We start from the raw sequence: 72,089 nt of genomic DNA on the forward strand, positions 1-72,089 counted from the left end.
ACATTAGGCTTGCAAGCAGGCAGTTATCATACTGCAAATGGCCATGGGCCAGGAAACCACTGTAGGCAAGTCAGTATTACAAAACAACACAAAATGTACCTGGAAAATAATACAAAGGATGGTTTCTCATATTTTTCCTGTGAAAATGCCATTGTGATAAAACTCAACCGTCTTGTGGTCAACAAAGTGGTGCTATCACGTGCTCCCTTGTCTTAGCACTTCATCTTTATCCACACAAACAATGGATTATTCCTACACTGCTTTTTGAGCAACAGTGAATACCCTGTTGGCTAAAACTCAACTATTAGATTTAAGTCTAAAGCTGTGGTATTGCTCCTCCATCGCTAAGCTGCTCATACTGGCAGTGGCTCGCCTATTTAGGACTATTACAGATTTAGCTAGCTTTGACCTCTTTCATAGTCCGGGGGTTGTCAGTCACTGGTGTGCTTGGCGATGGATTCTGCTTCTTCTGGAGGGGTGGAGAGGGGTTTTGTGGGCGCCTGTGCAGTCATTTTGTCGCTGTGAGATGACCCCACCGCAGTCCTGGCTTCCTGTCAGCCATTTCTGGCTTGCCAGAGCACAGTGTGAGGCCATCCTGGCACTGTCAACTGGGGCCACTCTCTTGCCCACTTATCAAGTTCACTCAATTTGAGGCCGCCTTGATGTGGGCTTATACCACCAAGGCATGATCTAAGCTTACACATGCGTAGTGGCCTGTTTTCCAGGAAAAGCCTACACTGGCGAAAAACAAACAAAGAGATAAGAAGGACTCTTGATAAGCCCCAAGCTCGGCCACGAGAGGCAGAAGCAGAAATGCAAATGATTTGACCAAGAAGCTGGTTTCACTCTGTGTGAAACTCCTCACACTGTCCTCATTGTGACATGTTTGTGTTGCTCCAAAAGCACATTCTAGAGATAAAGGACAAGTGCAGTGCGCAAAAGGAATTTGATTTGATGTGAAGAATGCAAAGCAGAGAGCGGATGCACGTATGTTTTTGAAAGGCTTGGCTGCTGATAAGAGCACAACCTTCCCATGTTTTCCCTCGTGTAAATTTATATTTCTTCAGCTTAAAGTCAGTTTTCAGCACATACAAAAGGTTAGTTGACAGAGTCATTTACACAGAAGTGACAGCTATCATTGAATTATTTAAGTCCACAATTTAAATGTTTATGCACTGTTGCAGTGATGGGTTTGCTCTGAAAACAATGATCAAGGTTAGGAAATCATTTTTCAGTCTTTCCTGAGATAAAAACTATGAACAATAGAGCATTATCTGGACCAAGTGTGCATGTACGAACAATAAAAATGATAACATTTATGGTTGTGTAAATTACATTTTTTTTTTCTTTTTAAGATTCTTTCATCTTTGATTCATCTTTGACTTTGATTATTAGGATGAATAATAATCCTAATAATAATTTACTATTTTATGTTTTTGACTCAAATTTATACACAAGTATTCTATGTAAGATGTAGAAAAAGTTTAGTCAGTTGCTTTTCAAGTGAAAAACGTGTGCGTAATGGAAAAAAACACACAACGAGCCCGGTGTTATGTTGCGTTTCAGATGTGGTGTCTTAACAGTCCATTTCGTAAATGAAGTATGCTTTTATACAGGGAAATGGTTTGTATTAGGTGCATCATGAGTGGAAAACAGGTCCATTTTGAACGCATCAATGACCCATGTGCTTCTTCTATTTACATGTGGATGCACCTGTGTGTTTGTATGCGTATGCGTATGTGCGTGTTTGAGGGGGTTTGTTTGTATTTGAGTGTGACAGTGTATACTTTGTCGGCCTGAGGACACTTAGATTGAGCGTGTGTTGTTCTCTCTGGTGAGAGCACACATATGTGTTTGCGTGAAAGACCTGGTTCTATGTGGGTGTGTGTTTGATAAACTGTGAGAGCATGTGGGAGACTGTTTGTCTATTCATCTGGGTGAGAGCAGGAGAGAAAGAGCAGAATGAGGAGGTGGAAGAGATCTGCTTCCAGCCTCTATCTTCAAGTCAATCTGCTCACAGTCACACAAACCTCTTTATCTCTCCCTTAGACAGAAGGGAGGGAGACAGGCAGAGAGACAGACAGAGACGCAGAGACTCCAAAAAATAAATACGTTTAAAAAGAGGAAAAAATACAGAGGGGAAAGAGAGAGATAGAGAGATTCAATCAGGCAGCCTTAAGAAGATAGAGCGGATTTTTGTTTAAGAGGATCATCAAAGTCATGCTCAGACAGCATCTGTCATTAAAAATATTTGTGCTATTTCAGTATCACAGCAATGAGCTATTATTGTCCAGTTCAGAGGCTATTTGTTAACAGTGAGGAAAGATACGTAGAAAGTGGAGAAGTAGTATCACCGGTGTTATCAGCAAGCAGAAAATTATTGTACAGTGTTCGGTACTTTAGCCACAGTGGAAGTTGAGTGGCAATTGACATCCTCTACAGCTTATTTTTCAACTACACTGTATCCTCACACACACACACACACACACACACACACACACACACACACACACACACACACACACACACACACACACACACACACACACACACACACACACACACACACACACACACACTTCATCACATAACCATGACTGATGCCAAAGAGAGCCACTAATTTTCACTCATGAAACAAGAAAAATAACACAATTGTAACTGTGTGTGGGTGTGTCTGTCTGTCTTCCTGCAGACAGAGCATAAAAAGCAAAAAAATAAAATAAAATAAATCAACCTCAGCTTAATTGTAGGTCTGACTCAAATTTATGGCTGTCATTCTACAGTGCAGCTCTGGCAGCCGTCCAGATAAGGAAGACGATCAGTAAGAGTTTGGAGGCACAGAGATCACATCTGGCAACGGGGCTGTGTGTGTATGTGTATGTGTATGTGTATGTGTGTGTGTATGTGTATGTGTGTGTGTGTGTGTGTGTGTGTGTGTGTGTGTGTGTGTGTGTGTGTGTGTGTGTGTGTGTGTGTGTGTGTGTGTGTGTGTGTGTGTGTGTGCGCGTGAGGCTGCCGAGGTGCTGGCCTGTCATTGCAGTATCATGCCCCATTGGCTGATGAGTTGCTATGCTCATGTCTTGCTCCTCTCAGCCCCAATCAAACCTGTCACAATATGAGTCAGCGTGGCCATAAGTGCAGAGGATGCCCCCCTTACCATCAGATCAATCAGTTATCGGACACATCAGTCAGATTTTAGCCAGTACGGAGCCACATCTGAAGCAGAGAGAGCCACTGGTGGTGTGATGTGCTCATGTGAGCCGGATAGTGACAGATGGAGGCTGGAATAGAGCTGGAGAGCTGAACAAACTGAGAGGCTAAAGAGCTGAAATCTCATTTTCTCAGTGGCCTTGAGAGTGGAGCATGCTCAGTGCTGATGTTTGTCATCGCTCCCTCTCTGAGATGCTACTGCAGTGCTTCCCAGCAGGCTTGGCACAGGCTTACTCATGGACATCTCTCTTATGGAGCGATACAGTGGCCAGGCTGCAGCTGCTCAGTGGATACCTCTCTATGTTTCTTTGTTTCACTCTCCGTTCCTCAGTTTAGGTTCTCTCTCTTTCCATTGCTCTCCCGTCTTATCTTCCTTTTATTTCTGCCTCTCTCACTCGTCTTCCCGTTGTATTTCTTTCACATTATCTCCCACTTTCTCGCTTGCATCCTTTCGCCCCCCCCCCCCTTGTCTCTCATCCTCACTCCGCCCTTCCACATCTCTCTCACATACTCTAGTTGCTACCCTTAAGACTGTGGTTACCATGGTGACAGCTATGTGCTGCGGAAACGTCAAAGAGCTGAATCCACCCAGGATCACTTCCTTGTTTAACACTTAAATTCTTTCTTGCTGGTTCTCCTTGATTTCTGGCAGCTCTCTGTAAATATCAAACGGTCATGCTTGATTTAAATTCATCCGTCCTTTTGTTATGTTTTAAACGAGGTAGGGAGAGTGATTTCTGGGCTCTTTCTGTGATCCTGATCTCAGCTGTTGCTGAGCAGAGTCATTAGTATCACTCAGATTTGGAATCTCAGTTGACCTTGGCACAGCTGACCTTGAGAAAATAGCCCCTTCCTCAGGCCTACAGATGTCTCTGACATTGATTTGCGTCGTGTCTCCCCTTAAGGAGGCTTCACCAGCCCGCCCAGTGACATAAGTCTCGTCACATGCCTCTCATCTTTTGCCTGTCATTCATGCAGAGAGCCACTACAAATAGTACACACACATAAACACACGGAAAGCAGCATCAACCACATTCGATTTATGCTCAGAAATGTGTGTTTTACGCATTCTCCTGGGTCTGTACTTCAACAGAAACCACGGCCGGATGAGCAGGTTTTTCTTTCAGCCGCCAGGCAGCCTGCCTGTGTTGTTCCAACAACACACCTCAGTGCATGGTCAGCTGAGGAAGCAGATGCCTTGTTAAAAGGTGAATATCAGCAGGTGGGGCTGTTTTCTGTCATCTGATGAAGAGGACATTATTTCCACTCAACCAAATCCCTCTTTTGCCCTTTTTACCTATCGTTCTCCCCCTCCCTCCCCCTTTCCCTGCTCTCTTTCTTGCCATTTATCCTCTTTCATTCCTGTTTCTCTCAGAGCTTGCGTCCTGTCTCCCCCTCCCTGCCCTTGCCTCACCTCTGAGAGTAAAGACTACAGATGTGTGTTAAAAGCAGGCACTATACCCTACTTTAAGTCCCCCCACACCCCCAGCCCCCACACCCAACATACACTTTGTTGGCAAAAAAGCAGACAGATGTAAACAACATAACCTAATGGCTGTTTAAAGCCATTATGTCTAAAAAGATAAACTCCTGTGCCTGTGAAAGGGCAGGAGTGCTGTTGAACTGTTGAGCGGTATCAATGTGATGATGTGCAGGTATGCTGTTGTTAGGAGTGAGCTGCTCAACTCCATCATACAGGAAAGCTGTCTCCCCTTTTCTGGGAGAAGCGAGGAGGGATTAAGAGGCAGGCAGAGATGGGGCCTGTGAAGCATTTATGAGCAGGGCATACAGGGGATCCATGTCAGAACTTTTAGGGGTTTGCTGCTTTCTTTTTTTTTTTTTTTTTTTTTTTTTTTTTTTTTTTTTTTTGGGATGTGTTCTTCAAGTCATGCTCCTCCCACACTGGCCCACTGTGCCCCTCCACCTCCAGACCCTGATCCAAGGACGGCCCACGGCTGTTGAAAAACAGCAGATGCTTTCGAGGGGACTGGAAAAAAGAGAAAGAGATTTAGATGCACATGTCCGTGACCATATTTGTGTCTGGGTGTGAAAAATGGAGTTCATTTCAGACTCTTGTTGTACCCTACAATCTCATATACAGCAGCTCAACCTTGTTCAGAGCTCATCACACAATCTTGTGGACAAAAATATAACCTAATTTTCTTACAGTGTATAGTCTACTATGACACCCTTTCCTTTCACTCTTTTGTGTGTGTGTTTGTGCATGCAGTTTTTGCATATCCATGTTTTATGTAACTCTGGCAAGTTGGACACAGTGATCTTAAAAAGTAGACATTTTTACATCCATATTGATATACTGCAGATTTTAGAATTTGTTCACAGTTCAGCAAGTTTGCGAAAACTTTGAGACAAGAGCATCATGTGTCCACCCTACCCCCAAGGTTACTCTCCTCTCAGTGCTCCTACAGTTATGTGCTGTATATGCTCATAACTCATGTCAGCTACTGTTATATTTGACTAATTTGCATCTTGTGTGGCTCAGCTTGAAGCAACCGTGTCTCCTAAAAATTAATTTTCTATGCATACTGGGCTGCAACCGCAAATGTGTTTTGTATGAAACGTAATTGCAACTGCTTCATGATTTCAATTAACATAATGAGATGTTGTTATTTACATATTTAACAGGGCCCGAATATGTTGACACACCAGTACATATCAGTACATGTCACATTAGTGAAACATTCATAACTGCATTATACATCTTTTTTTAATGGTTACGTTTAGGCACTCACGGCACTTGGTTAAGGTAATGGAAAGGTCATGGTCATTGTTTAATACAGCAAATGTTCACAATGACTTCAGACACAATGTGTTTATTTACCAAAACCACGATCTTTCCCTGACTTTAACCAAAGCACTTTTGTTGCCTAAACCTAACCACAGATGGGACACTACACGTAAATTCACGACCTTTGTGCACCATCCATCCACCTCCTGGCAACTGCTGTTAATAAATGTAGGGTTTCATTCATTAAGAAAAAAAAATCACATTACACACACAATTTTCAACCTGAAAGTCGCCTTTCTTTTGTCCTGACGTCACAAATACTCACCTCTCTGACACATACATAAACTACATGCCCACCCACAGACACACAGGCCTGGGAGCGAGTCTCATCTTGTTGAGTAGTAGAGGAGGAAGTGAGTGTTGAGATTAGGGGGAGATAGGGCGGTAGGGCAGCCGTTTTCTGACACACCGTAGCCCCTGCCAGTCCTCAGTTACCTCTGTTGACAGATTAGATCATCGAGAACAACCACTGGGAGGAGAGGAGGCGAGAGGAAAGAGCAATTCATTTTTTTAAATAGGAAAAGCACTACATTGGACCTGACTGACATGCCGAGCCTTGACCCTGGTGTGACCTCTCCGGTTTTCTTGCCCACAGATGAGACTTATACTATTGAGTGTCTTGACCTGTTAAGACATGACCCTTCTGCTGCCCCCTCCAATCCCTGCTGCTGATGCCTCCTCCCAAGTAACGTCAAGAATCCTTTGAGAGCTAGAGTGAGACAAACCTCGGGAGGGCCCCGCAGATGACTCATCTACAGATTTTTTTTAACACACGAGTTTCATTGAGAGTCACTATGCTGTTGTTTCAATGTATTTTTATTTTCTCGCCACTTAGCAAGACACTGGAGTTCAGTCAGCATGAAATTAGAAAACCTTACTCTGATATTCTGATATATCAGCTTAAAATAATACTACGATCATCATGTAGTCACAGTTTCGGTTATGTGAAATGAAGATAAACTGCATTGTTGTTGAAGTTATGTTTACATTAGATATTGTTTCACATAGACTTGGGTAAAATATCCTCTTGTTGTTTTAAAGTTAGACAGGAAGTCCTTCTGTAATTTTTTTTTCCACTTCTGGAGCCACGTGTGTGCCACTGCTGGTTCTCAACTCAGTCCCGTCCTACCTTTATCTCATGTGTCTCCCCTTGCCCTATTTTTCCTCTGTGCTTTGACACTGTCTGAATACACTGAAAATACTGTAGGAAAGGTGGGATGCCCTATCACCTTTCAGGAAAAAAAGGGATTTGCATCTTTTTGCACTTACTGCAAGTATCACAAATTGAGTATAAAAGCTGGCTTTAATGGTTCTAAATCCTTACTGCTGTGTGGACACTGATGACACCTGGCTGACAGTGATAGTGTAAGACAGAGATACAACCACAGGCATGCTGGAACTTGTAGTGCCGAGAGGGGGACTGACAGACAAAAGAGGTGAGGAAGGGGAGCAGTGAGGGAAGCCAGAGATGATTTCGTGTATTTTTGCAAGAAGCAGTCTGTCACAGATTGTGATCTGACATTCAGCACCTAACACGTCGCTCTCCTACACGTTATCCACAGAATCTGTGCCCGGCAAATCTGAACCAGATGTGAAGTGTTTTGGGACCCCGACATCAACCTGGCAAGGGCAGGTCTCTGCCTGAATGATCTGGGTGGGGTCACCAGTGCAGAGGGGACAACTTAACTGGTCTCGCTTCAGTTTTGCATGGGTCATTACAAAGGACAAGATGCTCCCAGGGTAAAAGAAACAGAGTTGGCTACAAGCAGGACCATAGAGCACGAACTGGCCAACTTCAGATTTTTTTGTGTGGACTCCTTGGGACCATTCTCTCTCTGTCCTCAGTCGTGGCTTCAGGGCCTGGAAGAGCCACTGCTTATCTGATAGATCCAGTAAGGGAACAGTTGATTGCCTTAAAGCAATGGGAAATGCCTTGCTCGCTCCCTCCCTCTTTCTTCCCCTCCCTCCCCCTGTATTCTCTCACTTTTTCCCTCTTAGTTTCTTGAGCAGTGCCTCTCTACCTTTTCTCCCTATTTTTCTCCCCGCTCCCTCCCTCCTTCCCTCTCTCTCTCTCTCTCCCTCCCTCTCCCTCCCTCTCCCTCCCTTCCTCTCCCTCTCTCTCCCTCTGCCCTGCTGTGAGTAGGTGGTTCCTTGCGGTACTTGATTGGTGTGAGTCTATATAGGAGGAGAGACGCTCTAACAGGCTCAGAGTCTGGTGGTGCCCACTTGCCACACGTTCCCAAAAGGACTACCTGTTTTTTTTTGTCTGCCTTTTCCTGAGAGGATTTACTTTGTTCTGACAGCATGACGGAGAGCAAGAGGAAAGATAGGAAAGGGAGAAAGAAGGGGGGTAAGAAAGGACAAAAGGAGAAAGAGGCCGATCCCACTAAAGGTAAAAGTAAATTGAAGGTGGTTTCTGTGTAACATTTTATGTGTATACATATGTATTTATGTGTATGTATGTGAGCGAGAGAGAGACAGAGAGAGAGAGAGAGAGAGAGAGAGAGAGAAGTGAGATTAAGTTTGTGTTGCTGTATTACGGAAGTGTGGGACCAAGTAAATATCCCCTTGGCTTGTCAAAGCTTGCCACCAGGTTGTCACATGGATTGGTCTCCTAATGTGGACAGCGTGTAGAGGCACATCTGGTTTTGGCAGCACTTTGGAATTGTAGGGAAGTCAAATGATATGACTTGTGTACAAAATCACTTTTTTTTTTTTATAGCAAGCACCTCACACAGCCAAAGTACGGTTGTATTATGCGCTCTCTGAGAACGAATGACAGGCTATAACTGTGCTTCAAAGGTTTTCGTTAATTTATCGCATGATCACGTCTTTACAAATGCTCTGCCATACATCACAGGTTTGGGGAGAAAGAAAAAAGCCAGCTTTTTAAACAGTTTCATCCTAAAAGTGATGTTTGTACAGCAGAATACAATATTTCACTACTTACTTTTTGAGAGGGTTTATAATTCAACAGTTGCTACAAAGCTCATCTTAATTATCTGTGGTGAGTCATCCAACATAAAAGTCTGTTTGTATTTTTGCTGGAAACTACTTTGACACTGGAAAAGCATGGGAGCTACTTGTCTCTCAGTCACTTGCGTAGAAATATGCTTGCTCAGTGGTGGATCCTACATGCTGCAGCATGTCACTGTAGTTTGACCTCAGGTCATGGGGAAGCCCAGCCCCCGTTTCAGTGACACTCTGAGGACAATACCATGATTATCACTGTAGCCACTATCTTGGTTTGATCAGATACTGTATCTTAGACAGCATCTCTTTATGTTGGTAGCCATTTTGTACCTGCTGATGTCACCCTGGTCAGCTTCCAACAGATAATCCTCAAAACTGGGTTTATCAAAGATTTTTTTTTTTAGTAGAAGATGCTTTGTAGGCCTTTTAGGTATATAAATTGCATCTTTTTCACTTTACATGTGCTACTGTTGTTGTTTTTGGCATTTGTGGTTAATTTTCTTGTTTTATTACCCATGAAAAGTTGAATATATAAATAATTACTGGTCCTCATTCCAAGTTTGATTGTGATCTATAAACACGTAAGATAAACATTTCCCCAAACTACACTGGACAGAGAGTGCTTGCAGAATGTCTTTTGGCATCTTTGTTAATCAGCAAGCACAGCTGCTGTACACACAGAAGAGAGCTGCGTGTGATGAACATATTCTGGTTTATTTTCTCTGCTTTTCACAGAATGACACAAGTGTAAATAAACTGTTCCTTTTCTATGTCTTGAAATTTATCATAAGTATTTAAAGTTGTAACTGCAAGTGTCTTTGCTGCTGCTGTTCATTGATACACGTGTCAGCTGACATGTTTGATGTCAGTTTTAAATGTACCAGAGCTTGAGAATCGGATCTTTAATCATCATTGTCCTTATGTGAAAATTAGATATTATTTATTGATTTATCACCAAACTGGGTAAATAGGTAACTTGTGTGAAACTATGTGTTTGCCCACTGTAAAATGGAGCTTTTAAAGTAGGTCAGAATGAAGACACGCTCATGGGTGATGCTTGTTGTGTCTGCACTGCTGGTACATTCGCCACGTCAGGTGTGTTCTGGGCCTAAGGCTCCAAAATGGGTCATCCAAGATAGAAAGACAGGAATTTAACAACTCTTTGAGAGATGAATCTTTGACGAACTATTTCAGTCTGATCTGGCCCTTTTAATATATCTTGCCAGTTTGTAATTATCCATAAGTAACACCAGTTTATTGAGGATGTGGTTCATCAATAAATCACGTTCAAAAGAAGCAGTCATCTGGAAAAACGAGTCTGTACAGCCAGAGGTGCAGCTATGATCTATTTGCCAGTTAAAGATTAAGTAAAAGTGTAGAAATGTATATTTCATCAGAACAGCATGCTAGCCTCTTTGTTGTCTGTCATTTAGCTAGCTAACTTGCTTTGCTGGTGTATATATATATGCATATACACCTCATGTTTATTATTGGAACCATAATAATGAAGGTGTGGTGCGCTAGTCTGTTTCAGGAGACGCTCTTACGGGTCGTATCAGTGTCAGTGTCATCATTTTCTTTCTTGTAGTTGTAGCTGCTAGTACAGCTGTCATAGAAATGTACTGTTTAAATGGTAGACTTGAAATTCACTTCAACCTCTTCAAGATGTTATTTCAGTTTAACTTTTTGCATCAATGCAACAGTATCCTGAATTGTGGATAATTAGGCTGTCTGTCAACCATCACTGACATCTCAGAACAAGACAGTATTGTCGTATGTTCCTTATAATTGCACTTTCACTGGTTATGACGTCTTCAGCATTTGGACCAGAAAGTATTTCAAAGTGTTGATTTAGGGTATACTCCTGCTGCAATGTTACATGATGATTTCCTTTCACATCTCTCTCTTTTTTTTTTTTTTTTTTTTGAGAGCTATGTGTATTGTGGCTGAAAGTTGACACTCTTTAAAGAATGTTGCATGACTTTTCTAATGAAACAGGCCAGGGGTTAGAAAGGGAGAACTTATGCAGACCCTAACAAAGACTTCTGGGCCAAAATGTTGGTCCTTATTTGAAAGAAAAGACCCTTGAGGGAGGGGAAAGCTGTGCAACTTTGTAATCTTTCATATGAATAATATGAAGAAGACAAGGAGAGCAAAATGCTACAGGCGTTTCATCAGCTCTGTCATCAGTACAATGCAGTACGTATGTATGTATCTCTTTTTTCCTGCCAGTCTGCCTGACCAAAGAAATATGCTTTTGCTGCAGATGACAGTGTAATTCAAAAACTTCTTCCATTCTTTTTTGTCAACACAAGTTTTTTTCTCTGACTGGATTTGCGTGCGTCGTGAGGGTGGTAATAATTAGTTATGGAAGTAAAGAGCTGGTTCCTTCATTGTGTGCCAGATGCTTTTTCATCATGACGTAACACCTACCACACCTTTAGAAATGAAATAGAGCTCCCTAAATTATTCAGCAACAAAATGTTTACAGAGACCGGTAGTCAGGGGAGGTGGTATTGAAGCCTCAGACAACCTCAGCTTCCAATTCAGGTGTGATCTTGCTCCATATAATTGCTCTTACAAAATTGCTTTTTGGTGTGCTGCTACTGGAAACAGGAAAACTAATCAGACAGCCAGCTAATAGAATGTCACTGTGGATACATACAGTATTATAAAACCTATAAAACAACTAGAAATTTGTGCATAGGCTTTATTATTATTATTATTTTTTTTTTTTTTTTTAAGTTCACTGACAGTCTCAAAACATGGCCAATCAGAACCACACAAGCAGGAAGCAGACAGTCTTTTGATAAGTGGATCTCAAAGAAAATGTCTAGAGACAATTATGGCAAACTTTTAATTTGAAAACAGTCTGCAGATTATACATTTTTAAATTGCTGGTTTACCAAAGAACATTCATATGTTGCATGCGGTGATTCAACCTTGTCTCCTGGAAAGGTTGATATTTACACATTATTAAATTGTATTCCCAAGCAGTGACAAACATAATCCCTAACCGGATTATGTTCAGAGGCGATATTTTTTTAAAATGATTTAAAGTGCTACATTTGTGAACTGCAAAAACTGGTAAGGGGATGGTTGGGGCGGGCAGTGGGCGTACAAAGTGCACAGCCTGGTGTCACACCAGACACCAGGGTTTCACATCCACGGTCATTAAGGTCAGGAAAAGATCATGGTTTCCATATTGAACCAGACCACAATCTTTTCCTAAACTTAGCCAAGTTCTTAGAATGCCTGAGCATAAGCATTAAAAAGTTTAATAATGCTGAAGCTGCTACAAGTGGATGTTGTACCACAAGATAAGATATTTTGTCAGAAAACAAAATCATTATTCTTAAAATACGTGAGCATTTTACTGATACGTTAAGTATCAATATTTTTGCAACTTTCCAAACACTTAATGAACATTACCTTGCTATATTCATAGGAAACGTAACCTGGTCTCCATTGCCTTTCCTTCAAAACATATTTGCTGTTGCAAATGAGTTGTATATAAATGTAATTTCTAGGAGACATTATTGTGTGAGTGCATCTTAATCACTTAAGTTTGCTGTGCTATTACAGAGTTGACTGCTTTTAGCAATTCATTTGCAGCCTGCTTGATTGCGTATTTAGTTGTTTTACTATACCAAGAGAAAATAAATGGACACATTTTGCAAGAAAATTAGATTAAATGCAACATTTGTAGTTTTCAGTGTGCCCACTTATGCAAGGTTTTCCTGTCCCCTACATCTTTCCCCTCTCTCTCTATATTTGTTGCTTTCTGTGTAAAACGTGTGTTGACCAATATCCGTAGCCCAGGGTTGGGTCGAGGTAAGATGTAGGTTTAGCCCAAATTACTATGTCTGTCTGAAAGAGAATGCATCTAGCAGAAGCAGAACAACTTGGGCATCCCATTGGAGACTTCTCTTTCCACAATGTTGAAGTGTGATTTAGAATTTGATCTGGTTTGCTCTGATTTTATTTGTCAGCCCCTAAGAAACATATAGAAACATATCTCTCTGGCTTGCTCAGTGTTCAACTTTCTGCGCCATCCTGTATTTATTTAATGTTGTCTCCCTGTCTTTTTAGCCAAGCAATGAAAATCCAGTGTGTATGAATTTGGGCATAGGGAAAGCCTGCTCACAGTTTAATTTGGGGTCCTTCTGGGACTGACCGAGACCCAGAAGGATCCAACCATGGTACAACCAAACCAAAACAAAGAGCCGAGAGTCGCCAAAGGCTGTGTAGCATTACATACTAGAGTGGTGATTCTCAGTGGAATCAGTAGTATTAGCAACACATAGCTATTTCACTGCACAGTTCATATAACAAATTGACAGTGGACAAACTTCTTAGCTTGCTAAATTAGTTCTTAATCTAAATATTATATTGAAGTAACTTGTGTAACATAATACGTTTCCTTTGTGGCTTTCACTGAGAGGCAAATGTCAAGGAAATAAGACAGCATTTGCATTCAGTTTTTTGTAGCATAGTTGGAACATGCAACACTACAGTAGCTACAGTGTGCAAAAATACTGTAGTTAAAAAAGATTTCCTGAACCTCAACATCAACAGTAATCCACTGTTCTTCATGAGGACTCACATTATTGCAAAAGAGCAATGTAACAGAAACTAAAGCATTGGAGCCAAGAACTAGGGATGAGTTTCTACTTCTCTATTTCACTTTGCATTGAAAACTTTGAAATGTTATCTTGTGTATTAGGATGAATTTTTATCGCTGCAATATAATAGACTTTTAAGCAGACCTCGATTCAAAACTTTACCAACACATGATGTTTGAATGTTTGGACTTTCCATGTTGGAGGTTTTAGTATTGCAAGCCATGTTGGTTGTGGGACTGACTGTGAACAAAGATGTTAACACTTAGTTACATTGTTAATTACAGTTACCTTTGAAAAGTTTAAAATTTGGTTGATCTGACACTCTGTGGCCAAACACTTAAAACTGATACTGTTCTATTGCAGTGTACTCTACACTGTTATACAGTACTACAGACATCTGGACAATGAACTACAGAGGTTTGCGTAAAAGCACTAAAAGTACAGGATTTTGACTTTTTCATTGTCTTGAACTGTCACAAAAACAGTTAAAACGTTAAAACGGCAAGATTGCTTAACCAGTGAAACAAACATAGACACAGTTTTGCAATCACTCACTGTGGAGGGAAACCAGTTCTCTGGCAATGGCAGAGAGAAACATAGCAACATAACAACAAGTAAAAAGTTTGGCTCCAATATGTTAAAGGCATCAAACCATGTAAATGAAGGCCAGTTCTGCTGCTAGTTGCCAATATGAATGATTTGGCCTCTTTTGGTCCTGATTCACTCAGAGTAGCAGCATTTATTATGGCCTTTTGCCACTCTCTGCTGAATTCATTGTCTTGGGGGGTAGACAACCATCTCTTTTTGGAGACGGTAATTGTTTACATTCCACTGTCACTTCAGTGTCTTTCACTTTTTACTGCAAATGACATCGGTTTTGTTAATCTTTCTTGAAAGCCCACATAATTTCAGCCATTGAAACAGTGGCCGGGGGTGCTGTGGCGATTTTGTGCTTTTCACTGCCTATTAAACAAAAGTAAAAAAAAAAAAGAAACAAACAAACAAAGGAGGCAAAAATGGAGTTAGCTAACATTTTTCAGTTCACATCTAGGGAAAACCAAAGTCCGTGCATTGTGTTTATCTTGTTTACTCTGCTTTCGTGCCTGACGCAAAGCCTTGATGTGTGCAGAAACCATGTTCACTAGATTTGCATCACGTCTCGGTGATGGACTGATAGAAAAACTACTAGACATGAAAAGTGATAAAATCATAAATTCATTCTCTAAAACTGTAATAAAGTGTCAATAAAATGACAGACTTATCGAACAAAATTCTTTGGTTGTCTGGATGGTAGGTTAAATCAGAGTAGTAGAAATCACTATAATGAGGTGTGACTTTTTCATACACTTATACTGTTGAAATGTGAAATTACTTTGAAAAGTAACTATTAGTAGCATTTCTATTGATTTTAGTGAGAGAGAACCAGAACATTTTGAGTCATATACAAACAATGTACCAGATAATTATTTGGTGAAAGTGTGTTGGTTCTGGTGGGAGGCTGTTGAAATGATCTCTTCGAACAGATGTTGTGTTACAGTGACTAGTGGGCAGTGTCTGAAGACCATTCCCACATGCAAAACTCATTTCTCTAGCTGTCTCACCATGTAATTTGTCTTTTGACAACGTGCAGTGAAGTGACATAACGCCAGAGTAATCAGGGATACTTTGTCTAGAAGGGAAGCACAAAGGCATACCTCAGATTCCTTTTCTAAGCTCCTGGAAGTAAAACAGAAATGTTAACTCAATAATATGAGCAATGCATTGTTAATTCATCAAATTACTTTGTTTTTGAACCTCTGAGGTTTCCAACTGTTACCCAAGGCATGAGCTGTTGACACGCCGGATAGGCTTCTATTCTCAAATTTGTTTTTTATAGTCCATGTCTGCAGCTGCCCCTCCGCTTCAAAAAGAGAGAATCAGGCTGTTGTTGAGGCAAGGGTTTATCATTGCTGCCTGACACTTTTTCCACTAGTGTAATGGAAAATGAGATAACCATTTGTCTCCAAGAAATTATTTTATTCCCAACTAAAAAGACCCTTTATTTTCTTGTTGGGCAACATGAATGGCGAGTAAGCAAAATGAACATGCTTAATGTCAAATACAGATGTATTGGTTGTACTGTACTTAAGTTGTGTCCATCAAAGTATTCACTTATGATGCCCATCTGTCATTTTAAACATGAGCAACTACAGTGTATCACTGTCAGACTCTGACAGACAGGCAGTGGGCGTACAAGGAGCGTATAAGATTTCCACTAGTATATGAATTTTAGAGGCAGTTGTTTTGTTGATTTATTTTGTGCTACACAGATAAAAGTGAAGACTAATCTCTGTGCATTATGATATTAAACATCTGTATCTCAAAGCCAGAGTGTCTGATGGACTCCTGTGTCTTCATTAGGACTGTATCCTGTAGATGGAGCAGACCCTCTTACACATCTGGCTCTCTGGGTTGATGAGAAGTGCAGTCCTGTGTTTTTGTAACTTTTCCAGGCAAGGACAAAGCTTGTTTAATTTGCTTGGCAAGGACTGACCTGTGTCCGGGCGAAGTACTAAACATTTTTCTTAACGGTGCAGCCTCATTCCTGCTGCTCTCTTGACTATGACTGACAAGGCTTTCCTCAGGCAGTGTGCTGAGCTGAGTCTGGCAGAGCTGAGTGTGTATGGAAATCATGTACAGTAGTTCACTTAAACAGACTTGGGACCAGGGACTCAGGCAGGCTGTTCTGTCCTAAAAGTTTTGTAAGTCATTAGATATTCTTTGCCAAATTACTTTTGTAATTTAACAGTTTGTGAAAATGTGTGATGAAGCTGCTTATCAAACATAGCACATGTGCATATGTTTTAGTATTCATCAATATGCTATATAGTTACAAAACTCTGAGTCATTAATTACAGGTCAACTGATACACTGATGATAATTTACCGTTAAGCAGAGTAATGTTAAAATTAGTGGGATCAGTAGACCATAGGGCATTGTGCAGTGTGATCTTTATTTAACATTACGTCCCATATAGTACATTACGTTTGTTAAACACCAGAAAAGGTTTAATGAAGAACATCTGGAACGTCAGGGCTCCCATGCTTAGTATATGGTCTTGCTGGAGGCTATTGATAAACCCACACCACTTGCAGAGTTGATTTTAAATGGTGATATATAGTATATGTTCGGGCCTATATAATGTTATGACTTTCAGTGAAACCTCATTTATGCCTTGCCTTTATTGTCCCAAAGCCTTTTGGGACAGTAATATCTTGAACTAACTGCTCAAACTATTGCAGCACAAAAATCCATCTTGAGAATAAGCTCATTAAGGCTACTGAGTACTGCAGTAGAAGAAGCACATCTGCCTTGTGTTTGAATCGTCTTTATTTTCCAAATGCCATGAATATCATCACTCACATTTTCCAACAGGAAGCTGTTCACAGATAAAAGTCCACTGTCTTACCAGCTACAAAGTAATTTTGGTAACAAATAGCTGCTATTGAACTAAAAATAGTGGCTTTTCCATTGATCTGTGTTGTTTGCAAGCTATTTTAAATGTGACATTTTGCTATCTGTGATTCCAGTGGAAATCAGCACAAAGTGTACGTCAGTCAGGCAGGCTCTCTTAGTATATGTGGTATTCAGTATCCTGGAATAATTATGCCTGCTTGTGATGTGGATTGCCTTTGTATTTCAAAACTTGTCATTGGTGCCCTTTAAATTAGGCAAATTGATGCTGCTCGAGTCATAGATTTAAACAATCAATGTCATTACTTAAGTGGGCAAAAAATGTCAGTAAACATTAAAAGGTCTTAAGCACAGTGAATGATCATTCAAAGATCACTGATTGAGCTAATTACATAAATGGTATACATTTCTAACGTCATTTACAGAAGATCCACATCTTCTGGAAATCAGACCTTTAAGTGAGACACAAGAGGGGGATGCATGGTTGGATACATGGATGGTTGATAGTAGACTTTATGTACACTGGGTAATTTTCCATTGACACCAATGAGAAGTCGTTCTGTTCCCTGGTACCAAATAGATTCATGGCTGGAAGTCAGAGCTGTGACCTCTGGCACCCATCAGGAGTATTAGTGCCTAGTGACCAGAGGTGGCAGAGCAGAGCTTCAGTGTCAGCATGTAGACTAGAGGACACACTGTCAGATGCAGGACACACAAGGTACTTGGTTGCTGCAGATGGAACTCTTTAATGTCCACATCTGCCAGGTTTACAAAGGTGAAAAAAGTATGTGAATTCTTGTGTATGTGGCTGATATGGTCAGCTGATTTAGGATCAGTCTAAACAAAAGGGACCTCTGCAGAATAGACAGGGGGTGATTCCTTTAACAATAGCTAACTTATATGTTTTGACAGTTTTTTCAAATTGTAGGTATTGGCAAACGTCAAGTGTTGGCAAACGTCAAGTGTGAAAGAGATACAAACCTTAACTGTATCCCAAATCCATCACAACTGTCCACTTAATTCTACGAAGAAAATGAAAAATGCAGCATCACTAGGGTTTTTCTGTCTGTGCAGACATGTCGCATTTACCAGGTCAGTGAAGTAGGACAGTCTCAAAAAAAAAAAAGAGGACAACGGGGGATAATTTTGGTGCACCTCTATTTCAGCGTTTAATTGAAGTCATTACCTATGTACAGTATACTTCATTTTGCTCGTCATGCTTTGTTTGTCTTCATTCTGCTGTCATCCTTTGGTGGTGATGCACGGCAAACAGCTGTAATTTGTAGGACTGCGTAGTTCAGCATATGCATGAAATTATAAATGTTACACATGTAGAGAGAGAGTGTGTGTATTTGTGTGTAAAAGAGAGAGAGAGAGAGAGAGAGAGAGAGGGGCATCTTGGCCAGCCCCTGGTTGACCCTTGTTCACCCCTTCTCTCTTGCTCCTCCCTGGATGAGTCTTCTCCTAAACATGTGTGCAGCTGTCAGCTGGCAAGTATTTGTGTGAATGTGTGTTGTATGTACATGTATGTGTGTGTTTGGACAGAGATCATTTTTCATACTTCGTTTTTTTCTCTGAGGAAAAAAAAAGAGAAATTACAGAACAAACAGAGACGATGATTATTTTTTTCAAACATAACTTATAAAGCACATTACACTATAAAATATGAAACATGCTCTTAAGAACATGATAATTGCAAAAAAGTGAGTGAATTTTTTGAGTTTGTAAGAGAAATTAACAGGTTTTGCAGTTTTGCAAAGCACTGTGGCAGATTAAAGAAAAATGATTAAAGCGTTTCCTCACTCATCTCCTCACCACAGTAAGCTAGTTATTATGGTCTCATAATGCTGTTGCTGTTTCTTGTTTTCCGGTTGCCTTTAATTGCGCGTAAGTTTGTGGTTTTCTTCATCAGCTGGTGGCTGCTAGATATTGCTTCAGGTGTTTTCATAGCAGTAAAGCCACAGTGAAATTCAGCCTGTTTATTAGTCCGAGGCAAAGTTGATAATGTCTCTAGTGACAACATCTGGTGGTCACATGAGAGAGTCATTGGCTCAGTCCACAGAGATGATGATTGGCTCTGTTGCTCTCTCTCTCTGTCCTTCTGTGTCTCGCAGTTTCTCTTAAAACAAACAAAAAACTATGTAAACTGTGCTAACCAAACTATAACCAAGTCTGTGTCTGTTGTGGTTAATAACACTGAGGTTTTTTTTTCTCTTTTTCTCTCTTTCTAGCTGCGGCTCCAAAGTTAAAACCGATGAAGAATCCAATAATAGTGGACGAGGGAAAAAAGCTCACAGTTAAGTGTGAGGCCACAGGGAACCCTCTCCCTACCTACAGATGGTTCAAAGATGGCAACGAGCTGAAGAAAAACAAAAAAGTCAAAATAAGGAACAACCAGTGAGTACAAATCACCCGTGTCCTGTAAACCTAACACAAGCAGTGTCAGATGAAAAGAGACGTAGGTACTCAACAGTTGAAACATGGTTGTTATTATCAGCAGACTGTGCTAAAATAGTTTTTCAGGAAGCTGAAGTTTGAAAGTCATTTTAGAAAATCGACGTCAATGCAGAAATTGAATAAAAACTTTGAAATCAAGTCAGTTTATCTTCCCTCCTCAGGCCTTTATAATGTTCTCATGCAAATAAAAAGTTACATTCAGAGGCAATAAAACACATCCGCCCTCCTTTGTTCAGTACATTCGCAAGTAATCACATGTCAAGCTTTGCTTTCTTCTTTCTTCTTTTTTTTTCAAGATGGTGCCCATTCATTTGAAGAAATGATCAGCCAAAAAAAGTTCTCTCTCTCTCTCTCTCTCTCTCTCTCTCTCTCTCTCTCTCTCTCTCTCTCTCTCTCTCTCTTTGTTTTGTTTTTTTTTTTTTTTTTTTTTTTTTTAGATTTCACAACCCAGAGATGGGCCTTGTTTGAAGTTCGAGGTGTCTTATCAAAAATTTTACTGACATCTCTTTTAGGGTGTATTGGGGAAAATGTTTTTTAGGCTGCAGGTGATTTTTTTTTTTTGTTGCAGTGCCACAGTTAGCCACTGGGGTAACTCAGTGGCTGACAGCAAAGCTGAGTGTCGCTGCCGTATCCGGCTCACTTAATACATCCATGGTCCTGTTCCACACTCTCTCTCAGTCAGGACAGTTACTCATGACATGTTTTAGGTAACTGATTCAAAACAATATAAAAAGAAAGAGGAAACTTTTTCAGCATGCTTTTATCCTCTAAGTATCCATTGTGGCCTCAGTGGCTGCCAGTGGAACCTCTTTAGAAATATGCAAGGTAGGTGTAACACTATGTGTAACACTTGCCCCTATGCTTTCTTTACGTAAGCAGTTTTCCCCCGTCAGATGTTGCCCCACAGTAAGTTATTGCGTATCCATATTAAAACAGAGAGCTGGTACCATGCTGCTGCTTGCCCTGTTGTCTGTCTCTTTTTCCCCCATGTTTCCACTTGTTGCGTTTCCATGCTATTTCCTCCCTGCCCTGATTCCCCTGACTCAGCTGTGTGAGTGTTGTCTCCCACAGGAAAAACTCCAAAGTCCAGATCAGCAGAGCAAAACTGGAGGATTCTGGGAATTACACATGTGTGGTGGAGAACCCGCTGGGAAAGGACAACTCCACTGGCACTGTTAACGTCCAAAGCAGTGAGTACTGACTCCTAAGCAACAAGTGAAGTGGCACAGATGTACTGGCATTGTTGTTGCTGTTATGACTGTTCTCTTGCCAATTGAGAGATCCAGAGGAGCCATCGCAAACAGGCATGTAACAATGGTAACACGCATGAAGAACAACTGTCCACACATGTGGCTTTGGCCCATTAATCAGTGGTACATTGTACTTGGAGGTGGAATTTAAATGCAGTGTATGGTGGGATCTCTCAGTTCGTCATTCACTGCAGTCTGCTGGCAGTGTAAAACCCCACAAACCTACCCTGCACAGTGCCTTTGCTTGTCACTAGCACACAACAAAAGCAGCAGACTGTAGAGTATAAAATCTAAAACATAGCTCGACAGAATGTGAAAGTTGTTAAAAAAAAAAAAAAGTGTCTAAATCTTCAGAGTGTGTGATAGAATCTAACAGGCTTGTTCAGTAGTGGTGTGTGTGCATTGCTGAGTTTTGCAAAGTACTGTACCAGATGAAAGAGTTTTGATAACAGCTGTTTCCATTTGGTGGGGTGGTGAGTTTGTGTTTGTTCCAAGCAAGTGCGGGTATTGAGTGTGTGTAGCTGCTGTGGGTAGCTTGTTGTCTGAGTGGTTGGAGCCAGTATATATATATATGTAAGGACCTTACACAGCTGATACAATTCATGTAGCTTTGCCTCTGCCTCTATTCAAGGAAGGATTTGATGTTATCTGGTGCTGGACTGTCAAAGAACTGTACGGCAGGTTGTCTGGCACACATGAGTCAGAAATGCTGCTTGATGTGCTTGAGGAACTGCAGCTTCCTGCTGGCACGTTGAGCTCACCTGGCTGTTTCTATCTGAAGACTGAAGAATAATGTCTCAAGACTTTGATACTGTGCAGACAAGGGGCTGTGATGTTGAACAGAGCCAGTGCAGGGAGTGCATTTTAATGGAACTTAACGTGCCTGATGACATATTTGTACTCACGCTATAGCAGGTGAACCATATCTGAGCCGACGAGATTCATACATTCACTATACTTTCACTGCTTTTGGAGAATCGGTGAGTTAAAAATAATGTGGTGCCAAGGAAGCTTCCCGATACCCACGCTACAGAGGAGATACTCTCATTCTCATTGCTGACCTTGACAGCAGGATGATTTCTGTAGACATGCCACACTGGCGTGAGAGGTGTAGCTGCTGAGGAAGAGGGAGGAACTGGAGTTTAGCCATCACTCAGTGTCCTTGTATTCACATTCAGGCACAATAATTACTCCCCCACTTCTCTCTTTACATTTGTCAAGGCCACCTTTTAGTGCTTTTGTTTACGGTTAACAGACCTAAGCTGGGCTGCATTATTAGAGTAGCAGCTCTTTTTGGATTAAAGAAAGGGCCCATTGTGTTTGAAAACACAGAGATTCTCAGTGGTTCCAACATGAAAGTTTGATTTCCAGCGAACAATTGAGCAGAAAAAGAAGTCATCCATCTTGTGTTTGAATGGGGCTCCACATTGCCTCTTTTTATTTTCTGACATGTAAAAAGCTTCAGGGGAGTTTTATAGCCAGATCGTGTGACTTATTCTGTATGCTTGTTATGACACTTGGCTTTACTCCAGTGCAGTGATATATTTCTTGTTACTCATGAGCTTGCGATATTTAAAGGGTCAGTGACGCAAGATTCCAAGACATACAGCGCTCACATTTATGAAAAATTAATTGGATAAACGGTGATCACTGAATAACAATCACGTGTAATGGCAATTAAATAAAATAGGTTAAATCGTGCTCTACACCCTGTAAAGGTCGCAGGGGGGTGGGGTGGGGGGGGTCCCTGGTGGTAGCACCTGTTTGCCTGAGTGTTTAATGAAGGCTTATGAACATGTGACTAGCAGCCCCTGAAACTCTATATGATGATCTTAGCAGGCAAAAGTGCTGGTAATACAACAATATCAAAGAAAATCTAATATTACAAAGCAATGGACAAGTGGGCTGAGACGTACAGTAGCCACAATGGATAAAACCTGACTGAGCAATGATACGGTGCACTAGACAGTGTTTTCATTTACAGCACACACTGTTTAAGACAAGTAAAACATGATATCCGTACATCTGGTGCAAAATATGAGGTACCTTTGGGTGCCAATAGTTAAAACTGATGTTCAGGAACATGTGCAAATTTGCGTCTGTCGCCTTGAATCTCATACACATTTTTTTGTGTATGTGTCAGAGTAAATGCATCTCTGTGTGTTCTTTGTGTGGCCGTCTGTCAACACTGACAATTGCTTAAATCTCTCCTGGATATTCCAACAATGGCATCATTGTATGTCCTATCATGTGCCATGATCGCTAGATGTCTGTCTGTGTGTGTGTGTGTGTGTGTGTGTGTGTGTGTGTGTGTGTTGTTTTTTTCTTTTTTTTGTTTGTGTATGTGCGAATGTGTTCGTTCTCTGTTCAATAAAAAAAAAAAAACAGTCCCATTGTGTTACAATAGCACGCTTAGTTCCGTCATGCTTCAGGGGAGAAGGCAAGACAGGGCGAATCAGGGGTGGTATGTCCATAGGCAGGGGGAGGGCTTCACTGAAACTACATACGTCAATAAAAGGAAATGGCAGCAAACAGCACTCGTTGCTGTGATTATCATATACTGATGAAAGGCTGAAATGGGCAGATGATGGGGGGGGGGGGGGGGGAGACATGTTGCATTTGCAGTGAATGTTTGTGACAGTAATGGGTTTCCTCTGCCTATGAAACAGACTGGAAAACGGGTCAGAAACATCTGTTTGAACCAAATGTGCTATTTGCTTGATTTTGATGCAGAGGACATGTAATTCATTTAGAGCAAGAGCTGCTTTTCATCCTAAGGTCATAAGAGAAATGGCTATTGTGTTAAAGGGCTGCAGTGGAGTATGCTTGCCTGCTGCAGTGTGTTGCCGAAGCAGCATGTAGCCGCAGTATTATCTGTGTATGTGTGCCTTCTAGGGAGGGAAAGCGAGGGGAGGGGTGCAGATGTAGATGGACAGAGAGAGCAAAAGAAGAAGAGAGCGTGCATGGGGGGGTAATACAAAATGAGGGAATTCATGACAGAAAGCAGACGAAGGTATTAGGGTAGAGAGCGACAAGGGGATACAGCTAGAGGAAACAGAGACGGACTGTGAGGAAGAGAGGGAGAAAAGTATGAAGAGGAGGAAGACAAGAGCCCGCTGTGTTGCAGAGGAGACTTTCACACCCATTTTAGAATGCAGTTAGTGCTTGCTAGCTTTGTCCGAGGCACCTTCCTACTGTATCTGATGTCTACAGTCAGGTGCTAGGGCATGGCTTTCTCCTACCTGTGCTGGAGCCACTGATAGTATCTGGCATGCAAGCATGCTAACACAGCTTGAACATGCTTTCTCAACGTGTGGTCTCTGAGGAAAATGCAATCAGTAGAAATATCGGCTTTCAGTCTGACTTGCAGAGACAGAAAGTGAAAACTAACGATCGTAGATAATAAAGTCAAAAAGCAGGTTGGCGCAGGAGCATCGTTTTAACCTTCTCGGTGAGATACAATGTGGCACATGGCTGTGCCTGCCTGCTGTCTGTTCTGGTGAAAGCAGACTTTGGGAAACCATCACTCAGCTCCACCACATGGTGAATACAGGCCACCACAACCCAGCTCAGCAGCTCATACACACTCCTGCATTGTCTGTCATTGTTTTGACTCATTGTTGTGAGGTGGAGGGTGGGGGCAGCTCTTAATTTATACAAATTTTTAATTATTTATTCACTTGTTTTTAATTTTTTTCCCTTTTTTTCCATGGGGTGGGGTTCCACATTGCTATTTTCTTTTAGAGTAAATGCATTTGCACTGCAGTGGATCATTCCTAGGTTTTTACAGTGGGATTTACAGTGAAACTTTAGCAGTCCTGCTAAGAAGTCAAACGCAGAAAAACATCTTATCAACGAGTTTGAACACAGGCACTTTGAGTTGATATGCATAGCATTAATTATACGAGGAGTGTCAGTCACACCTGACACGTAGCCCTGAGGTCTGATTAGATAGGAGTTGCCTAGACGTTACAAAAATAAAAGGTGATAGTTCACTTCAGCGTAAAATGAGTTATGTATAGTCATATGTTAAAGGGAAGAATCGCAGCCACCTTCCATGAAAAGGAAAAACATGTAAACCTTTATTATTGATACTACACGTAACAGCTGCTCATTACTCAACCCAGCTGACCCATATCAATATTTTTGTAGCAAGACAAATGCGACACCCTTGTAACTCTGAGCCGAGATGTGGAGCACGGTGTGCAAATTGCCTTGGGCGGGTAAAAAAATAACCAGTGTGTTCAGGGCTGAACCTCAACTCACAGTGAACCCCTCATGCATTTTAAAGCGCACAGCACACTGTGGCTTCATGCCGGCCATGCAGTTTTGCCAATAGCACTGAATGATTGGACCTGTGTGGGGATTTTACTCATGTCTTTTTGTTTGACCAGCAGAAGAGAAACACACGCTGTCAGCTGATTAAGTGCCAGTTAAATGTACAATTATTCAGCACAAATGGTTGGATGTTCTGCTGAGTTGAATGTTTAAGTTACTTGTTATCAATGTTCCAGCCTTAAGACTCATTTAATACTCTTTCCTTCTCTTTGGCTGCATTTTAGCTGCTTCAGAGTTTTGGAACATGACATCAATCAGTGGAGCAATTTTTATATTCTTCTCCAAATCCACAAGACGTTCCTCCATGTTTTATTGTTTGTATTTTGCCAACTTCGGCACTGCGACAGAAAACATAACAGTATACATGTGCATGAGTGTGAGTATGTGTCTCCTGGTGGTCTGGAATATCATATGTCCTTTTTGCTGTTTCTGTAACAATTGCTGCCTTTTCCAGAGCAGTGTTTTCAGCCTTATGCCCAACCCCCAGTGTCGAGGACCAGGGACCATTTGTTGTCCATGTGGTCTGACCTCTACCCTGTAATCAGTCTGGCATGGTAAGACCTGCTGGCCTTCTGCAGAACGGTGTAGTATATCATCAACTGTTTTCTATAAGGCCAGTGTGAAGGAGCAACACTAGTCAAAGTTTGCTTGGCTCCACGTGGCTTCAGATTAAGGCCTCCCATTATCCTACAGGCTGCTGTGTTGTGATAAGCGCTTGTGAGGCAGCCATGTGTCTGCAGGCTGCAGGTCACATCCTTGGGGGGTGCTGTGCACAGCTCCACTGAGAGAGTGTGTGAGCGTCCAGGAATGTGTTGATGGAAATCACAGCTGAACATATGATTGCTCCAACCTCAGCAGTCATGCTGGGGCCCACCAGCAACAATTTCGCGCATGCACGCACGCACGCACGCAGGCCCACACATACACATATACACACACATACGCATATAGATACACACACACGTGCACATACCTTTACATGTTTTCACTCCCCATCCTGAAGCCAAACACAGTCGTCCCCACATCATAAAACTCATGCTTAATTAACTGAAAACTAAAAACAACATTTCAGCATCTAAGCAACACTGTGGTGTGCTCAGTTTGTTCAGATGCAGACTTTACAGGGTGTCCCATAGACATGCTAGTCACTTTTAACTCCAAGACATATCTGCTTCAAGTGGTCTGTTCCATCGCTCCCCATACATGTTCAATCTGGCTTCAGGCCACTGCAGGGAGCTGAATTTACTGTCTAGTGTGCAATTCATCACACACTATTCAGCCACAGAAAATCTATTCACTAATCGGTAAAAAAATATGTTGATATGCTGATGTACACCTTTTAAAAATAAAACGATTCTTCTGATTGGTTGTGATGTGGCACTACAGTGTGGCTCTACCGAGAGACCCAAAGTGTGCCAGAAAACCAGACAAACAACAGAAAAAACATCTGAAAGTAATAAAGAAGCAGAACATTTTGCACTTTCAGTAAGCAGTAAATTCATTAACAATTTCGTAAAATCATGCTGCACACATTGTATTTGCCTTTAGAGGACACAACTACAAGAGTCAGCAACCCTGTATTTTATTTTGTCAAATTAAGCCCAGTTGTTAAAGCAGATGTATCACACTCCAGGAATCCTGGCCCCAAATCTTGACTAAAAATATCATTTTGTTGTTAGGATAATTTAAACCAGTCAGTTTCCACTTCAGTTATTACATCTTCAAAGTTTTAGTGAAAAACTAGGCTTTTAAGGGCTTACTTGTAACTTGCCATTTTAGGTTACAGACAGGTTAAATCATGTTTAGTGTCTTATAGTTGGGTTTATTCCTCAGACTTGCTGGAGATAGATTGGAACAAAAACATAAAAAGATGTTATAATACACTTTGACTCATGTTTTGGATGGTATGGGTTAGTCACCTTTAGCCTTTTTTTTTTTTTTTTTAAATGTTACAGAGAACATGATTTACACAAATAAAAATGCACCAGTCAGAAAAACAACAACAACAACGAAAATTCCATTCCATTTTGTTTTCTTCCAGTAAGTCTTCATATCTTGTCCTACGTAAGTGAAACATTACAGTAAGTGCTTATTTGAACTGGATAAACAACAACTTCCTTTTCTCCTCTCCTTTCTCTTTAGTCTGCGTAGTAAAAACAAAAGTTACTCACTCTTACTACGCAAGCGACAAGATAAACTCTTCTCTAATGACGCTAAAGGATGTTAGTTGTGGCCCCGGCTGAATGTGGAGCATCTGTAGGCCAGTCAATTGTATTGATTGGTGTGGGTAAGCAACAGCAGCAGCAGCCATGTCTGAGAGGAACAGGCCTTCACATCTGCCAAGCATTCTGTATTTACAGGCCACTGGAGAACAGCATGTCAGGTTCTGTGGATCAAGCCTTTGTGCTATTAGTCATGCCCACTTTTTCAAGATTATCCTCAGTCCCGGGGTCTGGACAGACATTCCTCCGAGGTGGCCATCTGATTGCACCAGAATCTCAGGTCTTGTCAGTTGGCGGGTTTGATCACAAAATCAGGATCCAGTTCAGGCTCCGTGGAGAAGATAGGATGTCGTAATCTGAAAGACACACACAGCATGAAACAAATTGTTGTTAGCATGGACACTGTGGTTTTGAAATCCTGCTGAATGCGTGCCTTTTTAAATTAACAATAATGGAAGGAATTTTATTTTTGATTTTAGCCTTTGGGAAAACAAACTATCTTAAAAAGTTACCAGAGATATTAAAAAAAAAGTCTGGATCTATGTTGCTCCATCTTAAAAGTATAGAACAAAAACAGTTTATGTGTGCAGAAAAACAAAATTCAGTTAAATAATTATTTTCACTTTCACAGTCCATGTTAAACTTTTATTAGCTGTGATGAGACCTTGTTATTCTGCCTGACATCACATCTTACCTCATGACAGCTGCACTGTGTCAGAGTTTAGACCTTGTTTTGAAGTTCACCCACAGTAATGTTTAGCTCTCGAGCCAGTCACAAAATCGTCATTTCACCCACACTGCGTCTTGTTTTTGTTTATTGTTAGGGCCTTTCTGTATTAGTGGGCAGCATCCGGTACAGTGGGAAGATCCAGAGTAAATGGAAGAGTTTATGTCACGAGCGGATGAACGCCCACAGCACCGTAAGCACACATCATGCTCTCATGCAGCATCACTGAGCCATCGTGTTACAAATGGGTTCAGTGTATACATACGCAACAGGACTGAGGAGGACATTGAACCCTGTGCTTTGAAAATCATCCAGAGGAATAATAAATCAAAGAGAATTACTCATTTCTGATAAATATTAAGCAACCAATATTAAGCAAGTGAGAAAATGAATATGCTGCCCTTTTGGCATCTTGGTGTACATATTTTCATTAGCATTGCAGCCTGGGCATGTGTGTTTTCATTTCTGCATGCAATAATTATAAATAATGACACTTTATATGTTTACCCGAGCAAAACCTCTGCAACCTCTGACTGGCATGTTTGTAAAGACCGATTTGAATCTTTGGTTTTTTAGACATTTTTATGTGTTTTCTGACATCTCAACGGGAGCATTCCCTCAACATCCAACAACCTCAAGTTAATCTGACAGAAGACGAGTAATGTGAGGCGGCTGACACATAAAACATAAATCAGCTCCCTAATATGTCTGTAATTCATTGCTTTTTGACAACGGCTATGCAGGATATGAGTTCCTGGCTTTGATATGTATGTGCTAATGTGTTGGAGAAGAGGCAGCTGTTTAATCGTATCATTATCAGAATTAAAGGGGGAAGAATGAGTAAAAGATATAAAATGAAAACGACTTAGAAAAGTTTCTCAACGCACGCTTGCACTCTTAATTCGCTTTAATCCCGTCAATCCAACGCGATAAGTGGCCGCACTCAATCAAATCTTTGCAAAAACAACGAAGTTATTGAAAATCAAAACACATCTCACTTCTTAGGATATCCAGTAATCTCACTGTGTTATGCGGGACACTTAAGCCTTCAGTGTGAATGAGTGAGGATATTGCTATGTGTGTGTGGAAGGAAGCAGCTGTTACACTTGAAAAGCTGAGTGATGTGAGCAGGAGGTGACATGAGGTTTTGCTGTGTGCAGGGCTTTGTTAACTCTTCCAGGGCCCGGGACAAAACCTATCTGAGACTTACTTTAATAGCATAATAAAAGATTCCCTTTCAGGCCCCCCTCAGCTGTCCTGGTGGTCTTGTTCCGGATGGTGACCCTAACTGTGGGTGACTGTGCAGGATTCTGTTTTAACGTTCCAAATAACTAACAAGCACTGCAGTGTTTGTTAATACTTTCAAAGAGCAAAAATTACTGCCTAAAAATTATTATGCATTATGCGTCACGAAGGCGTGCTTGTACTGAGTCAGTAATAATTTGCAGTTGCTTGGAAGTCCAGCGAGCAGAGCCAGCTCACTGAAAATACGTCTGTGAGTAAACTATTGTTCACCCACATCAAACAAAATCCCAGTTCCTCCTATTACTTTGCATTTTTCAGAATAGGACATGAGCAACCCTGAGTGTCTTTGGCCTTTTTTTTTAAGTTTTCTTTGAGTGCAAGGGGAACATATACTTACCATTCCACTGCTTAAAGCTCAGGAGTGCAGTACTATAGTTTGGTTGCCACAGCTGTCTTTCATCCTAAACCTCCCATTACTCCACCATGCTTCTTCCTTTTGTTGGTGATTTTGCAAGTGTGTTCATCACATCATGTCTGTTGGGGTGACTAAGTTCTTTCCTGGGGATTCTACATGAGTAGGAGGCATGGAGTTACCATCAGCAGCGTGGAGGCCGTTTCCTTTGGAGTGTGCAGGTGTGGACTGCGGATGGAACAGGTCTCACTTTAATCACCGATACACTCACGGTGAACTCATCCTTCAGTATACAGAGGGCCGGCAGCCTAACAAAACAGCAGTGCTCCGTTGCCTGTTTTCAGAACGTACAGCGAGTGTGGGTGGTGTGTGTATATAAGAGTGAAGGAGGGCTGCAGCACACACATACAAGCAGACTGTGTGCTTTCTGGCTTTTGGGGGAATAGCAGTGGGAAAACCTTTAGTCCTAGCAGCTGGCCACTACCGTAGCTGTGAGCACAAGACCCAAATAAGGACCTGTGGTATATGTCTGTATCTGGCACAAGGTTGCAAAGTCTGCCCTTTCTCAGAAATGAGGACCAGCTGTTGAAGATGAAGGACAATGAAGACACATTTATACTGTTTTGTCCTTGTAAAGTGAGTAAATTAGCTGGTAAAACACTGTTTGCATTTATTACAATATATGGTTACTGATGAAATTTCAGTTTCGATAGGTAGCCACCTCTTTTTAGTTTTTCCTGCCCTTCTGGTTCTTACTGCTCACCAGAACCAGTTTTTCTTCCGCCTTTTTCAAACCAGCAACTTTTGCTGCTTCTGGTATCAGAACTTTTCTATACTGGAATGTTCCTTTTCCCTCTGGTGGTGTGTGTTTGATTTGATTGATGACGTTTTTAAAATTCACTCTGATTTTTGTGGAGTGCCTTCTAAGTAGTTCACATTAAGATCAAACCAGCTTCATGAAAACAAATGCCATCTGCTCTGATTACGCATTTGGTCATTTAATCAAGTGTTTGCAGTATATGACCCACAATAAATCCCTGTGCAGTGGCAAAACAGGAAGAAAAAGAACCAGCATGGTCTTTTTCAGAACTAGCATAATATCACGATTTGGCCAGATTAAAATGTAGAAGTGAAAGGCCAACAACAGGAAATGTGAAGGAACTCTAGGTGGCACATGGTGAAATAACACTAGAGGGTATTTACACAGATTATTCCACATGACCCTCAGGTTCACATGTGTCACCTTCAAGTCACAAATTTGCTTCTTCAACTTTTATGACCAGTGCTGCTGTCGGTCAGGGTGAGCTCAGACAAAAGATGGCACCAGGTTGCTCTATGGTGGATGACCAAATGTCCCAGAGATATGTGGCTGGTTTTCCTTCTTACCAGAATGGTTCAGTGATTTGAATCCTTTGCAAGTGAGTTTTTTTTATGATTTATTTCTGTGCACACATCCCTGCAGGAGTAAATTCACAGTATTGCTGAATGTTTTCTGCAGAAATTGCTCCTCCTCATTTTTTTTTTTTTTTTTTTTTTTTTTCCTGCTCATCTGTGACTGCAGCAGCCATACATACCAGTTAGGACAGATGCCAGCTCAAGTGTGCAGTAAACAAAAGTTTCTTAAGTCAGAGTTGGAAAAAAAAATTAAAGCTACAGGAATCCTTAGACTCAAAACAAGGATGCAACAGCAGCTGGAACACCACACTGAGTCCGAGCTGCTTCTGAAAAGACAGAGCAGGGAAAAGCCCGGTCTGGAACTGCGCCGCGGAAAAGACCATGTGTCACTTTGTTGCCAACTGCACACATACTGGTGCCTGCCATACCAGCATCCGTTTCTGCACCCGCACCATACCCTGCCCTTCTTAAGCGCACTTTACTTCTATGCAGTGCATGAGCAGCTGTTGTGCAATCGCGCACTGGGCTGCTCTTTGATTTCACTTCAGCGCTGAGACGATTGAGGCAGGCAAGACCAGGCATATCAGCTATGTGGCTGAAAAATGGTAAGAGGAGACAAGAATATAAAAGAAGACGCACTGGTTGTGGCAGTGGCAGTCTTGCTGAAGAGTGGGTGGTAGATTAATGTTCCTGGCAGGCTCCATTTTGTTCATTTCTAAACATTCCAGTTTCATAAAGAAGGTGTTTGAATTGTGGATAATTTTCTATTGAAAAATAGCTTTAAGTGCACTCTCATTCATAATGGGTCCTTTCGTGCGTCCTACCTACAGTAAATAGTAATTTAATTCCTCTTTGGGTATTTGACATGAAATCTCTCTCACTCATTTTGAAATCTGTACAAAATGCTTGGAGACACAGATGCTGGATATTGCCATTGATTGGGTGTGCCTATAGTGTGTGAGTGGAAGTAGGTGCGTGCTTGTTTTCTGTTGGCTTTGGCAGGCTGAAATATTTTCCAACTTAAGATCCTGTCAACAAATCTTCGTTTCTTAACCCTCCTCTTCCCTGTATTACTCCTGTATCCATCTCTTCTTTTTTTAGGGGCCTTTCTTTTCATTTGTTTCTGTTTTGCTTTTTCTTTCTTTCTTTCTTTCTTTCTTTGCTGCCACATTTGTCTGGACTTGAGCTCCTGTCAAAATGTGTTGAGGCTCTAAATCTGAAAATGAAAACACGTACTGTATGCCATTTATTATTTAATCAACAAAATTTATAAAACAAAGTTGTCTGCAATTCATCAATATACGAACAAATTTTTACACGTAGCATATCGTCCTTGTAGTATATGCTAAGCAAGCTCCAGACATTTATATTGCTTTGTTATTGATGTAATTTGTCTCTGGTTCCAGTTTCTATAATACCACTATTCAGTGCCACTATTCCTACCATACAAAAAGCTAAACACCACAAATAAAGGATATTTTTCTTTCCTTTTCTCTCATGCATGCATCATCTTAACCCTCACTACACACCCTCTTTCACCACATTAGACCCAGCTGTCAGCAACTTCACATTCAACCAAAAACCTCACATCCCAATTTGGTCTTTTGTTCTTTTTCCTTATCTGTTTATCTTATTTATTCATTCCATCTAGAACAGACAGTCATAGAAGAATCGCAGAAAGGAACATAATACAGTCCACACAAGTGTAGCAAGAATGCATGCAATATGAATTGGCCTCTAGTATAGAGATAAAAGATCTCGGCCCCAGCAGTAACAGGAGACATGTCAGACATTCCCTGCCAAGAGTCGGGAGGAGGGGTGTGAGGTGGGAGGGGGGGTGCTCTGAGCTTTTTTCTGGTACATAAAACTGACTTGTGGAAAAGCATGTCTGGGTGGCAGAGCTATTACAGATACCAGCCTCTTTATGTGTCTGCTGAAGGGTTTGTACTTAAGCCGTTTATCACTTTCCCATCCGATTTTTATGGCCCGACTTTAATTTTGCTCCTTGTTTGAGTTGTGATGATGATTTACATGATATGATTTAATAAGGAGTTAAAGCCCCTGTGCGGTATTGCAGTATGGTGCCACCTGTTGACACACTACCACCCAACTACTACTTTTTGATATATAATTATTCATTAGAGTTGTATGACACGCTATAAAAAGTTAGTTTACATTTGTAGCATAATTACGTATTTACATGGCTTATAAGTTGTTAGATGAGAATTTAAATTTCTGGACCTTCATGTCTTTTTATCTACCATGCTTCATTGCAGAAATGTATTACTGACAGAGATGGACCTGGTCTGCACACTGTTCTTGCTCACTGACATACTCCCAAATAGGCTTCATAATTTATACTTTTTATCTTGATAACATCGCTTTTAAGAGTGAAAACACAAAGCCGTAACAAAGTCCAGATGGAACCGATCCACCACTGGCTGAATAAGTGCCTTGGCTTTCTCCCTGCACAGAATCTGATTCTGTCTTGTGTTTTGAGATGGCTCTCTGTTCAATTGCAGTGGAGAAGTGAAAAAGATTAAGCCAAGCTGAAGTAAATTATCAACATTTGTCATAAATTAGGGGGACATGTGTATAACTCTGCGCCACAGACAGGCCAATTGAAAATGTATATCATTACACAATTTGGCGTTTCAGGCTGGGCTGTGAGCGCTAGGATTCAGTGTGAGCGCTTTTTTTGTTTGCTGCATATGCACAGGGTGCCTCGAGAGGAAAAAACTGTGCAATAGGGACCTCTCTTTTCATTTTTACGATTTTCCTAGAATCCTTTGGAGAGCGTGGAAAGACAGGCATGTTTATGAAGGTTTCCAGATGGTCCTGCTTGCACCCCCAGCTTTTCTTTTCAGTTCTTGGGCCATGAAGGATTAATCAAAGTCAGTGGCAAGGGCTGATGGCTAAACACTGTGGCTCTCACTAACCCAGAGGGAACCTCTCTTCAAGTCCAACTCAGATTCAGCCCCTGGGCTACAGGACCAAGGAAAGTTGAAACCTGAGGTTAAAAAACCAAGCAAACTTAACTAAACCTTGGCCACACAAGTGCAAGATATAAACGAACTCTGCCCCTAACTCTGTTTGGGAGAGCAGCTGATCTCCTCCTTAGTTTAAAGGAATTTGTCTCCAACATCCAGCCAGGAAGGCAGAGTCAACCTTGACAAATACACCTGAACTCTGGTCCCCTTTGTGAGGTAGGGGGATTGTGCAGCGTGACTGCAGACAGACAACACCATATGGCAAAGCAAAGAAATGCACCAGAACAAATTGATGGAAGTTGAGTCACTTAGGTATTTAAGCATTCTCTGTTACACATAAAGATTTCAATTAATGGAGTTTGATGTCATTTTTGACCATGACTTGAATCCGTTGCCACTGATTTAATGCAAGGTGAGAAGAAAAGTTTCTCTTTTATCAACCATTTTTAGCCTCACCATCACCGTCTTGCCTCTTGGGGATAGATGCAGATAAAAGTGCTGACACTGATGACAGATGATGACAACCAATAAAAAAAAACCTCCACACAAAAGTGGAGTCAGAACAAAACTGTAAATTTCCAAATAAGACAAAGTTATTTTTGTTAATAGTGCCAGCAAATGTTTTCCTTCCATTAATTATCACTTCAAACACTATATAGAGAAAACAATCCTTCAGCTGACAGGGCTAAATTGGAGCAGGTGGAACAGAGGAGCTCTCAGGTGACAGAACATGCGTCTTGATTGGTTTTCTAAGATACGCTGTCTGAATTTCACTGTGGCTTTTTCAACATGCAATGAAACGAACATATATTACTGATACATGACAGTGCAATGTGCTTTCAAAGGGTTATTCTTTATTAGACCAATGCAAAAAAAAACTGTCTCTGTGACCCGGCTGAACAGCTGCTCTACATGGCAAGGATGAACACGTACAGCATTCACTACACATGTTATTATACCAACTGTCAGCAGAAATTGCTGTGGGCTGTTCACAGCAGCCTCACTTCATGATTACAGATGAAGTCCTCTTCAGATCATCCATTCAGACAGTCAGCACTATTCACATACAATAACTTGCTTGGATAAAACAGTACAATACAGTATAATACAAAAGCAGAGTGACACATAAAACTTATCAATTACCCTCCCTTACTGTATATATTTGCACAGTATTGTGTGGAGAGATTTAACAGTTGACTGATTTCAAAAAGAATGTGATTCAAAGCTAATGCGATTAAGTATTTTAAAGAAATGCAATGGCATTGAAAGAATCTAAAAAGAAAAAAAAACATTATCCACAGAGCAATACAAAGCTTCTCAACTGACGCAGACCACATTCAGTCAAACCCAGATTGTGAAAAGACATGTACAGTATGATTCTTTCAAACATCACAGCCACCGCTTATGTACGTAACCCTGGTTCACTGACAAACAAGATTAAAAAAATCAAATATAAAGCTCAAAAGTTTCTTTGTAGCTGATCATCCAACCAATGCTACATATTGAAAACAAGATGTCTAGCTATCATCCTTAATAGCATTTGATTAAAAACTGGATGATTTTTTTTCAGATTCTGCACTAGTTTATACTTACATGTCATGAAATAACACCTGCTCTTCTCAAAGGTTAAAATATAAAGTTATCTTAGCCGTTTTATAACCGCACTAGTACAACAGTTTAAATATCATTTTGTACCCACATCACACACGCCTAAATGAGATGCTGCTCTGTTGTTTGTATGTGTATCTCTAACCATGTCGATAAATTTTTAGGCCTTGTCATTAGTTTTAATCTTGAGTAAACATGTGGTGCAGCCTGAGTAAACACTGTATTGGCTGAACCAGATCACCTCAGAAAGAAAACACTGTTCTTGTTTCATCACTGGGACAGGGTCTGAATGTACCTCTCCTTGTATGGGGTTTCCAATAAGTGAGCGAACTGCTACCAGCGGTTTCTGTGGTGGTTCCATCACTCTTTTAATTTTCTGGTTTGACACGCTAAAGTGCAGTTAGACTGAAGTGAGAGGGACCAAAAGGAACTCTGTGGGTCTCTTAAAACCTGCTGTTTGTCCTAGATTGTGAACATCGTGAAACTCGGGTCTTTTTATGTCAAACTATCAAAGGGAAGAGAAAATGAGAGAGTATTTGTATGTAGCTCCTTTATTGAATGAAAAGTATTCATGACTAGTTAAAATGCACCAGTTAGGTATGTAGGTCAGTATATGGCCTTCACATTCATTACACAGTAATACTGACATTTGAACATTTGCATCATATATGCCCAATCCTTGGCACTTGGATGGTGCACAATCCAATTAGAAATGGACAACTCTTGAATCTCAGTTTTTATTACTTTTAAGTGATATCTTGACCCCCCCCCCCCCCCCCATATAAACCATATTGATTTGAAATCCTCATAAATGCCATAATCCCACCCTATCAGATAAAAAAATATTGTTATATGCCACTTATTTGTTTTCCCATCATTTGCAGGAAAATGCTGACAGGATTATGTTCCCTGGAAAACATTTTTCTAGGGTAGGAAGTATTACATTAATGCACTGCACACGAGGGAGGTAGTCACGTTGTACGATATGCACACACAGTGCAGAACATTGACACCAGAGGCTGTGGTTCACATCCTGATTCCCTCATTTGGTTATGTTAAGGGCAGCAAAAGCACTTTGGTTGAGGTTAGGGAAAGATTTGGTTAAAAGTTAACAAATGAAAATTTTGACTTTTTCAGTTTATAACTCAGGCCACAGTTTGAGTTATGATTTAATTACACTTTAGATACTACTAGTGGATATTAGTGGGGAAAATGAAATTCCTTAAAATAAGCTTTACTCATTATGTTATTAGAAAACATGTTCCAGATGCAGTGACATGCCAGCGTCAGAAGTTACTGAAGTAAAATATAACCATACGTTTTTGAAATTTCCTGCTGACCCATGCACTTAAATTCATCTTGACCTATGTTGTTCATAACAACAGATACAGTTTCCAGTTACAGTATTTGTTATGAGCAAATGGGCATTCAGCTTGACACTAACCACTGGCTGCGGATGAAGATGAGAAGCATCGGCAGACTCTCGTACAGAAAGTCCGTGGCATCTCAGGGTCCTGCCCGGATATTTTACTGCGATTCAGCAGGTTTTTACATTCTTTTGTCAAGGTTTACAAGTTTATTATAAAACGTGAAGTGGGTGCACATGTGTGATTTATAGATGCCCAGTGCATCGGTTTAGTTGCAGTTCCCTCGCTTTGGCCTCCGGCTGTTTGAATCAAAGAAGCCATATTTCAAACTTTAAACTTGACATAATAATCAGAATTGTTTCAGTTTGTGTGTCTAACATGCACTAAAGGTTTTCTTACATAGGCTGCCCACATTACCCTGACTCCAAACATGAAAATAATCATCAGTTTTTAAGATAGATATTTTTAATTAAATTATGTTCACGCTACATATTACAGTTTTACTCTGTCTAGGCCCTGTAAGCTGTCATGTCCAGCAAGTTGTATTACAAGATTTTGTTGTAATTGTAAATATCCTTTATAATTAAGCATTTCTAAGCTAAGGGACAAGGACTTAAACTAAGTTCGTACAAGACGTTCTGAAACCAGAACTTTTCTTCCCTCCTCTGTGTTACAACAGCGTGCCTGCTGTGGGGGAGTAATTGGAGGACACAGAGAAAGGAGGGAGGAGAGGAGAAGAAAATTGGGACACTTAACTGTGCAGTGTCATAGATTGGATGTCAGTCGATGACTGCAGGCCAATAAATGTTCTCAAATGGATTGTTTTTGTTAGTATTGGGATACACGCCATCTTTGAAGCCACTGATAGCTAGTTACAGCAGTTATTTGACTGTTGCTTCACGTAACTGATTTTGGGAGGAAAAAAAAAATCGCATTTTTTTGAAAGGTTTGGGGCATGTCCACATCTGTGTGACACCTCATATCTGTGATGACTTGTGACCGTTTTCTCAAAGTTATAAAAAAAAAAGTTATACCTAAAAATGTCTATTTAAAATTCTTCTACGTATTTTTTAAAGCCAAATGATCTGAACTGTTATTCAGACCCTTCAAGGACTGACTGCCAGTCTGACTTTTAAGCCCCAATGGAATACATTCATTGTTTTGATATTGTTTGAAGTGTTTCTGAATCTTTTTCAAGGTGTCAGTTGAGAAGATTAGCAAATGAATGGGAACAGATACTTCGAAAATATTCTGTCCTTGAAAGATCCATACTGTCAGTGTGTGAGACTCTGAGTGCATTGTCAGTGAGCTGTCCAAGGAAAACTCACTTAAAAAAAAAAAAAAAAAAAAAAAACTTTTTTACTGCATTGGGCTTAAAATAATGTCCAGAGGAATGTGTTTTTGCTCTTCCTAGAAGCTTTTGAATACAGGCAGGTGGTGTTTGTTGTTTAGGCAAATGGACCTTGTCTGTTGAGGGAGAATGTGTGGGCTCTCCACCTGCAAGCGTTCAGCTGGATGGCAAGACAAAACTGGTGCTACAGCTGCATGGGCCTAAAACCAAGTCTGTGGCTCTGTGGTTCTTCACAAACTGTAGTTAATAATCTGATGTGCAGACAAACATTTCATCACCCAAGTAAAGAGTCCTTCTTTATGGTCATTGATAGGGAAATGATTCATCTGACCTCGTTTCAGTTACTTTAAATTAATAATCACTTTTGTTGAGCACAGTTTATAAAATATCACAATAAATGAATTTTAAAATGTCTTATCACTCAGCTCCGCCTATACCAAACACATTGAGGTCCTACTCAACATGTCCTACTCAAAAAAATAATTTTAAAGAAAAGGTATTTCTTTCATTGAAAGTATTGAACCTTAATGTGGTTCCAGATCGTTTTAAACCCAACTTTCATGCAAATGTGGTCAAGAGAGTGCAGTTGGTGGCCTGCTGAATGTTTAATAAATCACAGAAATGTTAATATAGAGATCTATGCCCACAGAGCTTTAGTCTAAAAGGAGGAGTATGTGACCTTAAAATAGACAAAAGTAGGTTGTGGTCAATTAGAATATATCTGGAGTTCAAATAGCATAAGCATTGGGTCATATCGCACTTATGCAATGACGGTGAAGTATCAGAGTTTCATTATGAGGTTTTGTGATACTCGAATTTGGGGTAATGATCATATTCTCAAAAGGAGTATGCACATTATCTTTTTTACTGAAACAAACAGGTGTGTTTGTGTGTGCAAACAGGTTTGGTATAACCGGCAGTAGCCTTATAAACTTTGACAGCAGAACAGGACCAGGGTTCAAATATCAGCCTTGATCCTTTTTCTGTGTGAAGTTTACATGTTCTCCACCTCCTTGTGTGGGTTTTCTCCGGGTCGTCTGTTTTCCACCAACAGTCCACCCACATGTAAGCCAGGTGGACTGGAGATTATGTGTGAGTATGATTGTCTGTGTGTTAACCCGCCCTGCGGAGGACTGATGAGCTGTCCAGGACGTTCCCCTCCCTTCCACTAGTGTATTCTGGTATAGGCGGCCGCCGCAGATAGAGGTTCACACAGCTTGTTCATTGCCGCCTTTTGTTTTTTTTTTTGTTTTGCATGTCTCACATCTGAAGACATGCACAAGGTTTCTATTTTGAGCTTGAGGAGGTTTTTACAATGTTTTGAGGGTTCTTCTTCCTGAGAGCTCTGTCTGATCTTTTACGAGCTGTTTTACATGCCAGCAGTCCAAGTGAGAGGTCAGGTGTGACGATGAGGTAGTTCTGATTAACTGGTAAACTTGGAAATATCTCTGGAAAATTTTGAGGTGACAGCAGATAGGTGCTGCACCGCTTGCTTGGATTTCTTTTGAGGTACTCTGTCAGAACAATAACATGACAGCTTATGATTTAAATCTAAATAACAGTATGCTGTTTTACATCACCCTGTCAGTTGTAAATATTACTCATATCAGCACATCTCATCAGACGAAACCAGCTGTAGATTTATGCTGTGCCTTGTTCTGGGTGGATGTTCGTAATTTGTAACATTCGTAAATTTTTATGTCTGCCAGAGCACGAGAACCACCTGAATACAAGCTTAGAGTAAGACTGAAATGAAGATTGGGGGAACATATTTATATCCAGTGACCTATCTGGACTGCATGTTTGTAGTCATAAAGTAATACTGTGGGGTTTTTTTTCCCCAGACATCCTATTTTGGGAATACATGATACTTGCTAAAACATAACACACCATTTCTAGTTTCAGTCATAATGCTGTGTTTGGAATTTGTAAAGTGCTGACTTATTCATGTTCATGGCAAGTGAAGCGCAGACTGATGTCATCCGTTTGCTTTGTTATACTAACTAACATGGGAATTAACCTCTGTTGTTTTAGCTAAACCCGTGATGTGCTTCTGAATGAGGCAGAACACACTTCTCCAGCTAGAGGAGAGAGTGGAGCCGACTTCTTCAGCAACAAATGGGAGTTATGAAATCGTGTACTGCTACACAGTATGCCAGAGCTGGTGGCCCAGCTGAATAAAATCCTAGTGCAGTTTCTTGTCACAACATTGTGCACGACATGAGTACCAGGCTGCTGAAGAATTGTAGTTGTAAAGGGCTTCCAATTTGAAACTTCTGTTCTCCTACCAACAAACTGTCACATTCTGCTAAGGTGCTAATAGCACCTGACAGCAGGTACAACAGTCGCTATCACGTGTCAACATCCGACATGCGAGGCACGCTCCTCCCTCCTCAAGCCCAATCCTGCCGCTGTGCGCCTCTCTCAGCACTCCCCTTCCTTCAAACGTCCCTGCTTTCGTCCTGATAAGCAGACTTCATCCCAAACATATTATATCTATTCAGTCGGGGGGATTAAGTGCAGATACATGACATTTTGGGCCATTCCAAGGACCTGAGTCAACGCATAAACAACTCCTACGCTATGTCAGGGAAATATTTATCTTTGCTCATAGAACTTCTTGAGATAGTGTCAACACTGCTTAGAGACACAATTACATTTGTGGATGGAAAACTAAGAGTCCTCATGGAAATACAAGTGTATAATATGAATAAAGCCGAGAATACTTGTGGAGATATAAAACTATCATACCGATAAAAATGACACCAAGTTCATATTAAATGAAACTCCTAGTGCGTGACCAAGTATCATGATGTCTCTTTATTTTGACTCCAGATTTTATTATTTTTATTATTTTTATTCAAATTCAGCTTGCTGGAGCTATTAAGAGAGTAAAATTTAAACAAAATAAGATGAATTCAGATTAAGATGATCAAAGCTGGTGATAATGTTTTTGTTTTTTCTTCTTCTTCTCTGTTCTTTCTCAGTAACCACAACGCTATCTCCAGGCTCAGGCCACACCAGAAGATGCAACGACACAGAGAAGTCCTACTGTGTGAATGGCGGCGACTGTTACTTCATAGATGGTGTAAATCAGCTCTCCTGCAAGTGAGTTATTTTGTCTACTTTTTGGATTTTCTGCAAATACTGAATATTCTTTGTCAACCTTTCTTTTTTTAAAGATTCTTTGCCCCACAGTTTAAAACTCCTTCTCTGAAGTCTTTACTTTAGTAATATTCTTCAACGTCTAACTATACGTTTTTACCCTGCTGTTTATTTTCCTGATAGCACTTGATCCCCGTTCTTCTTTCTTTCAGCAGCAGCAGCAACACATCACAGGGAGATGCATCCAGTCTGCCTAACTACCCACCTGTTGTGTATTTTAACACTAATAATGGAGTGAGGCGGTGGTGTGCTCATCCTTTTAAGTCATGTTTAGTGTACAGGAGGGCTGCACATTAAAAGCCCTTTCAAATGTCATGAGTCACTGGTTTAGTAGTGAGCAAATATTTATGCCTGTTAGAGGCCCCCAATGAGGTAAATAGAATCATTGCTTACATTTGAGGTCCTTGGCAGAGGAGATCAAGACCCATGTGTAAAGTGTGCTGGAGGAACCATGCATCTCTGCTTTTCAAGAAGAGAGCGGGTTGACATTAACACAGAAACAACCTTTTTTTAAATTTCTTTTTATCTCTGACATTTACATTTTAGTTTGTGTTAAACTGGAGGTGAAGAAACATTATTTGGGAAGATGTTCAGGTGTAGCTAACATTTAAAATAAACAGGTTTCTCTCTTGTTTTTTCTGTTTTTCAGGACACTAACAAATTTTACAGCTGCAACGATTAACTGACGAGTCGATTGTAAGAAAATTAGCTGGAAAATATTTTGATAATGTGAATATTAATGTGAATGTGAATATCTTTCATTAAGTCAACTTTTGCATTAGGAATAGATTTTTAAAAAAATAAATTTTCTGACATTTCGTGGACCAAAAGTCCATGATTAGTTGCTGCTCTAATCATGTTTTATTCAATATAACACACTTTCCAGAGGTTGTAACTGTAACTGTTACAACAAGTGAAACCTAATACTATATAATATCAAAAAATATTCAAGTTATCTCTTGTCATGGTTGTCAAAGATTATGTTGCATGTTCTGTTGGACCATATGTCAACATAGCATAATTCCTTTTGGCTGGTTTGATATAGAGCTGAAACACGGGCTGGGCTTCTGTGCCCAGTTGGCCCAAGGAAGAATGCTCAACAAGCAATGAGGACATGGCTGCAACAGCCGTTCAATACGCTGTGTACAAATTGGAGGCAGCAATAACTCAATTGCTGCAGCTAATTCACTCACGGCTGGGGCATGGGTCCAGAAAAGTTGGATAATGCAGTGAAGGCCTGCAGGGATTTGTTGCCCCACAGCCATCTCATTCAATATAGGCCAGGCTTCAGTGGGTATTACTCACTGGCTAAACAAGTCCTGCAGACAGCTAGCCCTACTTTTATGTCCAGCTCCTTCACTTTGAGGTATAAACTTTGTTTTGGGGAGAGGTAAGGTTAATAAACGACCCAAAGTAAGTAACTGAGTAAACATAATTTTTTTGCAAGGATTTCCTACACTTAAATAGATTTTAAAAATAGAAATTTAGCAGTGGTAAATGTTCAGATATTCTTTTATAGCAGCTGTCCTTTTCATGTGAAGCATAAACATGACATTTTTGTTTGAAAAATGACAAACATGATTGGTAGTTGCAGATTCATTTTCGGTCCAATAACTAATTGCTTAATCGACTAATTGTATATATATATATATTCAATTATTCCATAAAAGTTAATACAATTACATTAATAGTCTCAAAGGTAAATTAGAATAGATGCAAGATTACCAACAAGGTGACATGGGAATTCGTAGAATAACGTTTACCAAATCATCTCTCTCTGGGACTTAAGAAAGGAATGGCTTGTGTAAATCTACTGTATATACAATATATAGAATATAGCAGGTCCTGCTTCATGTCTCCTAACACATGGTAAAACTTAATTTTTTTTTTCCTCCAAAATGTTACATGTTTATTTTTAGTCACAGAATAACAGATGATGACAATGATTTATTTCCCCTTTTTTGAACTAAAGATAAAAGAGTGGTAATAGAGTTTGCAGCTGCACAATGGTGCATGCTCATCTGATTTTTAAATTATGTAGCTACAGTTCACTTCTTTCATCTTTCAGCCAAGTTTCCTTGGTCTAGGTGGTGCTATCCCCCAGTTAAACACCATCACTCAGGATGAGTAATTTAATGCTGAATGTTATGGTGCTCCTGGGAGGCGTTGTGTGAAACCAGTAAATCACAAGCAATGACCTTTGTTGGATTGGTGGTCTAGTTGTGACTGTGAGTGGAATGTTGGTGCCCCTAAAAAACCAACTGCATGTCCTAATGGGATTCTAATGAGGAAGTATGGCTTGACCTAACACGCCTGATGGTGATAATGCAGTAGTCTGTCTTCAGTTACAAAAATGTAAAGCTACATGTTAAAAGAAACTTGCCTGGACTCTGACTTATGTTTCAGAGCACAAGTTACCAGAGTTGTCCAGTGCTGTTTCTCCAGTGAGAAATACCTGGATCTGCATATTCAAATTATTTTTTTCCTTTGTAACAGGAAACAGAAATTCAGGATTTTATTTCCTCCTGATTTTACTACTTTACCTCACTATCCTGTGGTATCGGTTATAAAACTGTCTCATTTGCAGGTTATGACCACAGCTACCAGGCTCCCAACAGGCACCAAGAAAAGAAGCCACATTACCCCATTTTCAGCTTTGCTGCACAGTCTCCCTAGGATTGATTTATTGATCAGCTACAAAGCAGTGCATGGTTCATCCCCAGCTACATTCCACTTTTTTTTTTTTTGGCCATATACTCATGAATGTTGCTCTTCTCCCATCCCCCAAAGTACAGAAGTCAAAAAGAGAGTAAAGAAATAAGAGTTTCCTGAAGCCTATATATAATCTACCTTTTACATCATAATTTCAAACCTGTTTTACCAACTTGTGGATATTATTGACTTTCCCTTTTTTTTCTTTCTTTTTTATTTTATTTTATGTTTTTTTTCTTTGTTTTTTTTATTTCTGGACGGTGAAACAGTTGTTAACTTACACTTGTAAAACTGCTAAGTTAAATATTGTTATTATTGTTAATGTCATGATGATATTTATTATTATCATTGTGATTATTATCATCATTAGTAGTAGCAGTAGTAGTAGTAGTCATTTATTCTTAATATATTTTTAATTAATGGAATGATGAGCAGGTTTCCACACTCATCACAATGTGGTTTTCTTTTTTTTCTTTTTTTGGGCATTACCCATATGGCTTCACTGTGACCTGTGACAATATGTGTGACGGGATGTAAATCCATAATATTTACAGTTCACCTCACTTCCTGTGTTTCTTCTTTTCATAACACTTATCCACTCCTTCCCAGATGTCCGGCTGGATACTTTGGCCCACGATGCTTACAGACTGAACCACGGCGGTTGTCCATGCCCAATCCAAGTATGTTCACTTGATATGAGCAGCTGAGAACAGAGACACAGTTGTCACTGGATTGCCTCTGTGGACTCCCGCTGCCCCGTCCCCCAGTTCCCTTCCTCTTTCTCCTTCTCTTTCTCCTTCTCAGGTCAACACGCAATGAGCTGTGCACTACACCATGCACACGGTGGTGTCATCCATGGGAACACTCTGCTTCTGCTGTCCGTAGTTGTGCTGTTGTTCTAATTCTGTGTCTCTCTGCCTCTCTCTCTCTCTCCCTCCCTCCCTACCCCCCTCCCTCCTCACTTTTCCTTACGCATACTCTCCATTTCACTCCACCCTTTCCCTCTCTCTCTTTCTGTTTTCTTTCTCTTTCCCACTCATCCACCACCCATCTCCTCCCTCTCTTTCTGTGGCTTTGTTTCTTTCCATCAGGTGTCCAAATGACTTTACTGGTGATCGCTGTCAAACCTACGTTATGGCCAGTTTCTACCGTATGTCAATTTCCTCTTCTGTCTCTCTGTCAGACTGTCCTCGTGTCATGCATGCATGCTGGGTGTAGAGAGAGATTGCATTAATATCCTGTTATTACCTAATAGTTGTGTTGGTACCTCCTCTGATGACTCATTCACAAGCTGGCATTGCTCAGTAGAGTTTGTTGTTGTGTTTAGTCTGCATGTGATAGGATGAGCCCTTTAACTCGCAGTGTATTGCATGTGCATTCCTATAATACAAGCTGATAGTAAAATATGATTGCAACAAATAGCGGAGGAATTTAGTTGCTATGTGGAAGTCGATTTGCACGCAGTCAGCTGCATGTAACAACACAGTCTAATGACAAAACCGTTACTAATACCTTACCTTTTACTCAAGCATGTATGATTTATTAGAGCTGATCCATGGATGGAAAGACAGGCCTGAAAAATTAGAAGTAACTAATGACAAATGATTGAATCTGTTAGTCACTGCACCAGCTTCACTGATTAAGAACATTTTTTGAAGGCCACTTGAAGCAATCTGATTTGCTAAAGCTCAAAACTGAGTCTCTGCTTTTTTTTAAACATTGACCTCATGTTACGTATTCCAGACAAACAAGATACGACACGTGGGATTTCTTCATAAATAGACTTCTATGAATATGACTTTATTTTAATAGTCACGTATCTATTAGCGTGTATGTCAAACGTGAACCAACATGACAAAAATCCACTTTGCACTCGTGTAATTCTTGACCAATTTAATTTGATTTGAAGGATAATTAGGGATCTCCCAAAAGTCCAATCATTTCCAGCAAATGTTTGAAATGTTATTGTTCTCACTCACTTGGTCACAGTTGCTTCAGCTAGAATATACATGCACATACAAGCTAGACATGCATTTGCTACTATTGCTTCAGAAGTAGCAACATAATGGTGCTCTCACAGGCAGATATCCTCAGAGCAGAGTTCACACGCTATACTCGAGTGCCGTGTCAAACAGCTTTGCTAGCCTGGGGTAAGAGAAGTCAACCCTGCACCACCCTACACGACAACACCGGCACAGACATCCATCAACTGCAGATTTATACCAAGATTAGATGAAGGTCTCTAGAGACCCACGGCTTTGATAGATCTTGCCCTTAAGGTTTTTTGCTTTGAAAACCATCCACATGGTCTGGAATCATGCATCTTCAGATTATTAACTTGTTACCACAGTCTTAATTGTTTACTCCTCAGAGTTACCTGGTGGTTGATTACTTCTGAAGTATCTCAAGTGCTATTAAGAGCAGTGAGTGACCTGACATTACTGAAACATAAACAACTGACATTTCACATAGATTGGACTTGGCTCGCTGAGGAAAACATATACAAGGTTAAAGATCCTGTAAGATAATAAAACTGACTCAAACACAAAGTCTATAATTCATGTCAGTAAATGGCAAATATCTACTATCTTACAGTACATTCGTCAGCATCATGTCTTTGCAAGCTCATGTGGTTACAATTGAACGTAACATTACAGTTAGAAAATAACTGCATCTGCTTTTGGAGTTGAGTCTCATCCTGTAGTCTGATTGTAGAGCTTACTCATACTGCTTGTTGTATGTTGGCTCCGAGTACAATGCGAAAACCCCCTTCTTAACTACAAGTAATTTCATCTCACATTAGGTTGCAATGCACTGTGCTGAAATTACTTGTTTTTTTGGCAGAGCAGACAGTGGTGTGTGGGAGCTCTTTTTCCTACACTCGCTCACTTTTCCTGCATTCTGTTTAACTTCAGTGCAGCTGTGCAACTGCATCAAGGACAGCATTTTATTTCCAGTTCTCATCCAGCCACATGAACACAAACCAAGCTTTGATTACTTGGTTTACATGCTTACACGCCCAAAATCAATGGCCTGACTATTTGTGGACTTGAAGGAAGACGGAATCTAAAACAACAGAGTGAAAATGATGCCACTTAGTGAAACCAACATTGGGACAGGATGCATTCATACCATACAAACAGGAAAAATAAATACTTTAACTTGTAAGTAGAATTGGTAATTTATAGTTTAGGCGCCATGTCTAAACTTAATTAAAAACTGTGATTTCAAATAGAACAGATTAAGCCTCTTCTCAGTCCAAGTGTAGGGTGTCATATTGTTTTCTCTGCATATGGCTATTAACCTGTCATTGCTGTTAGCATGATAGATGTGGTGGATGTAGACATTAAAGTGAGCATTACAGCTGCACCATTAGTTTTTTTTTTCTTTTTTTGGAAAGCTACATAACAGCTATTAATGGCTTCTCACATATTTCACATTTTCTTCTCTCAATTAAGGAGAATACATCAAATTTTCTCTCAAAGAGCAGGCACATGTGTGCGCACACATCTATTCCATACTTACAGACCCGCCTCCTGGAGGGGCGCCTCCCATCCCCAGGAGATACCAAAGAGAAGGAGGATGGCTTCTGCTCCTCGGCTGTAAGGGCTTGGCTTAACAAGAGCATGTTGTCATAAGAACAGCTGGGACTTGCTTTAACCCAAGTAAAGCAAGTGAACTGCCAGAGATATGGACTCAGCTGGTTGGTGCAACCTCCCTATGGCCTCAGTCTGCTATATAATTTGAAGCCCAACTATAATTCTTCTTATTCATGGTGATTAGTCAGATACTGTACAGATACAATCCTTTTAACTTGCCTGTTCATGTGATGGGTGTGTTCGGGAACTGATGGTGTAGCATTTTTTTTTTTTTAGAAAGCAGAAAACTGAAACCGCAGATAATCTCAGCAGATGACGCATATTTTCCCCATACAGTAGTAAGCATGGCTATTCACCTAACGTCCTATTCCCATTAGGAGATTTAGTTGGTTATGTAATGAAATAACGCTTTCTGCAAACTTGAATCGTCTATCAAGAGACATTTGTGAAAATGTAGAACTGAGGTGCCTTCTCTAAAAAGCAACAGTGACACTGGACTGTGTTGAGACATACAGTAGATCCAAAGCCAAACTGAATAAATGTTGTTTCATTAGAATATACTATAGTGCTTATAAAAATAATAAAAACAAAATATTAAAACTGTAGTTGTGTAGTTAAGTAGGTTTGTGTTGAGTGGTTTGAAGTGTGTGTTGCATGCTGTAAGTGTGTTCTAGTGTCTGGTCCTTGACATTACTCACCACGTCGTTCTGATCGTCACTGACAATTGTTTGTTGTCTGAGTTGCTGTAATGCCTATTTTTGTTTGCTCCACTATATGTTAGAAGGTGCCACTCTCTTAATCTGCTCTTTTGTTTCTCTTTTCTTCCAACTGTCAACCCTCTGCAATGGCAGAGCATCTTGGGATTGAATTTATGGGTATGGAACAATCCATTTTGATTCTCAGTCCTAGCGTAGCTACTAAACAGACGTCCTCCGTTTTGACATGCTCCCGTTCCGTCTGTGGTGTGAACTGTAAATCATATTGTCCCTCGATTAACCGATCAATCTCTCAATCAATCATACCATAACTCATTAGAATGACAAACCCTCAGTCACTGCAACTGATCCTCCATCATTAACGTGGATGTAATCACCTGCACCTCTTATACATTTGTGATGGAAAAGTAGAACTATTAACTGAGTTTAACTGAGCATATTTTCCTTTTTGGACTGATTTCTTTTTATTTTCATTCCTCATTTCATCTGTAACAAGCATGATAAATCATGTTTGTTGTTTGTAGCTGCCAGATGTCTTTTCTCAATCTTCAACTCCTCCCATCAAATCCTTTTAGTCCCATGCCTTTAATATCTCTTTTCTTTTGACATGCCATCTCTTCCTTCTCTTTTATGTGTGATCTTGTCCATGTTTCTTGCATCACCACCGTCGTTAGTATAGCTGAAATGTAACTTTGAAGTATGAAATATAATATCTGTTTTGCTGGTTTGAATTATCCTTCAAGGAGTAGATGCTGTGATGTGAGCATGCAATGCTATATTTAGAAACTACAGTCGTGTTTTTCTTCTATCTGCCGCTATTTCCATCCTCCTTCAATGTTAGCTCTTGTTGTCTGCTGTCTTTTCCAGAAAAGTGCTTTAGTGGTTGAGAGTGTAAAATGAATGCAAGAGGCCTCTTTTCAGAGCTCATGTTATTAACCAAGTGCATTTATGTACTGGACCATGAGGACATTGTGCTGCCATACCAACACCAGTTTCATTTCCCCTGTTTAAAATTCATTATCAGTAGCTAACAAGCAATATTGCTTAAAATATTACCCGCTTTACTGCTATAAATAAACTGACTGCAGTGATTTATTTATGGCATCGGAAACTTGACACAAATTGGCATGTCGATGTAAAATGGCTGGAGGAAACCTCAGATGGAAGGAGTTGTATTTATTCAATTCTTTTTTTTTATTACATTATTTATTAGGGACCACACTACCTCTTAGCTCCATCATCTTCCCCTGGGGAAACAAAGAGTCTACCTCAACCTCGCATAAGCTCTTCTCTGGAAAAGCAAAAAGCACCAGTCGAGATTTCTTTTTTTTTTAGTATTTCATGATATTTCATTTCAAAATTCACTTGTTTCATAAATTACTGTAACATAAAATCATTGTGTTTTCTAAATGCCTGAGTAGATGAAGACGTCTGTAAAAGAACTTTAGAGTCAGAGGATCATGTCAAACATTCAAATTCATATGTGCACTGGTGCAATACTGCACATTTGGAAGGTTCTAGTGGTCATCAATCATAGGCCTGAACCGTTATAGTATCATATATAATTTGAAATTACAGTTGCTTAATAGATCAGCCTAGCTACTGCTGAGCCCCTGCCCCCACCTACACCGCCTTACTGCAGCACAGGGAGCTACGGCATCTGTTGTATTTGTGATTATGTGAGAGGAGAGGTTTGACTGTGAAGTGAGTTGTCAGAGAAGGGGAAGATGAAGCTTCATACTGCTCAGCATTTAGTCAGAAAAAAAGAAATAACTGTAGAAACACAGTGAAAAAGTGGGAACCTTCAAGAGACTGACTCTTTTTTTCTGTTATTTCTCTCACTGTGTGCATGTGGTGTGTGTGTGTTTGTGTGTGTGTGTATCTGTGTGTGTGTGTGGGTGCGTCTATGTATTTGTGGGTGTGATGTTGACAGAGGCAGAGGAACTCTACCAGAAAAGAGTCCTGACAATCACGGGTATTTGTGTGGCTCTGTTGGTGGTGGGCATCGTGTGTGTGGTTGCCTACTGTAAAACCAAGTAAGTCCTGCTGTTAAAAGGATCAGCTCATGATTTTTAGATATGTAGCCTTTCCTTTCAAATTTTACACTGCATTTTATTAAAAAATGACAGTTTACTATAAAGTCATGTTGCTAATATACAGTTTGAAGTGCCTGTAATGTGCAGCGAAGGTGGGGTTAATAGGTTGTTGGGCTTACTATGCTAAAATGTAGGGTTTTTTTTTATATTATTACTCGTATTTTTAGGAAAAAGTTACTCTAGTTGTTACACCAAGTAATAAAGCACAAGGTTAAATCATTACTTATGGCATGTTAGGCACAAAAATAAGAGAGAGAGTGACTGATATTTTCTCAACAGGAAACAAAGAAAGAAGATGCACAATCATCTGCGACAAAACATGTGTCCAGAACACCCCAATCGTAACCTAGCTAACGGACCCAATCACCCAGGACCAGGCCCAGAGGAAATCCCTATGGTAGATGTGAGTTTCTGAAGGGATTCGTAACTTTATTAAAATATGCACGCACACGTGTACACCAAATGGTCTTATGCTTAGTTATATAATCAAAGTTTGTCCTTTCTCACATTTCTCCATCTGTCAAATCCATTTTTTTCCCTCCCGACACAGTACATATCAAAGAACGTCCCTGCAACTGAACGAGTCATACGGCCTGCAACAGAGGGATCGTTCCCTGCCAGCCATGCCTCTTCAAGATCTCACAACTCTTCCACACGTGCCCATTCATCCACTCACAGGTAAGCATGCACCAAACAATACGTGTGTTTTTCCCATCCTATGTGCCTCAGACGACATTCAGCACTATCATTTTATAGTCACATACAACGATTGATTGGCTTGGATGATTGGTTAAATGTCCTGCCTCTGGAAACTGTTGCTTCAATTATCTCTTTTTTTTTGCTTTTCTTTTTGCGAAAGGAATAGCAAAAAAGAATCACACTGGGATACACAGGGGTGTGTGCGTGTTAACACCTTTTTTTTAATTTTTTCAGACATGAGGAACGGACATGGAGCCTGGAACACTCTGACAGTATCCTCTCTGACTCGCCGGGAATGATGTCATCGTCCGTGGGGACCAGTAAATGCAGCAGTCCTGCGTGCATGGAGGCGCGGGCACGGCGCGCTGCACACTGTGGTTACTCTGACCCCCATCGGCCAGGCCTACAGTATGGGGACTCCTTCGACTCGCTGGGAGACTCTCCGCACAGCGACAGGTGGGGAAACAGGCCTGTGTGGCTGATATGGCACTGGGTTTGTCATGAACATTTTGAGAAGTTTCCTCTCTCTGCTGGTTCTCTCTCAGCCTCGAGAGGCCAGTCAGGGCACTCTGAGAGACTCAGTGGAAACTGACACACAGCAGGCATGATGATGAAATACGCTAAGGTAGGCAAGAGTGAGAAACAGTGCTTATTTCAATGGGAACTCTGTGCATACAGCTACTGTAACCTTATACCCTGGGCAGTATGTAACTCTAATTGGTAAAAGTGTTCCCTTTAGTTTTTTTTAAGGATCAGTGTGATATTTTGGGGAATACACTTGTTTGCCATCTTACCCAGAGTCACATAGAAAATATTAATTTCATCTGTGCGTCACAGAGATAGGTGTAGGATGTGTTTGGCCTTCCTCAGTGCAAAGACAAAGAGTTGAAGCAGGAGGAAGCAGTTAGCTAGCTCTATCTGTCAGAAGTGAGGAAATTTCACCAATTCCAGAGCTACCTATTTATCCTGTACCTATTTCTGTACTGAAGGCACAGAGATATCAATCTCCACAAGTTACTCTGGGCAGGATGGCCAACAAGCATATTTCCCAAAATGCTGTGCTATTCTTTTAACATGAACCAGAACTTTATGGTTCAAACACAGTTGATTCACTCCACATAATGTGCTTCCAGGTCTTCTACATGCTCTCTATTTCAATATTACTCAATGTCACCCATGGCCTGAATCTGAACTTGCTTTTTTAAGTACCTAAAATACACTCCCTGATTCTGTTATGGGCCCCAATAGTGACCCCCCAAATCCCAACATGCCCTCTCCTCTCACTGCTGATGTTTTGAATTCCAACACAGTTCACAGCTGAACATCCATAGCTCGTTTGCAGTGAGTTGGAAGGAAATCTTAGCATATGGGAGCACGATTTGGCCCCACGCTAAAATTATGGAATACATGTTTTAAGCATCAGCATAACCCCATAAAAACAGTCAGTCAGGAATTTTCAGTAATAGCACACACATTTGTTGAAGGAAGGGAATGATGGCCACATTTGGTAGAGGTTTCTATACATGAGGGCGTCCTGCCCTTTCCTTTTTTATAGCTTATACACAGGCCCTCATTCACCTCAAGTCTTCAGACTTCACTATTAACCATAATTTCTTCCCTCATGTAACCTTAGTTATGCTCATCGTCAGCCGATCCATTTGAGACAGGTCAGTATTATACAGTGTTGGCTCAGTGGAAGAAAAATGACCCGTGGAGAGGATAATATTTTGTTCAGGTGGTAAAATGTTGGTAAAATCTCAGAAAATCTGAGATTGCCACAAAGCAGACATCTTTTAATGAAATAACTTTTTAAAAGAAGACAGTGGTCACATGCTGAGACGAGTGGGATGTTTAGTCCTTACCCAGGGTTGGCATAGAAAACAGTTGCTTGTGCAAGTTTAAACTCCAAATATCTTTTATTCATATGTGTTCAGTAAAAGCAAATCTGTCAAATGCATAATATTTTTTTGAAAAAAAGTGTGCGTTTCAGAAGCATCTGCTGCATCAACATGCAGACTGATCTTGATCTATCTATAGCTATACAATTTTTGAATACACAACATTCAAAGGCACAATTGGGGCCAACTAGGTGAAGTTAATGTAACACATTAACTGATTGTAAAACTAATTGTTGGCGATGCTCTGTGTTACATGGCCAGCTATTCCCGAAAGATGCATATTTGAGGGGTTGAATATCAGCTCATGTCCAGTTTCAGTCATGCTTTTACAACTGAAGCAAAATGAAAGAAAAAAAAATCTAGCTGTCACTGATGATTGACAGTGGCAACACAGACATGATATGAATTACAGGAACTTGAAAAATAAATTGGACTAATGTATGCATTATGCAATGTTGGAAATAGTTCTCTTTAAAAAAAAAATAGTATTTAAAGCAAATCACCAGTGCCTGATAAATTGTCAAAAACTAACCGGACAAAAAAAGGTCTCTTTTATGTGCTTGAGTTCTTGAGATATCAACAATACCATGAACAGGGCCTTGGCTACTGAGTTGTTATGCAGAGCCAGATTGCATAACAAACATCCCCTCAGAGTCTTCCCAGGTAACAAAGGCCTCTTCCATCATGGCAACAGCTTTTGCATCAGCTGAATCAGCAGTGTTGTGGGAATATCTCAGGCTCGCGTCTCACACGGTCTGTTGTAGTTTCCTAAAGGCAATAAACAGAAGTTCCAAAGACCAATTCCACAATGATTCATCACCATTGTGGATCAAATTTATTGGCATTAATGTTTTGTTGGTTTGTGATTTTGGTATTATGACTGCAGGAAAGCATGCGTCTAACATCTGCGATGATTCCCATGAGTTTCTGATGTTTTGAAAATTCAGACGATCTGAATTTGGGCTAATTGAGTTTGATTATGAGGCTAAGACCCACGTCAGTCAAGCAAACACAAAATGCATGTCTTTACACCTTAATATTGAATAGTTGGCCAAGTGTTTTTTAGAGCTTTTAAGAATCATTCATGGTTCTGCATCTGCAATAACTTCCACATTGGCTTCAACATTCAGTCATGGTGCCAACATGCTCCTGACACATGTTTGAACAAAGCTTCCTAGGGTGATAACCACAATAAGTATGCGTGTTGATAGCAGTTCATTCAAAAATAAAAAATTTTTTATTGCAATCTTTTTGTTGGGTTGGCTGGACAATCTTGCTGGGCGGGTTGGTCCACAGCCTCGGGAGTTCTGAGGAAGACAGCTTGCTTACTGTAAGTCTTCAGCATAGATTGAAGGGCAGCCAAAACAGCTGCTCCTGCCTGAGGATCTCAGGCAGGGCTTTGCCTTAAATTACATGAGAAGCTCAGATATAGCCAAGTAATTATAAAACATCTGATCCAACAGTCATTAATAATATTAAAATTGATTATTCAGATTTGGTTCATATGAGATTTTTAGCACCAATATTAGTGTGCATAACCATAATAATTGGATTTTTGAAAATCATCTTTTACCAATATAATTTTTGTATACGAGAGGATCCAAAGATGTTAACAAAGCAAGCGGATCTAGGATAGATCCCTGTGGGACACCACAGGAGGCTTTCACTAATGCTATCAATAAATTTCCATTAGAGACATTTCAGTTCTGCAGATCTAAAGAAAATCAGTTTTGAGCAGTACCAGGTACCAAATATAGCAACACAAAATGACCAGCTACAGTATATTAGATCTTGTACTGCAGGAGTTTCTTGAAACTCAAGCAGTCTTTTTCCAAGTGATGTCAGTTTGGGAAAACCTACCTCAATAATATGAAATAACCTAAAATCATGTTGAATTTTCTCAGTCATTTTTATGACTGAAAGTATGTCAGAGGTTCAGAAAGATACCTATCTTACAGCAATTCAGCTAAAGTGAAAATGTATGATAATTCTGTGTATGGAAAATTTTCTATTGAATATTTAAGTGTCAAATTTGTAGCTTTCCAGTACCTTGGGACTGAAGGTGCAATGTTCATCCAGCTCACAGAATACCTATGAGACATTCAGACTGCTTTTTGTGCACTCCCCTTCTATCTCTCCTCTGTTCTTTGCTGTTCTTTACTTATCTGTTTCCTCCACTCTGTATTTACCACAGATATGTGTCAGCCCTTACGACACCAGCCCGCCTCTCGCCAGTGGATTTCCATTACTCATTGCCCCCACAGGTGCCTACCTTCCAGATCACATCCCCCAATGCCAGCCATGCCATGTCTCTCCCTCCTGCTGTCCACAACCCCTACCCTCTGGAGGATGACCAGCCTCTGCTGCGCCGCTACCAGGTGCCCCTACACGATGCCCAGTGCCAGGAGCCCTACCGGCAGCAGCGTCGTACCTATCTAAATGACAGCAGGGGAAGCCTGCCCTCCAGCCCCTACCGGCTGGCTGAGGACGAAGACTATGAGACCACCCAGGAGTATCTCTCCTCTCGGGAGCAACCAAAGAGAAGTGGGTCCAGTGGAACTGGTAGTCGGCGCTGGCGGAGATCCAGACTGAATGGCCATGTGGCCCCACGTGGATATGAGGCATCTCGGGACTATGGGTCTCGAAGCTGCCTAACAGATAGTGAGTCAGAGGAGGACGGTGAGAGCACGCCCTTCCTCAGTATGCAGAACATGAATGCCGAGCCCTCCACCATCTACAGGCCGGTGGACAGTCGGACTTCTCACTCATCGGGGCGGCACAGTGGGCATGGGAACATGCATACAAGACTTACACACTCACGCTCCAAACCAGACAATACACCCCATTAAAGAGTGAAAATGAACCAACAAAAATCAATATAGTATAGACCTGCATCTATAAGAAATATTTTTATTTTATATAACTGACAGATATTCTAAACAAATGAAATATTTATTTTCATTTTAGCAAAAGTTGTCTACTAGTTAACAGCAAAGACTTTTTTATAGGGAAAACTCTATTTATATGTACATTTTGATTTACAGCATAAAAAGATGTGCCAGTTTTTTCACAACGTAAAAAATAGAGTAATATTGTGGTGCCTTTTGCTGTATGCCGATGCCAGAGGGCCAGTGGAGGTTTTTGTAGCCTTTCTTATATGGACGCCTCATTTTTTATACACATTTATGTTTTTTTTTTTCCTCTCTGGTTTCCTGTTTTACTTTCTTTCCGAGTTGCATTCTTTGAGGAGTCTAGCCCTACTGGAACATAACCCCTTCCATATCACGCAATATAAACCACTTCAACATAAAGTGTATGTTTACATTAATATGATTCGCCTGTAGGGTTTATGATTTGGGATTTAATAGAACGCCTGATAAATACAATGTAAATCCTTTTTGCCCTCTGACTAATGTCTACCAAGAGAAAGAGCGAGTGAGAGAGAGTGAGAGAGAATGTGTGCTTTGTGCGTGTGTGTGTAAATGCCTGTGTGTGTATGTGTGCGCGCATGTCAGTTTGCTTGCATGTATTTGTGATTGTTAGATGAATTTCATTGTTTGTTGTGGTCACATCAAATGTGTGGGTCTACTGGTGTCTCAGCAGAGCTGACAGAAGAGTGTCTCAGAGGTCCACAGAATAGTGCTTTATCAGAACAGTGACCCCCAGTGTAGGTGGACAGGTAAGGCTGCTGTCAGGGTTGTATGTTATGCAGGTCATTGCTTGATGTGTTTACAGCTATTCTGCCCCTTTCCCAGCCTGCCCTAGTTAAGTCCCCTTTATTTCTCAGCAGGTTTTCCTCCTGTTAGCCTGTTATGAGGCCAACAAACACTGAGCCGCTTGGCACTGGGTGACCCCTGCCATCAGAGGTGGTGGCAAAACAAAAAGATTGCATCTGTTTTCACTCAACTCTGACCCTAATCCCATGCCTCATCATCCTTCTGTGTCCATTCTGTTTTTGTGGCTCGTGTTAAAAGGCCACACAGTGTCTCAGGATTTCAACATGCCCCCCACCCACACCCCCCCCTCCACCTTAACCCTGTTCACCCTCTTCCTCTACTTGAGGAGGTCTACCTAAGACTGGTTCTCAGATGTTGAGGGCCTAAATGTTAACATACAGTCTACCAGTTCCCTGAACACTCCCATAGCGAGAGAAAAAAGTCAAGCGGAAGCAGCTCAGCGGAGAACAGTACAGAACATGCTAGACAATAGAAATGAAATAGCTGTGAAACTTTGGAGGATCATACAATGCAAAAATATGCAAACTTTCTATTTTGCTGTTTGATTACATCATTTTCTAAGAGGTGACTGTAGTGTGTTGTGTGTGAAAAAAAAGATGCCTATAGTGTAGAATGAAATAACATGATATAAATGCATATTTACATGAGTTATTTTTTAAAGCCATTATGCAGCCATCTATCAAGTTGTCAGCCTTTCTTGTTCACGTATTCATTTCCATTGAATGACTGTGTTCATGAATTATTTTATCACTTGGTTTAGACCGCTCCACTTTACATGCGCACTTCCAAGTAATGTCAAATAGCATCCAGATAGTGTCTCCTCCAATAGTACTGTGTACTGCTTTGTCTTGTTGACGGATCTAGTCATTTCAAATTTAGTCCGTAAAATGATAATGATTTTAAAAGTAAACTAAATCATTTAAGCCCTCTGTCCTCCACTGAAGGAAAAGTAAATATTTAAAAGATAATTCAAGAAATGTCAAACCCATTATAAGTGACTCAGTGAGAGAGGACAGCTGATGATGTTTCATCACTGTTGGTCTGTTTCTATTTGTCGTTAAAAAAAAAAGAAAAAAAAACAAAAAAAAAATGAATGCTGAATTATCACATGATTATTGGTTTAAAAAAAAGTCTTTAAAAAGATTGATCTGCAATTCTATCTGCTATGTGGTAAATGCACAGTGGTATTGTTATAGAGAATGGTCTTTGGTCACACCTCACTTGCAGATATTTCAGAAGTTTCTCACCTCTGGGTCTAATTTTGTATGTCTGAAAAATGCAAAAGAAGACTGTGCTCCTCTAGTTTAAATGTGACACTCCCTTCACTTTGCCAGTCCTCTCACCCAATTGAGATGCTACCAGGCACGTCCTGCCATTCTCTTCTGTTTAATTTTATGACACCCCCCGCCCCCCACACACACAACCCGCCCCTACTCTCCCTCCCCAACCCCACCTCCCTCCACCCCCACCTGACCCCACCCTCGCTTGAAATGTTTGAACACCTCTCCTCTGCATGTCCTTGTGGTCAAGGTTAGATGGGTGCATGGTAAAAAAGCAGCAGACAATTCTTTTCCAGTCAGTGAAAGTGTATTTCATTTAACATTCAGCAATAAAAAAGAACCTTTCCCCATGTCATTCCTGAAATATGCTAGAAAAAAAAAAGAAAAAAAAATGCGAGATTGTCATAGATTGTAAAATAAAATGAAAAATGAATCCACCTGTTCATATGAGAAAATAAATCTTTATTCATATCATTTTATGATGTAGTTATTTCTCTAGAAAGCCTTGCTCTGCATTTTGATTCATCTGATTTATCTGGGCTTAAGGTTGGAATCATCTGGCACAATGCACACAATACACAGTGTGTCTCCGGAGTACACACATAAAATCTGATTGTGAAATAAGATCTATTTAATATGGTAATTGGGGGTTATAACAAAGCTGTTTTAGATGGTAGTTCTGCTCTCAGAAGTGACAACTCATACAGTCCTTGCCAGACACACATTAAAAAAACATCCTGAGCTGAACATTGTAAAATTATATAACTGTTTAAAAGAAAAAAAAAAGAAAAAACAAACATATGAGGCTATCCTCAGATAAAAAAAAAAACGTAGCTGATGAAGTGTCACAGTATTTGTTTTTCTAATAAATTTAAATCTTCATTGTTATTGTTGTCCATGCTCAGATGGTTGTAATTATGCAGAATGATCATGTAACAACCAATTCTTATCCAAAACCAAAGTGTGAGATATTTAAAATTGGCCTAATGCACAGTGGGGAAAAACCTTGAATGACAAACTGACATTTGATCAGTCAAACTGACCATGCAAATGCAAGCTGTCCCCTAAGACATTGTATGCAACTTGATTTGTCCAACAGATGAAACCTTCAAGAACAAGGTTCTTTAGGATATAAAAAGTAAAGGTCAAGACATCATGTTAAATTCAGTTTTAACCTTTGTATCACATACAGATACTTCACTGTTTCATAGTTTAGTTCAGCTGATGCATTAGCATCAGTCCACCACTAGATGGTGTCACAACAGCAAGATTCCTAAGTCACAAAACCAGAAGAGTTCACCTCCTGAAGGTGTGATTGCTTTTGGATCGAGCTGTATTTCCCCTTTTAACACTAACACATGATAGCGATATAACTGTGGTGTTTATAGGAAGAGTTTATGGAGTCGCAACTGAAGTACAACAGTGACTGAACATTCGCTTTTTGTTTCTGAAGCATCCGTCACAGGAAGCATGGAATATTAATACTGGCAAAATTCCTCCAGTTAAAAATAGAGATTATTATTTTGTGCACTTTTACAGAAACATAATGTTTTCATATTAAATATGACATTAACCATTAGCTGTTATTTTTAATTATTTATGAATTTAGTGTCAAGGTACTGACCACCAGCAGTTTATCGACTGCTGTATATTTTCATATATAAAAACATGTTCTGGCCCAAACTGGCATTTCTCTGTGGCGGAGATGATGGGGAAAGGCTCATATTTCTTAAGTAAAAACAAACAAAAAAAAGAATGTTTCTCAACGCACTCGTCATAGGAAGCGATGTTCAAATCAAAGTCTAATTCAGCAGCAAATCCAAACGTCTCCTTTTATTATACATCAATGTGTCTCACACTCACAGAAGTGTCTCACTGAATTTTTTTTAGATTCAGTGGCCATGTATGGATACCCATGACTTAGTTTGTCCATTAAAAGTCCTGCAGACATTAGCTAGACAAACTGTTAGACTCAAGTTTAATAGATAAATTGTGACACTCAGTTTAACTTTGCTTCTGGGCCACATGTGAACACAAAGTTAGTACGTAGAGTGAAATCAAAGTAGAGCTTAGGATGTCTGACTGAAGTAATGTTTTATCTTCAGACTGCTTTCATGGGACATGACATCAGGCAGGTTTACTCATTGCATTGAAGCAAAGGATCAGGCCCAGGCAGTAAGGACAAGGCAGACTAATTACATTTTTTTTTTTTTTTTAGCTGTTGCTGTTGTGCTTCTGTCTCCCATAGGGTGGTGCTATTTTCTCTGTATTTAAATTTAAATTCTTGATTTCTTGTCCTACTCACACAGCATCTGACTTGTTTCAGTTAATTTACCCGACAGTGACTCGGCACATTTAAACCTTAATCATGCTGTGTGTTCGCGTTCAACAGACCATAAGAATAGAAAGACAAAGAAGACATAAATGAATAGGTGTTGATTTTAATGAAAATACATTTTTGTTTACAAATGTCAGGTCGTATATAAAGCAATAAGAAGTTATATATAAAAACACCAGTGAAAGCATAGCATAATCTTTAACCTGTAGAAGGATTATATATAGAAATCATTTTTAACACAGATATTTAAAATATAAAACATCATTGGTCCAAGGTGAGACTAAAGTCCTCAAAGCTACTGTTTAACAAATAAACATAGGTCTGATTGTTTGCAGCTATTTATTTCACTGTATTGACCTGTCCAAAAACGACACTGCAACTCCATTTGTCCAGCAGTCATAAGACGCAATATACTCTTCATGGAAATCAAACAAATGAACAGGCCGGAGAAAAAGCAGTACCCACTCTACTTTCATTAACATGTCAGCAGAAACATCAGGAGTACAATGCAGATGCCCTCAGGCAGCCTGCTTTAGGAGATTCGCCTGGGTGTCTTGCAAGATTATTGCTTCCTTTGGTGGCATTTTGGAGCTTCTCCCAGATCCCCTGTGTTGAAAATAGAAAAGGCAAATATGAATAAATCTGCCATAAATATGTCAGACCTGAAGACCTCCTGTGTACTCCTACCAAAATAAATGTTTTGATTTTGGAACCATGCAGAGATTTACAAGAAAAGGAACACATCCTGTCTCCTGGAGCCCGTTCATACCTGTCCTCCACATCTTGTATTGTGTCAGGAAGGGGTGAGCCAAGCGTTTCTGGCAGAAATACTGCAGCCACCCCACTGAGTATCGGAGCTCCTCCGTAGATTAAACCTGGTAGCCATGGTATGTAGTCCCCCGTAAGGAGCACCATGGGGGCCACCATGGCTCCCACACGAGCCATCATGGATACCCAGCCCATGCCATTCTGACTGAGAGAGAAAAAAGTACAACTATCAAATGACACAAACAGGCATAACTATGTGATTGTGGTGCATAATATAGAAGAAGGAGGATATTCCTTGGATTCAGAATAACAAGTACGTTTCCCTAGGGTCAGAGGGTTTTAAGTTACTGTTTAACTGGGCAGCTGAATGGGAGAGATGGTTGAACATAGTTTATTTGTTGGTGCCACAAGTCAGAAATGGTGCCTGCAAGGGATATTGGTGCATTACAGCATCTGGAGTTTCCAGAGAGGGGTATAATAAACAAAGACATGCGGTCAGCAGTCCTTCTGCTGGGAAACATTTTGTAAGCAAGAGAGGACAGCAAACAATGGCCAAACTTCGAGTCGAGTCTGAATAAATCCAGGAGCATGAACCAAAACCTCCCAGATGTTTCTACTGCTTTATTGAACCCATATTTTGATGAAGACTTCAGGCTGTTTTAAATGAAAATGCATACTTGTTAATAAACAAGCATATTGACAAGTGTGGTCACCGAGATGATCCATTACTGTTTAGCCCTCATGTCATCTGGGTAGAAGGTGACACGTCTGACACTGTTAATCTTTATCTGCTCTCCTGCCAAAGTATCTGGTGCAAGAAACTGCAGACTAACAGAACACACACCACACAGCCCTTCTTTGGTGCAGTTTGCAATCAACGTTTGTTTTGTGAGATTTTATTATCTGCTACAAGTGACTTCTGTCTCAGCTCAAAGCAGTCCAAAGTGTGTATTCAAGCTACGATTCTCCTGGAGTTGCAGTCTAATTGTTGACCTATTCTGCATTCTGAATACAACTTAAATATGAGTAGCCATGTTCCAGACCATATTTCCAATTTGTTCAGCAAAATAACAATTTCCATCTGGTCATCAGGCTAACATAGGTCCAGTAGTTAAAACCCTCATCCCTCATCATAATTTCCTGAACAGAAAGATGAATAAACTGTTGTGTGAACTGAATTTCCTCAGCAAACTACATAAATGGGAATTCCCAAATGAGACATACCGAATGATGGTTGGGTACAGTTCTCCAGAGTAAAGGTAACAGCAGTTGAAGGACGCGGCAAGGCAACCTTTGCCCAAAACAGCCAGACAGGTGCGTATAGTCTGTTTATCTGCACAGAGGTGGAAGTATAGTATAGTATGTGCAGTATAATGTCACAGTAGTATATATACACACAGCACGTGCAGCACCCAGCCTTTACTTCTATGCATGTGTTCTAACATACCATAAGGCACCAGTAAGTTGATCAAAATAGTGACACCAGCGACAATGAGAGCACCACATTGTGATGGACGCCGTCCAATAAAACTCATAGACACAGTTACGACAACTTTAGCAGGGATGTCCACAGCGCCGAAGATCACTTGGATTAAGTAGATGTCCACCCCAAACTTTTGCAGATCCATAGCAAGGCCGTAGTAGGCAAAGCTGGTTGATAACCTAAGTATATATATAAAAAACAACAACAACATGCACAGTGTCATTGCAATTTCAGAGATGGTGCTTAAAAACTGTTACTGTTTGTTTTTCTACAATATGCGCAGGAAGTTTACCAGACAGCGCTAAGGCAGACTGTCATTGTCCTCATTGTGGGTGTGCGGAACAGATCCAGGACAGAGTAGGAGCCCTGAGAGCAGGACATCTCTTTCTTCATGGACTCCTGCAGCATCTGTGCATAAAGTGAGTTTTCTCAATTCAGATTTATTCTGAATGCATTTATAAACACAGATAGGTGGTGCAATAAGTCACAAACACTCCATGCCCGCTTACTTTAATGTCAATTTTTTCTCCCTCCTCACGGCGTCCGTTAAATTTAGCCACACTTCTAAGGTTCTTGATGGCTTGGTCGGACTTATTTCTCAGGACCAACCATCTTGAAGATTCGTGAAACCACCTGTATGAGATATTTTTTTATTAATCAGTAATTGTAGCTGCCACACTAATTTGTCTTTGCTGTTCAATGCTTGGCATCTCACCATGAGAAGAGGAAGAAGACATAGAAGGGTAAAGACACAGCCAGGGTTAACCACCTCCAGTCCCGGATGAAGTAGGCTATTACTGCCAGGATCAACTGTCCCACCGTGTAACAGTAACCTGTTATTGTGCCCACCACAGTCCGCACACGGGTGGGGATCCACTCCACAACTTGAAATGAAAGAATCGCAGAAGAAGACATATTTTCATGGAACTATAATGAGTATGATTAGTACTTCATTCTTGTTCCTGAACTCTACAGAACATTATTTCACCTTCATACTGCATCCAGCTAAATAACTTACTAAGCGAGAAGGTGTTCAGTCCAAGGCCAGACAGTGCCATGCCACAACCGAACCGGAACAGGCAGAAGAGGGGGAAGGAGGTTGAGAAAGCAGCGCATGTTCCTGACACTGCCATCAGTATGTTAGAAATAAGCAGGAGGATGCGTCGACCGTATCTTGGAGATTTGCAAAGAGAGAGGTCAGTGAGGCCAGACTATGGTATATCACATTATTTGACTTCCTGAGATGTTTGCTACTCATACTGTACATGAACAAGTTACAATTTTGAACAATACTAAATGAAGAAGAGGCAAGATTTCATTTAAAAGATGAATAAAAAAATGCTGCAGAAAGGTTACATCTACAATCAGTTGTATACAGTTAAATCTTACTTGTCAGAGAGACCTCCAAAGACAAGAGCTCCCACAAGCACACCTCCCATGTAGATGGTTTGTCCCATTTGCTTCAAAGAGCGCAGGTCACAGACCAAATGCCACTGACCAAAAAAAAATGGATTTAAAACATATGACAATGTATAAATATTTGCACTGTGAATGAGAAAAAAAAAGACTGAAAACCACAGTCCTACCTCAGATATGATTGTGGAGCTCATCTCTGTCATGTTATAGGACCATCCATCTGTGCATCCCTGCAGGTCCACATCCAAACCATCTTTAGTGTCCCCCAGATCCCCTGAACTGAAAGTCCCATTCTTGTCCAGGAGGTGCCACTGTGGAGCAACGTAACGCTGGCACCTCTGCGGCCTCCCTGTCTGGTCTAACGGCACCGTGATCAGCAGCGTTTCCTCCGGGCTCAGCTGGGACTGAGAAAGGTTTGTGTGTGCGCTGCAGTAGTGAGAAGGCACTGCAGCCACAAAGTTCTGCAGCAGGTTATGACTGGCCATCATGAAAACAGGTATGCTGAGGAGGGTGACATGCAGGATCTGGAAACGTCCTGTGCTGCCCACCTGCTCTAGGAGGTCCCCAAATGCCATAGTTTTGCACAAAAGGTCTCGAGTGGGTGACTTTATTAATGTTAATGGCAGTAGATCCTGCTTGTCGGTAGGTTTCTTTAAAATATTTGGACAAGTAAAAAAGAATATGTTGTTCTAGCACCTGTGTAAATATTGAAGAAAAGATCAGTTCATAAGAAAATACAGAGTATATTTGTCTTACTATATGCATTTAGAAGTGTTAGTAATAGTAGACTTACCCACAGAATTATTCTTCTCTCATTACATAAAATATGAACAGAATCCAATGAGAATGATGGCTCACAAAATTTAGCACCTTCATTTAAACAATTAAGACACTGTACGGTCAAATCAGATAAAATCCTGGCAAAGTGTTCCAGAGAGAGTCCTTCAAAAAAGCCCCCCCAAAAAAATCAAAAAAGAAGTAAAAGTCGTCTTGTTGTTGCAGCGTGTTAAAGTGTGTAATCGCCTCTCAAATTCCAACAGCTTTTCTGAACTCTGGATTATTCGAAGTGCAACGCAACCTCTTGAGGTATTAGCAGCTCATTCACTGAACGCTGAGGTAGAATGCTGAGTCCCTGCTGTGTAGGGACAGTGTTTGGTTGAAGTGTTTCAGTGTGAGTAAGCTCCAGCGTCAAGAGTGCGCATATAACTGTGCTCAGCGCTTTTCCCTCTTTGCACTGAGACACACTCCCTGCCCTTTATTGGTTACTTAATCTGAAGGACAGATACAGTGAGTGTCAGTGTGTCTCACTGTGTGTATGTGTAACTGAGTGTGTGTGTGCGTGCCATGTGCACACCTAAGCATACACATATGAGGTCCACCAAATTAATTTGGTTTTAATAGTGTATCCTCGTCCGTTTCTTTGATGGTTTCTGCAAATGTTTCCTTATTGACTTATTCATAAAACAACATGGATTAGTTTACTGGATTAAAGGTAAACAAGAAGTAGCCAATTAGAAAAAGAAAAACAATAAGTAAGTGTTTGACATAAATTGCAAAAGATGCTGATCAATATTCAACTATTCAAATGCACTTCAACACCATGACCTTTTCTCATCCTCGCCTTGTGTTATAAAACAGAATTTGGAGTCAATAAGTGACTATGTGAAGACAGCAGCAATTCAATCAGCAACAATTGTTGGTGCTCCGACAGTCACGTTATGCTAACTGCGAGTTGTGAGACAGAACCAAGAATACAAAGTAAAAGAACTACAGCACTGCACCCCCAAAATTTGTATTTCAATTTAATTATTTGTATGTCACATTTACACTGGGTTTGCAGAGATCATCTACTTAAAATCTGACAGTTATTCTCTTTTATTTTTCTTTTTTTTGCCTGGTTCGTGTCCTGATGATTAGGTTTGAGGAATGTGTGCACTTGTGTAATGATCAGCATGAGATGTCAGGCTGAATGAAGCTGCAGGTGCACCAAAGCAAAACAATAAACTTTCCGTTTTTTCAGCTGCAAGACTCTGAGCAGTGGCGAAACAATCTGTAGTTTTAAATTCCTTCTCTTTTAGGGTATTTTCAGGTTTGAGCCCAAAAAGTACAGGTATTTGACAGAATAGATGAAAAACATTTTTTGTTCTTTTCTTTGGCTTTCTTTTTCTTTCTTTTTTTTTTTTTTTTAATGAAAAAAGATACCAACAGAGTCACACACAGAGGCCCTGGGAGCTTCGAACTTTTTGAGAAAACAGAGAAGTGGAGAGTGATGGTTGAAATAGATGCAAATGTCAAATCAGCCAAACAGGCTGAATAGAATGAAACCAGATAAGCTTTACATCTGGCCTTAATGTTTTACACAACAGGAACTTCTAAAAACTTTTCCAAACTTAAGGACCTGGATGACATTTGTACATTCTGAGTTTGAATTAGTAACCGGAAACAAGACAACACAAAGTATGTACAAGATTAATAATTAAATGTAATTGGATCTGAGAGGTCGGCAGGTGACCATTCATGTAGCGTTTTGTGAATCATGGTGAGTGTTAGGAAATCTGCTCTGGAGTGTGAGGCATCGAAGTAGAGAGAAATCATATTCGTTTGATGTGATCAAATTGAGACCATTGGGATTATTTTCTGTCACTCATTCAGTGCTCTTTGGTAAATATGAACACACAGAAATGTGCATAATGTGAACTATAACTTTAAGGCTGAAAAAGAAGACAGCAGGGGAAAGCAAACACAATAGGCTGAAAAGCAGTGTTTAACTGTGTAACATTGTTTTAAGGCTGTTTCGCCTCAGGTACTGTCAGTAATGTCGATGTGTGTCTGCGTTTTCCTTATAACTTTTAGTGAAGTCCAAAACACAGATCAGTGAGCAGCCATTCCACTTTCCAATTCCCCCTCTTTCCAAATCCCAAAGCCACACACTGTGTCAAGCCTCAACAGCACTGTCACGCAGCTGACACTAGAATGTCACCCAAACACTGCACCCGCCAAACATGCAGACGAGATGACAGGCGACATTCAATAGAAACACAGTAAGCTTGCATTTCACCTACATTTACACAACTTTTGCTCATAAAACAATATTTCACTCTTACAATACTCTTAAAAGTAAAGGGCAAGTTAGTCCAAACATTAGAATTTCTAAGTTTTGTTCTAAGAGTAATTCACAAAGTTAGAAACAGTCCAGAAGACTCCTAAGTCACTAAGAGTAGTTGGTATGTGTAAAGCCACCAAGACTAACATTTTGTTCTAAAGCTGGAATCATGCTTCTCCTGCCTACATGTTGGTAAACATGCACAGAGGGTCAATCAGTTTGCTTGGCTGTTTCTTTTATACTTGTATACTATATAGTACATTTACACGCACAGTAACCCCCATCTCTGTGTATGTTTGCAAAGACATTTACGTGTGTTTTTAATCTTATTTAATTTTATTTGACTTTTATTTAACCACTAAGATTATCAAATCCCGAAATACAATAAAGATATTGTTAAAAAAAAAAAGATGATCAAATCCCCTTTTTCAAGTGAGCCCTGGCCAAGTTAGCAGCGATACACTGTTCCTCACAGCGGACGGCAAACAATGACTCTTTGCATGGTCTCTGTACTTCCTGTTTCATTTTGGTAATCACTCATCTGTTGTGTATTTCGTTGCTTTACTTCCTGTCTTTGTTTTTTTTTTTTGTTTTCCACCTTTGTGATTGGCTGCCCCGCCCTGATTAGTTACACCTACATCCTGTTGTCTTCCTCTCAGTAGTGTATTTAAGGCTCTGTTTTCCCTTCTCACATGGTTTGCCTGTGCTTTAGCTGATGTTCCAGACTGTTGAATTACCTCATGTAACTGTGCTTCTATTTAGTCCCCAATGTTTGATCCAAGTAGTTCTCCACCTGAGCTTTGTTTGCCTGCCTGCTGGTTCTTCAGTGTTTTCCACCCATCTGCATGTAAGCTGGTTTTCTTATACTAAAACATGCAGATACTTATACTTCACTGCCTACCTGCTAGTGTGTATGTATGTACTGGTTTTCCTGGTTTCTTCTGTGACAAAACAGACAAAAGCAAACATAACTAGCAAAAGAAGAAAGTAATTACAAAGTCCAATATCATCTGCCTCCAAACCCTTCAATACATTTTTAATAGCCCTAATCGGGATCAGCTCATCTAGCTGTAATTCAGTCTGCAAATGGTTCCAGGCTGTAGGGCAGAGAACAAAAAAGCCTGTTTGCCAATTTCAGTGTGAACCTTAGGGACAGCCAGTAAAAGGGTGTCATTAGAGCACAAACAATAATTACTGATTCTGAGTGAGATATAGCCACAAAGGTAAGAGAGGAGCAGACCAAGGATGGATTTAAAAATAAATATGTACCAATGAGTGAGTCTGCACAAGGCTAAAGAAGGCCACTGAACTCTGGCAAATAGGGTGCAGTGGTGGATGAGTGCTTTACAGCCTGACCTCAAAGTGCTGTCATACACAGTGTCCAGCCAATTCAAGCTTTGGGGAAAGGCATGCATATACAGCAGATCATAGTCAAGCTGAGGAAGACATAGTCTTAACATTTTTTTTCCTTGGCATCGTAGAAGCAGGATTTATTTCTAAAATAAAACCTAGCTTAAGCTTCAGTTTACTAAGTCTTTAAATGTGAGGCTTAAAAATTCAACAATGGTCATTTAAAATACTGAAATACTTGTGTTGTGGCACTAATTTGATCTGAGTACCTTGCAGGCGTTCAGTGTTAGGGAGAGAAGTTAATGAAAAAATATCACTTTAGTTTTTTGTAGCATTTAACACACATTTCAGATCACACAGCTATGACAATATCAAAGGCAGACTGCAAATACTCAAGTGACTGAGCAAGGGTGGCACCACAGCAGTAAGTGACAGTATCACTCTCATAAAAATTAAAAAATTTGGATTTTTTTGACCCAGATTAATATAAATAGTAAACAAGGCTTTGGGTTTTTTTATTTTTTTATTTTTTGGAGTGGTCCCCCCCACATTGGGGCTTTGAACCTGAGCCTGCGTGTTAAGTAGTTATTGAGTGTTAAGAATATTTTTAAAGACATGAAGTGCATTTTCCTTGAAAACATGGGCTCAGTGTAACAACTCACCTTCAAACCTTAACATTTGAAACATTTTTATGATAATAGATGACTGTACCTTGTTCATCAAGACACACCTGTGCACCGAAAACCTTGTTTGGTGCGATGTAAACCATTGTAAGTCTCCATGACAACACAGCGAGATGTTCTTTTGAGAAACCATTTATAGGGTCACAAAGAATCTACAGCATGGAAAAATACAATTTAAACAACTAAAAGTGATGGTTTCTTATACTTCTGCAGTTATCTAAAGCTGTCAGATATTTGATGCGAGTTTGAACTTTAAACTTGTTTAAGTCAGCAACAGGCCCTGAAGAAAAGTTATCTTACAATTTATTACACCACTAAACCCTCAGTTAAACGCTGCAATCACGTTGACAAGAGTGACACATTACATACGTACTCTTACTTTGTTCCTCTGGCTCTGTTAATAGTTACGAACAAATACAAGTGAATACATAACACTTTGACCTTTTGTCACAGAGGAACGCCAAGAAAAATGTTTAAAAAAATCTGATCAGGTAGCAGTGGGGGTCCAAAGGTCTGAGTACAATACTGAGAACTGTTTTTAGATGTATCCAGAATGGGTATTTGTAGTGATTTACTTCAGTACAAGTTTTATTTGATCAAGCATAATGATGATTCAGGCAGAGCACTGAACTGGCTGACTGGCATCAGCCAGTTCATGTAATCCTACCATTTCTCACTATTTCTCTTCTTATACCCCATTGTCAATGTCATTTACTGTTGCAGCTCCCACCACAAGCCCAATCTCTTCCTTATGTAGTATTTCATATATTAATCATGATATATATTAATTGGCTCTCACTGCAGAATCCTTCTTGCTGCTTAGGTTCTTTGAGAGGTTCTTCAAAAAGCAAACCATTTTATGGCAAACCTAAAAATTTGCTATGAATGGTCCGTTCCTTGACCTAAGTGTCTCTGTGACTGAACGAACTAAAGTTAACTAAGGTTAAGCCAAATGAGTAATGTTCTGTTTTCAGTCTTGGAGAAGCCACGCCTACTACTTTAACAGCTTAAAAACATAAGCTTAAGGCAATTGTTCATGACTTTTCCTGACTTTCTGAGAATTACTCGTGAACGTGACTTTGAACTGAAGACATGTTTCAGAGACTAAAGCTTTAAAACATGGTTAAATACAATGGACTTTATATGCTCTATACCTGCCATTGTTGTTGACAGTGCTTTTTATGATGGACCAACCCTCCCAGATCCCAAGTCTATCTGGATCTCTATTACTGGAGTTTAATAACAGAGCAGTTTGTTCATACATGTAACAAGAGTTTGACCTCTCTGAGCTTTCCCATTCTAGTGAATGGGTAAGTGGTCTCTGACTTTTGGACCCCATTGTATATATGTGTTGTATGTTTCTGTGTGGAGGGCTGTGAGTCCTGCATAGCAAACAGAAACCTACAGTATGTCCCACAAGATCCTTTTGGTTGGTTTCTTTCCTCAGTCTGGCATCAACAGCTCCTCCAACAGGCAATTCAAAAAAACTTTTTTTTTTTTTTTTCTGACTTTAATCACTTGGTCTCTGGCAAGATTTCAGGATCTATCAGGCAGACAAAAGTTTATGACAAATTCAAACCATGGACAGTAAATTATATTCCATAAATGTATTATGGAACTGTCCTACTACAGGTTGCTTGAGCTAACATGTAGGCCCCAATGGAGCGTTAATGAACAGACATCATGATCACCTGGATAAATATGTGTGCAAGCAAGAAAAAAAAATTGCAGCAAAACGTACACAAAATCATTTTTAGAAAGTTACTTCTTTTTTTTAAAAAGGCGATATTGTGATTCTTTGCTTTGGAATGAAGTTTCAGAGAGGATCTACTGTACTCAACAAAACACTGGAGCGTTCTCAGGAACATCCCATAATAACACTTACCTCACTGCCTGTGGCTACATCCCATCACCGGTACAGTGTAGAAGAGTGCTGCCCTCACTGACACAGTGCCAAATTCCTGTCTGCTGCTGAACTGGGTCTCGTGCCGGTGTTGTTATCTGGGGGACTGCGGGGTCATTGGCTTATCAGACAGTCTTATCCTCCTCTCGTGTTTTTGTTTGTGCTGTCCCACTTAACTCTGCTCCACACTGTCCCATTATTTACTTTATTTAAAGCTTCCCACTTCTTGGTACCTATCACACATTTGTTATCCTCTAAAAAATTCTTGGATCTTAATGGGCTAAAACTCAGCATTTTCTCAGCTGATATGACTTCAGATATCAGAGACGTCAACATCTGTATAGGCAAATCCTTAGACTTGTGTAAACCTATTCTTAGCTAAAGCTTTATCTGCGCTTTAGACAGATGAATGAATATTGACTTCAAACTTAGCTTAGGCAGCCTGCAGCTTGGTCACTGCTGTCCTCTGTGTGGAGTAAACTGAAACAGTGTTGCCTCCTTTTGAATTTCACATATTTACAGCAGAACTGGCTGTTATTTGGAAACATAAGGTTAATCTTGAAATTGCCTGGCCTATTTTCTATTTGTTTACTTGGACAATGTCCATGTTTTTACAGTGACAGAGACATGTTCAGCTGTCATTTTCTGCAGGCTTCAAAATTTGGTCACAAAATCTAACAAAGTCCATATATATTTAGTGACTGACTATTT

At 40.3% G+C, this 72,089-nt stretch overlaps 2 protein-coding genes across 5 annotated transcripts; one reads left to right on the forward strand and one right to left on the reverse strand.

The window, feature by feature from the left end:
* Positions 1-8,121: 8,121 nt before the first annotated feature.
* Positions 8,122-59,146, forward strand: nrg2a (neuregulin 2a). Of its 3 annotated transcripts, XM_041050802.1 has the most exons (11): positions 8,122-8,411; positions 19,302-19,467; positions 20,599-20,717; positions 41,420-41,540; positions 45,401-45,459; positions 48,760-48,783; positions 50,558-50,660; positions 51,000-51,123; positions 51,271-51,398; positions 51,654-51,875; positions 55,512-59,146. In XM_041050802.1, the coding sequence occupies exons 1-11, from the start codon at positions 8,324-8,326 to the stop codon at positions 56,164-56,166; spliced, it is 1,809 nt and encodes a 602-aa protein (XP_040906736.1). In that variant the 5' UTR covers positions 8,122-8,323; the 3' UTR covers positions 56,167-59,146. The 3 variants fall into 3 exon arrangements, with proteins under 3 accessions (XP_040906736.1, XP_040906738.1, XP_040906737.1); XM_041050804.1 differs by lacking the exon at positions 48,760-48,783; XM_041050803.1 differs by lacking the exons at positions 45,401-45,459; positions 48,760-48,783 and adding an exon at positions 44,919-44,989 and having other exon boundaries at positions 8,123-8,411.
* A 1,625-nt stretch (positions 59,147-60,771) lies between these two features.
* slc22a6l (solute carrier family 22 member 6, like) lies at positions 60,772-71,488 on the reverse strand. Of its 2 annotated transcripts, none has more exons than XM_041050806.1 (11): positions 71,361-71,488; positions 64,510-65,035; positions 64,313-64,416; positions 63,942-64,096; positions 63,639-63,807; positions 63,433-63,556; positions 63,216-63,331; positions 62,888-63,102; positions 62,665-62,773; positions 61,442-61,645; positions 60,772-61,278 (listed from the first exon to the last, which is right to left on the reverse strand). In XM_041050806.1, the coding sequence occupies exons 2-11, from the start codon at positions 64,912-64,914 to the stop codon at positions 61,191-61,193; spliced, it is 1,689 nt and encodes a 562-aa protein (XP_040906740.1). In that variant the 5' UTR covers positions 64,915-65,035; positions 71,361-71,488; the 3' UTR covers positions 60,772-61,190. The 2 variants fall into 2 exon arrangements, with proteins under 2 accessions (XP_040906740.1, XP_040906739.1); XM_041050805.1 differs by lacking the exon at positions 71,361-71,488 and adding an exon at positions 65,133-69,290.
* Between the last annotated feature and the right edge of the window lie 601 nt (positions 71,489-72,089).

Source organism: Toxotes jaculatrix, chromosome 12, assembly GCF_017976425.1.
Source record: "Toxotes jaculatrix isolate fToxJac2 chromosome 12, fToxJac2.pri, whole genome shotgun sequence".
Lineage (NCBI taxonomy): Eukaryota > Metazoa > Chordata > Actinopteri > Toxotidae > Toxotes > Toxotes jaculatrix.

What these genes read in the sequence shown, in the direction of transcription:
- slc22a6l (XM_041050806.1), bottom strand. Translation starts at nt 64,914, where the DNA reads ATGGCATTTGGGGACCTCCTAGAGCAGGTGGGCAGCACAGGACGTTTC. An exon ending in TTTGGAGGTCTCTCTGACAA is followed by an intron (nt 64,097 to 64,312) that starts GTAAGATTTAAC and finishes CAAATCTCCAAG; the next exon opens with ATACGGTCGACGCATCCTCC. An exon ending in ACTGAACACCTTCTCGCTTA is followed by an intron (nt 63,808 to 63,941) that starts GTAAGTTATTTA and finishes TTTCATTTCAAG; the next exon opens with TTGTGGAGTGGATCCCCACC.
- nrg2a (XM_041050802.1), top strand. Translation starts at nt 8,324, where the DNA reads ATGACGGAGAGCAAGAGGAAAGATAGGAAAGGGAGAAAGAAGGGGGGT. An exon ending in CACTGTTAACGTCCAAAGCA is followed by an intron (nt 20,718 to 41,419) that starts GTGAGTACTGAC and finishes GTTCTTTCTCAG; the next exon opens with TAACCACAACGCTATCTCCA. An exon ending in GTTGCCTACTGTAAAACCAA is followed by an intron (nt 50,661 to 50,999) that starts GTAAGTCCTGCT and finishes TTTTCTCAACAG; the next exon opens with GAAACAAAGAAAGAAGATGC.